Source organism: Prunus persica, chromosome G1 (assembly GCF_000346465.2).
Source record: "Prunus persica cultivar Lovell chromosome G1, Prunus_persica_NCBIv2, whole genome shotgun sequence".
Taxonomy (NCBI): domain Eukaryota; kingdom Viridiplantae; phylum Streptophyta; class Magnoliopsida; order Rosales; family Rosaceae; genus Prunus; species Prunus persica.
In genome coordinates this window covers 17,334,142-17,406,230 of record NC_034009.1, presented here as the reverse complement: position 1 = coordinate 17,406,230, position 72,089 = coordinate 17,334,142, and the positions used below count along the sequence as shown (strand labels likewise).

Here is a 72,089-nt window from a genome sequence, read left to right as displayed (position 1 = left end):
ACAGTGCTGACTGATTGTTTCATTTGCTTGTATTTCTCTTGGATATTTTTGAAAGCATCAATTTTTCAATTATAAGGACTTTTGTTCGTTTTAGAAATTACTTATTATGTGATGATGTTGAATCCGATCAAATTATGGCACAATGCAGGCACATGCCCCTCCCCCTGGTTTCTTTGTACGGTTGGAGAATACAAGTACTGACGACGATTTATATTTGAGGAAGAAAGTCAGGATGCGCAAGTGGCTCTGTTGTACTTGTCACGTCGAAGAGTCTTATCCATCAAACGAAAATGAACACCTGAAGAGCCCGAAGCATTATACAGATGGTACAATTTTCTGACTTTTCTTTAGAATTATGAAGAGTTTCCTGTAATTGAAAAAAGGAAATCACTTTAGTAACATAAGGTGTTAGTTCTTGAAGTTTCTAGTGATTCTAGAATCATGGTTACAGTGCTAAATTTTGAGTTCAAGTTAAATCCTTGAGCTATCATTTTCAAAATTTACTACTGCCCCCACAACACAAGTGCCAACATTATGCCAAACTGGCAACCACCATTTGATGAAAACGGTGTTCAATATTCCATTGCCATGTTTATTAAATGACCTTTGCCACATCACGGATTTCAACCACAATCCATATCTCTGTCAGCAGTTTCTGAACATTAAGTTCTAATTCTCGACTCCAAATAGCAAAGTTTTTTTCTATGGTTTTCAGCTTTGAACATACGCAGGCAAATGAAACCTGTAAATTTAATGCTGTTAAAGATCACCCATTGAACAAGTGTCTGCATGTGTGAGTACTCATGTGTGTTTATGTGTTGATTTTTCCTCATCAGACAAGCTTATTTAACTAGTTTTGTAAACGAAATTTTCAGGAGTTATTAATGTTTCATTATGAGTTGGCTTTTTGTAAAATCAATTTGTTTGAAAAAAATTTAGTGTTATTATAAATATGAAATAAATTCAATAGTTTAATTGGTTTTTGAGGTTGCTAACAAAGTACTGGAACAATTTAATGGAAATGTCTTCCGGTTATAACATAGGATTATTTTGGCCATCTATTTTTTGCATGTTTAGGGAACCAAAAGGGCAATAAGGTGTCAGCTCCTGTAAAATCTGACGTACAGAAGGCCCCACCACCTATTGAAGTGCCTCCATTGTCTTTGGAGGAGCTGAAAGAGAAGACTGACAATTTCGGATCTAAGTCATTGATTGGTGAAGGATCATATGGAAGAGTATATTATGCAAGCTTGAATGATGGTAAAGCTGTGGCCGTGAAGAAGCTTGACGTTGCATCTGAGCCTGAGTCAAATGGCGAGTTTTTGACCCAGGTCTGTCTGCAACTCTCTTTCTTGAAATATAATTGTATCACAATTTGGTATATGATATGTGACTATTGGTTTCTTATCGTATCTGACTGCATCTTGACTTATTTCATTTAAGGTTTCCATGGTTTCGAGATTGAAGCACGAAAATCTTGTTGAGTTGCTTGGTTACTGTGTGGACGGAAGTTTGCGCGTGCTTGCTTATGAGTTTGCGACCATGGGATCTCTACACGACATATTACATGGTTTGTAAAACATCTTCTCTTTTTAATTACAATTCATATTCACTTGATTTGAAATTTCCTTGTAGAAACTAGAACTCATTAAGTTGAATGTGAGTGCAATTACAGGTAGAAAGGGAGTTCAAGGGGCTCAACCAGGTCCCACACTAGACTGGTTGCAGCGGGTTAGAATTGCAGTTGATGCGGCTAGGGGATTGGAATACTTGCATGAGAAGGTTCAACCTGCTATTATACACAGAGATATAAGATCTAGTAATGTGCTTCTCTTTGAAGATTTCAAAGCCAAGATTGCAGATTTTAATCTATCAAATCAGGCTCCTGATATGGCTGCTCGTCTTCATTCCACTCGAGTTTTGGGAACGTTTGGCTATCATGCCCCAGAGTATGTCTCTTAAACTACATATATGTGTTTATTAACTTATTGTCATGTATTTTATGGTTGTTTACTTTGGGTTGTTGGTTTTCAAGTTTCACTCGTGTAAATAAAAGTTTGCTATGACCTGTCTACTAGGCTATTTGATGCATCCAGCTGGAATGAGATCTCTTAGTTCGAAATTCTTTGTATCATTTACTTCACCTTCTTTGGTGCTTATTTGGTGATATGAATTAAGTGGCAAAGTGCATTTATCTTGGGATTCATTGTGAAACACTGTTTGCAATTCTTTTGACCATCAAATTCAATATGCCTTTTATAAGATGAAGTAGTTTTTATTTAGAATAGGATGGTATTGGACTGGAATTGTGGCGGGTCTAGATGATAATTGCTTCTCAATGGATCATGTTATTATTGAGATATAGTTCAGTTAAACTTTGATGATAAGGATTGTCTGAATTATGTGGACCTACAAAAGGCATCACTCAAGTAGTCATTTGTATCAAGAGTCACTGGAATTGCATTTTTCCATTTATGATGTCAACTAGTCTGATCACTGAACGCTGAGTGGAATTGTTTGAAAACATTTCTTTGATGTATATGCACCTCTATTGGTCATTGAGGAGTGTAAATGGTTATAGATCACAGTTAATTTGAATTTGCAAATGTTCTGCAGGTATGCAATGACTGGTCAATTGACACAGAAGAGTGATGTGTACAGCTTTGGTGTGGTTCTTCTAGAACTTCTGACTGGGAGGAAACCTGTCGATCATACAATGCCACGTGGACAGCAGAGTCTTGTTACTTGGGTGAGTCTATATGCTTACTTCTTTGGGAATATCATTTCCTTTCTGTTCTACCAGTCTTCTGCTTCATTTAGTTTGACCTGACATATACCCTGCTTTTTCTCAGGCTACTCCAAGATTGAGTGAAGACAAAGTTAAACAATGTGTAGATCCAAAGCTAAAGGGAGATTATCCTGCTAAAGGAGTCGCAAAGGTCTCTCTCTCTCTCTCCACAACCACCTGTCCACCATTCACAGAATTTTTTTTGTTTAATATTGGTGTGCTCACAGTTTTTGATATCCAATTATAGATTTAGCAACTTAGAATGTGATTTTCGTTTTGTTGATACAGCTGGCCGCTGTGGCAGCATTGTGTGTGCAATATGAAGCTGAATTCCGGCCAAATATGAGCATTGTTGTCAAGGCTCTTCAACCACTTCTGAAGCTGCCACCACCACAAGCTCCGGAGCCTTGAAGTTTCCTTCTGTTGGAATTTCTGCGTCCCTGAAACATTCTGCTTTCAAATTGCCTGCTGATTTCATCATAAACTTTCTATATATATATATTTTTCTTTCGTTTTTCGTATATGATATTGGATGTGTAGGATTGGATTGGCCAGTTTCATGTCATTGCTGAGTTCTGTATGTTGCTGGAACTATCCCGGTGTCTAATTTTTTAGTTATGAATTGACTTGGGGATTGGGTTGTGAGGTGGATATATTTTTCTCTGAATACTGTTTGCTTTCTTTGGCTTCTGTATCATTGAATGAAGTCTATCGCGCATGTTTTGTAATGGAAAATCAAACTCTGCAAAACCTGGTATACGGTGTTCATAATTGTGCATAGTCTCGACCAACCTGGTATAGAGTATCAGTTTTTGGTACTTATAACTGCCATATTTGGCATAGAAAATGTCATTCGAAGGCCCCAAATGTTAAACAGTTATTATTATTACTATAAAATTTTTAGAAAGAAACAATTAAACAGCCATTTGCTCGCAAGCAGTCTTCATGTACCATCTACACTGATTGGTCTTTTTGTTACAACTTATGAAAAAATAGTAAATTTCATCTTGCTATTCGGAAGTTTACGTTTCAGCCTTTCCTATTTCAAGTATTTTTCATGTTAACTTCGAAACCAAATTTTGATTTGGGTTATTTGCTCAAATGGTCCTAAAATTTATATTCGAGTTGCATTTTGGTACCTTAGTTAAACTATTCATTTAAATGGTCCACCAACTTTTTATTAATCGGTGCATCGGTTCTATCGTTACATTATGTCAATATTGCCGTGAAATATAAAGGTAAAACAGTCCAGTTAAATAAAATCGTAAATAAATTAAAAACTAAAAATCCAAAGAAAAAAAAAACCTACCTCCCTAGAGAGAGAGAGAGAGAGAGAGAGAGAGAGAGAGAGAGAGAGAGGGTGGGGGGAAGGGGAGGGTGGGGTGCCGAGAGGCTATTGCAAACCCACAATGAGATGGGGGTTGGGATTGGAGTTGGGGAGGATGAGATTGGGGTGGGGTTGAGTGGGCTGGTTTTTTTTAGGGTTACTTTTTGTTTTTTATAAAAAATAAAATTTGTAGTCATATATTTTTATTTTTTGATTGCCAAAAGTCTTATTTACCCCTATAAATGCAGCATGTGCTGCTCACATGACTAAATTTAATAAAAAAATGTGACGGTAGGACCAATGCGCTGATTAATAAAGAGTTGGTGGACCATTTGAACGAATAATTTAGTTGAGGGACCAAAATGCAACTTGGGTATAAGTTTGAGGACCATTTGAGTAAATAACTCTTTTCATTTTCCGACCACTTCATACCTTTGTTATTTTGATTTCTTTGTCGGATGGTGACATAACAATTAATGGACTCATTGGACTTGCTCGTATTCTGCCACGTGGAATGACAAAATAAATAATAATTTTTTAACATTAATTAATTGAAAATGGAAGAAAAATACTCCTCCCTCACCCTCGCACTACCCTCCTCTGTCCCTCTCCTCTCTCTCTTACCAGCAAATGGAACTTAGAAAGCATTCATCATCAAATATCACCATAACAACTGAGGTAACTGAAGCTACCAATGTGGGCATTGAAACTGATGATGATAGCTTAATTTGTCCAAGAGACCGCTTCTAGTTGCTTCCTTTTACTATGAAATCAAGCTATCACTCACTTTTTGCACGAGAATTTAGAGTAGTGTCTCTCCTTAGTAGAGGGCCTTTGAGCTTTTCCATAAGTTTTTAATGCATGTGGTGTTTTTCCACATGATGTGCATGCATCCATTGTATGTGCATCAATTGAATGTGCTTGGTTCATTAGATGGTACAATGCATCTAAAGCCTTCTTCTATGACTACATAAATGGAGGTCTATTCTCATTTGGGAATCAATTGAGGCATCAAAGCATCAAGTCAAGTGTGAGTGTGAGTGAGTGACGACCAAAAAAAAAAAAAAAGTGTGAGTGCGAGTGTTCATTTACTAAGGAGTTGGGTGTGTATCAAGAGTGTGTATAATTCTTGGAGAATTCAAGAGAGGGAATTTCTCTTGCGTGAAAGTGATCTTCACATGTTTTTTAGAGAAAGGATGTACAAGGGGTGTATCCTATGGGATACGGGCTTTAGTTTGGGTACAAAACTATTGTGCAGTTTATTTTATTGTACTTGTATTTCTTTCATATAGTGAAGTTGGTAGCACTTTGAGGGCGTAGACTAGTTTTTCCCAAACCACGTTAAATTCTTGGTGTCTTTTGTTTCACTCATTGTCATTTTGGCGCATTCCTTTTTTATTTTGTTGTGACGAGGAATACTAATTTTTTCAACAAGTGGTATCAGAGCTTTGGCTCGATGATTATGGTGCTTGTAATCCTAGTTTCGTCATGGCAATGAGTATTCCCTCACAATTCAAGGTGGAACAATTTGATGGAAATATGAGCTTTACTATTTGGCAAAGAATAGTGAAGGGTAAGGATGCAAAGCAAGAGAGGATGGTGGTTATAAGAGAGAAGACTTGGAGTCGAGGTATGTCAGTATAGTCCAACTCTAGACTGCAAATAACTTTATCAACAACTCTATAGATGAAGATTCTGCCCGAACATTGTGGGAGAAGTTGGAGAGGCTTTATCTCAATAAGAGCTTAAACACGAAGTTGAATCTAAAGCAGGATTTGTACAAGCTAAAGATGAATGAGGTTGCTAATCTGATTGAGCTTTTCAATGTGTCAAGGGGTTGTTGAATCAACTGGCAAGGGTTGATGTCAAGATTAAGGAAGAAAATAAAACCTTTTTACTTCTTACCTCACTTCCCAATTTGTATGACCGCGTTTTAACTACGATGTTTTATGATAAGTATACATTAAAGATGGAGGATGTGGAGGCAACTCTCTTGTCTAATGAGAAGAGGAAGATAGTTGAGGATAGCCATAGTCAAAATCAAAAGGGAAGACAAACTGTTAGGGGATCGAGCAGTCACAACAAGTCAAAATCTAGGGATAGTGGAAAGGGCGTTCAATGCTACAAGTGCAAGGAGTTGGGGCATTTAAAGTGAAACTATCTAAATCGAAAAAAGAATGAGAAGGATAGTAAGGCTCAGATAGTGCCACCATTATGGTAGGGAAAGTTGTGTAGATCTTGGAGATATTCTTACAATCTCTGGAGGTAACACTTCTTCTCACGATGATTGGATATTGGATTTGGAATATCATAATCACATTTTCTCTAGGAAGGAATATTTTGATGCGTTCGAAGATTCAAACGGAAGGTTTTCTTGTTTTCCTAATGTGTCCAAATGTGATGCCATTGGGTTTGGAATAGTGAAAATCAAGATGTTTGATGGAGCGGTGTGCACTTTGTTATGGACTTTTTTCCAAAGTTGCGAAGGAATCTGATATCCTTGAGCCAATTAGAATCCAATGGCTGCAAGTGTTTTGTAGTGGGGGAGTTCTGAAAGTCACACATGGTTGTATTGTCATGATGAATGGAGAAGAGTGTTGTGGTTTATATTGTCTGATAGGAAGTACTTAAACCTCAATGGCTTATGGGAAATGGCGTGCACATGAAATTAAATACTTAAGGCGAGTCTCATTTGCGGGGATAGCAGAGACACATGTTATATGTTTCTTAGGTTCAGATGATGGCAAGAAGGAAAATTCAGCTAGGGAAGGGGTCGAGTCAAGATTCGTCTTCAAAGCTAATCAATAAGTGTTGCTCTGCACAACTGCACATAAGCATTAGTTGTTATGAATCAGTGGGAGCTAGGACCTCATTCTGATTCTAATTATGTGTAGATGGTACAAGGTCAAGGCCAATGTTTGTTTGTGAAATTTACAAATAGTATATCGGATTGAGATGGATTTTAGGTATTGAAGTGGTGGTGTGATACCCTCCACCTAAGTCAAAAGGGGGAGACTGTTGGGTGCAATATCCCTGCTTAGCGCCTTTGGGCTTCTCAACAAGTTTTTAATGCATATGGTCACATGGTTCATTAAATGGTACAACGCATTTAGAGCCTTCTTTTATGGCTATATAAAGGGAGGTCTATTCTTATTTGGGAATCAAGTAAGGCATTAAGGCATCAACTCAAGTTTGAGTTTGAGTTTGAGTGTGAATATTCATTCACTAGGGAGTTATGTATGCATCAAGAGTGTATACTTCTTGGAGAATTAAGACAGGGGATTTCTCTTGGGTGGGAGTGATATGTGCTTGGAATTAGGTACAAAACTCTTGAGCGGTTTATTTTCTTGTACTTGTATTTCTCCCATAAGCTTGTTTATTTTCTTCGTGGACGTAAGCTTGTTTTTTTGCTGAACCCCGTTAAATTCTTGGTGTGCTCTCTTGTTTCACTCATTATCATCTTGGTACATATTTTTTCATCTTTCCATCTTTTTTGTTCTGACGAGGGGGAATAATTTTCCAAAAACACATACCTTCCAAGTGGAGTGAATCCCTTTAAAAAAAAAAAAAAAATTGGGAAATCCCCTATATGCCCACCTTTTAAGTGAAAGTTATGAGAAATATCTGAGCCTCCTCGCCACTCTTTTTTGAAATTGAATGATGATGCCTCATGGAACAAGGAAGCTTTCAAAGTGAGTTTGGGGCTTATCCTTAGAGTTAGGATTGGTACCGTCATAGCAATTGTCGCATTTCCTTCCTTCCAAGGTTTTGGGTGGATGTTGATTGGGGAAGCAGCTATTGCTTTTATAGGGTTGAGACAAAATGATCGGTTTAGGTGTTAGAAATATGTGCATGAAATCAAACTCATAGGATGTCTTTTCATTGATTGAATCACATTTATCTCAACATGAAGTTAGTCACTGTGGGTATTTCGAAATTCAAAATTTTGAGATACAGTCCAATTTTAATGTTTTTTTTTTCTTTTTGAATTTTTGAATTTTTTATTGTCATATTTAATTTGGGAATGCCAAAGCTGGAAAATTTTATATTAGAATATATCGAAATTGGAATTTCATATCCAAATTGCACCCCTAGGTCGGAGAAATGGGTCATACACCCACATCTTTTATGGTTCAATGTGTTGGATTAAAACCCAAACTTTTGGTTTTTGGGTTGAAAAAACGGTTGTATATGGCTAGGCCATGATGTAAGAAATATTATAGGGCCATGCATAAATTGCAGTTTGGTTTCGGTTGGACTTAAAAGCTCACTACAGCCTAAGGACGGTACTATTCACAAGCTTAAGTGGGTTGTAGCCCAATGCAAAATCTATAGAAAACTAAAGGGGGTCCAAATTTTATAAGCTATTCTACTCCCCAAAAATTTTAACTTACCCCACTTGCCTTCTTTTTTTTTTTTTTTTTTTTGTGGCTAAATATTGTAACTTGCCTTTGTTTAATATTAGTCCAACCATTTTGGGTTGACTCTAATATAATAAACTAATAAAAAAAAATACATATTGTTATTTAATAATATATCTTCAACCCACTTACATTCTCTTTGCCTACTTACCTTTTTTTTATTGTTGAATTTTACCAATTAGCCATAAACTTTGTTCTTTGGCTTTTGTTTGGCATAACAAAATAATCCTCTATTTTCTTCTCTCAACCACAAAAAAGTATCTCATGTCTCATTGAACTTTGATCAAGAGGCAATAAAGAATCATAGGTATTCTTACTTTATTTCCTCTCAAGGTAAACTCGATTGTAGTTTTCAATCTATTTGCTTATGCTGTGTATTTACTAAAGAATGCTATTCTAAATATTTGAGTTTATATTATATGTATTTCTACTATAGGTATTGACAAATTAAGGTTCATGTACAATAAATCTTTTTTTTTTCTGGCTTTCTGTACAGTAAATCTTGATAGTAGGTACGATGAATATTATTATTAAATATTGGCTTTATGTTCCATGGCTGCAGTTGGATTGCATATATTTTGGATTGCTTCTGTTGGATTGGATTTGCATTGTTTCTAGCTTATAATATTCTTGTTTGGACATAATGTCTCATGTTGATGATAATAGACCGACAAAGAGGGGAAAAACAATTGATTCATTCTTCAAAAAAAGTGGTAATGATACTTCAATTCCGGAAGAACCTATGCATCTCGAACCTCAAATAGTTGGACCTAAAGAATTTGATGCTACTTCTTTAGAACGAGATCCAGTAAAACGCATTGCAATTTGTGAATACCCCATTAATCAACATGATGAGATTCGAAGGGCGTATATCAAAATGGGGCCTTATCAATCTAAACTTTTTGACTATCCAAGGACTTTGTTCAGGAAACAGAGACGTTGATTTCAATATTCTTGGTTCTCACAGTTTCCATGGTTAGAGTATTCTCCTTCGTCAGATAAGGCATATTGTTTACCATGCTTTGTTTTTGAAAAAAATCCAACAAGTGGGTCTGCACTAATTACTGATGGGTTCAACAATTGGAAAAGAGTTAATGATGGAAAAAATTGTGCATTTTTGCTTCATGTTGGAGGTCCATCTTCACCGCATAACAAATGTGTAAGATGTGCTGAGGACTTAATGAAATCTTCTCAACATATTGAGAAAGTGATTCATAAACAATCGAAAGAGCAAATTTTGAAGAACCAATTACGGCTAAAGGCAACAATTGAGAGTATTTGATGGCTTACATTTCAAGCATGTACTCTTAAAGGTAATGATGAATCGATAGGTAATGATGAATCGTGGTAATTTTATTGAATTGATAAAATATACAACTCAATGGAATGACCAAGTTGTTGAAGTTGTTTTAGAGAATGCCCTCGGAAATACTAAATATATCTCAGTGTTGATTCAAAAGCAAATTTTACATATTCTTGCAGACAAAGTTAGAACTAAAATTCGTGAAGAAGTTGGAGAATCAAATTATTGTATTCTTATTGATGAAGCAAAAGATGCATCTAATAGAGAGCAAATAGCCATTGTTTTAAGATTTGTTGATAAAGATAGTTTTGTACGAGAACGTTTTTTTTATAGATTGTGAGGGTTGAAGATGCTAGTTCTTCAACACTAAAACAAGAGATATATCGGGTTCTTATTAATTATGATCTCCAAATTGATAAAATGTGAGGTCAAGGATATGATGGGGCTAGCAACATGGGAGGTGCATGGAATGGACTACAAGTATTATTTCTTAGAGATTGCCCCTATGCATATTATGTACATTGTTTTGCTCACAGACTACAATTAGCATTAGTTGCAGCATCAAAAGATGTTGCTCCTATTTGATTGCTCTTTTCAACATTGAATTCAATTATCAATCTCACTACTGCTTCTCCCAAGCTACAGGCAACTCAAGCAATTGATATTGCACATATGTTGGATATTGGTGAACATGAGACAGGTAGAGGGGCTAATCAGATTGGTACTTTGCATCGACCTGGAGCTACTCGTTGGGGATCTCATTATGATTCTTGTTTGGACTTGATAAATATGTATAATGCATCTTGTACAATTGTTGAGACATTGATTAAGGATGGAGCCAATAACTCCATACGCGGGGAAGCTATTGGTACTTTCAAAGCTATGACATCTTATGAGTTCATTTTTGTCTTGCATTTGTTGGAAAAAAATTATGGGACTTATTGATAGCCTTTGTTCAGCATTACAGAATAAATCGCAAGATATCTTCACAGCCATGAATTTAGTACATAATACAAAAGATATTCTTAAGAAAAATTTTGTTCGGATGGATGAGATATTTTCCTCGAAAATGTGGAATCATTTTGCAAAAAAAAAACATGACTTTGATATCCTAGATATGATTTATTCAATGATATAATAGATTATCAATTGGAAGAGTTAAACAGTAGATTCAGTGAAGGAACAATGGAACTTCTTATTCTTAGTTCTGCTTTGGACCCTACCAATGATTTTAAAGCATTTAAGATTGATGATAATTGCAAGTTTGCAAAAAAAATTTATCCTCTGATTTTACTGTTAAAGACTTGCGTTTATTGACGTGTCATCTAGAACTTTTTGAGTTTGAAGTACATCAACAAGATCTTGATATCTTTCGAAATATTCTACTCTTTCTGATTATGTCAATTATTAAATAAAACAAACAAAGGAAAGGCATATTATTTGATTGATAGGTTGGTTCGTTTAGTGTTAACTCTTTCGGTTTCTACAGCAACTACAGAACGAGCATGTTCAACTATGAAACATATTAAGATTGTACTTCGCAACAAGATGGAGGATGAGTATCTTGCATATTCCCTTATTGTCTATATTGAGAAAGAACTTTTTGTGAATACTGATTCAAATTCAATAATCAATGACTTTGATTCTCTCAAGGAGCGTAAGGTTCCCTTCATTAGGTCAGCTCTTTTTTTATATTTTTTTGCAATGTAATATTTGTTTGATATTTGATAATATGTGTTTAATTTAATGCTGATATATATATATATATATGGTACCCTCTAGATCTAACCTAGAACCACACAGATCAAGCACCTCCTCTGATAGAGCTTATGATCTAGAACATGAAAGAATGGTTCTAGCAGGACTTAGGAGAACTCAAGAACAAATACAGAGGCTAGCCTATAGGTTCGAACAAACCATTCCAGACCTAGGTTTTAGAAGGAATCTGCCTCAACCTAAACCAACATTTTCAGATGTAGAATTTGAAATAAATATGATAAAATCTTTTGAAATCGAACACGAAAAAATTAAAAAAGATTATTTGAGTATTGAAAATATTGATAAAAGAATTTGGTTTGAAACAACCAGTCGAGAATGGGCTTCCTATCATTTCTATATTATTCCTATATTCAGGAATGTTATATTTTTTAGCACACCAATCTAACCAAGCAAAGAAAAAACAGTTGAATTTCTTTTCTTTCATGAAAGCGGAGTGGGCTTTCCAGAGATGGTCTTATCTAATTTCGTTATATTCTTATCCTTGGTTTTGGCTTTGTATGTTTGAATTTCTGATAATTATTTTGTTTATTCTCTACGTCTCTACACTACCTTCCGTGCATAAACTAAAGCTAAAAATTAGCTGGTTTCCAAACTCCAGAGGTGAACCTAACTAATTGTTCCGAGTTATCAACCTTTTGTTTTAAGATTCCTCCATACCTTATTTCTGAAGCATCGATTTCTACGATTTTGAAGGCTTCTGGGTTGGCTAAAGCTAAACAAGGAAGTTCTTTAACTTTAACTTTCAATCTCCTAACAGCTGTAGTGTGTTCATCAGACCAAGAAATCGGGTTCTTTTTCAACCTTTGATATAATAATTTTGAGTCATGATCTAGATATTTATAAAAATCTTTTATGTAATTAAGACTTCCTAAGAATCTTTGTAACTGTTGCTTGTCCCTAATTTCATCAGGGAACTTATGATCAAAGGATATTGCTCTATCAATCAGTTTTTACTCAATTTTTAGCTTTAGTTTATGCGCGGAATGTATTGTAGAGATGTAGAGAATAAACAAAATAATTATCAGAAATTCAAACATACAAAGCCAAAATCAGGGATAAGAATATAACGAAATTAAAAACGATAAAAACGATAACATTAATATTTAGCAAACTTACATAAAGGCAGAAGAGCAGTAGTGCTTAATAGAAGCTTGCAGAAGCAGCACTTGGAATAAAAACACTCAAACACTCAAACACTCAAACACTCAAACACTTAAAACACTCAAAAATACAAAGTTTATTTCTGGAGGCGATAATTTTTCGATGATCTGCAACTGAGGAGAGGTCTTTCTTTTAAAGCCTCGGGGCTGTTGTCGTGTCAAATAAAGACAAGAAGTCACAAAGCAACCTACAGTAGAGCGGCATCTTCACTTTGAGGATTCTCGCTGAACTTTCCCGCAAATAGCCAAAAAGAAAAAGCAAACTTTTACAAAAGTGAAAGCAGAGTTAAAGTAGAAGAATCTTGCTTTAACCAGAGGAAAAGTACAGTAAAACAACAAGAAAGCAAAAAATTATAATTTTACAAATTGTCTCTTATCAGAAAGAATATTACTGAGGCCCACCATAAAGCTCCGGATGGAAATTGTCTAGCATGTCTTCATTAGCAAAAGGGTCCACCTCATCTTCAAGCTGGGTGGTAGATGCTGAAGCCATAAATTCGTCATCTAGATTGAGAATCTCGAGGACTTGCTTTTTCAAGTCTTCTTTAGAAGATGATGATCCTGGCTGGTCTATCAACAGTGCAACCTTTGGGAAACACTCAGATTAGAAGAAGTGACCAAAGGCTGAGCATCAGCAAAGTTGGGGGATGGGATAAGAGCTGGGACGATCTTGGTGGGAGCCAGGTGATCCCTAGTGAATTTATCCCACCATCTGATTAAGATACTTCGGACTAAATTTGGAATATAAGTCCATTCCTCATCAACATCCTCCGAAATAACATATTCCCATTTTAATATCCAAGGTAATTCATACATTATCATGAACCACATGAATAAGGTCCTTTGATCAGGATGGTTTTTATTCCATTTGCAAAATTTCATTTGAAAAAATTTCTTAATTTCAGAAGGAAGGTATTCCAAAGTAGGACCCTAAATCAGAAAGAAGCTCTTGAACCAATTAGGGAGTTCTTTCAGAGTTCTAAGCTTAAACTGGATAAACCAAGTATGAGAATAGTTTTGATTTTGGAAGATTATCCCTTAAATATTTTTCAGCCAGAAAATTTGGGTGTTTATCTAGATCATTCATTTCAATGATTGCTACAGACATATTCATATATTCACGGAATGGATTTTCAGCAATCTGCTTATATATATATATATTATAAAGAAAAGTAAGCTTATAATAGATATCTCATTATATATAAAAAAATTAGTCCATCCCTAAAACAATTCCTGATTCCGTCCTTGCAATAGCCTACGTGGAGATGGGCCCGTCCAAAAGCTAGTATGATGTCAAATATGTTTTTAATACAAACGGAATGACTACCCTAAATCAAAAAACCATATTTAATCTCTATGATTCCAAAAGTATAAAAAAAATCCACTGGCCCAAATTTAAATGCAACGATCAAAATAGTAATAATTTTTTAGTATGATTCATGATCTAAACTATAGGGGAGAAGGGGTTTCCCATTCACACAATGCTATGGGGGTCTAAACCTGAGACGAGCTAGACCATGTTGGCATCAAGATAATAATATTAATTTAAATCGGATCCAATCTCAAAACTCATCCCAAACTCTATAAATAGCCATCTATTTGTTTAATTTTCCACACAAAATCAATTGCTTCCTCTCTCACATACAGAGGTGCTTCAATCCTTTTCATTGTCATTTCATTAAGTGAAATAAAATTATGTTTTCGAAATTTAAATTGTTTAAGTTAAAGTGTACATAAAAATAAATTATAATGGTATAAACAAAAATTACTCATAAAAAGTTAACCACACAAAAAATTTGAGGTTAAAACTACTCTTAAATAATTAATAAAGTTATGTACTCAAATTTTGAGACTCTGTGTAATGTTTGTATTTTGAAATAGAGAATTTTTGTGCAAATTGAAAATGGTATTTGATTAAAAAAAAAAATTGAAAATGGTCTGACAATAAAATTAAAATTTTCAAAATTATAGAGCACTGTACGATAAACCCTAACTTTTCTATCGATCCATACCGTTGAACAAGAAAATGAACAAAAGAAAAGTGAATAAATAATCTCGACAGCCTACAACTATATGATTCAGTTGCAACTTTAACTGCTACACAGAAACGAACCTTTAGTCCTCTCTCTCTCTCCGTCCCTTTCTCGGTCTGTACCTCTCCCTCGCTCCCTCTCTCAGTCCCTTTCTCAGTCTGTACCTCTCCCTCCCTCCCTCTCTAGCCCATGGCAGAGGATATGGATTCTGATACATGCGTCGGCTTCAAACGAACAATCAAAGAGATCCAAGAAACCCAAACTCTCACACAACGCTCTAACTCTCCATCTGCTACAATTCCAGAACAAGATAGCCACTCGTCTGAGATCGTTTCTCCGCTGAAACAAGACTCAGATTTCACCGACAAGAGTCCTCCTTGTTCGGTCTCCGATTCCTCTAAGAAGGTCAAGCTTTCACCTCACGGCCAAGTCTCTGAAACCCATCTTGAAGAAATTCAAGAAATGCCCAATTATGTGAGTGGAAAGGCCGAAGCTTGCGGTTTAATTTCTGGCTTAACTGTATCTGATGGAGTTGCTCAAGATTTTATGGAAATTTGTGAAATGGGTCTTGTTTCTGATAGCGAATTTGTGAAAACGGAGACTCAACAGACCCCGGATGATGAGAAAGAAAGGGTTGTTTCGGATTTGGTTGACAAGAAAGGTGAAGGTTCTGTGATAAGTGAAGTGGGTTTTGCTGATATCGAAAAGTTAATGCAAGAGACGAAGTCTGTTACTGAATTGGACTGCAAGGAAGGTGTGGATGCTTCTGTGTCTACTTCTGTTGAAAACAAAGTGGTTTTTGTTGGAAAAGAAGCGGAATCTCAGAGTTCCTTGGAACTGAAAAAGAAGCAATTACTGGAGGAAGTTGAAGCCATTCTTGTGCCTGCAGAAAAGACCCTTGTGCAAAGTGGTACTGATGGGTCTCTCAGTTCTTTCAAGATTGAAGTAATTGATGATACTGCAATGATATCATTGCTTGGCAATGGCTGTGGAAAGGAGTTGGGTTTTCTGGGTCCTGCTAAATGTGTTGCACAGGGGAATGGAAACAAGAATGCAAAAAAAGAAATGAACGGGAAAAAAAAGGCAAGAACCTCAGGAAGAAAGGAAAAAGTGGCTAATCATCTGGTTGAAGCTCATAGCGTGAGTTTAAAGAAAGGGAAAGGAACCAAGATCTTTTACTCGAGGATGGAGTTGGAGGCCATGAGGTATATGAACGTGGTTGAACAAAAGAAACTGTGGAAAGATATATACCGTGGACTTGGGCCAGTCGTGGCCAAGGAGTATGAAAATCTGGCAAGTGTTAAGCATCAGAAGAACATCCACAAAAACTTTGAACCTCACAAACGCTTTGAGAAGATGGAAGTGCCACCTGGTATTCTTGGTAAGTACAATTTTTTATTATTATTATTTTCTTATACATTTTGTGGGCTAAATCTTATTAGAACTCAGTTGGATGATGAAAAGATGATGTATGAAACTTATATGTTTTAGTAATTGTAATTTTTATGGGTTAATTGTTATTAGTATGGAGAGCGGTTTTTAAATTAATTTCTTGCAACTTATATCTTCTAGTAATTGTAATTTCTATGAGTGAATTGTGTTTAGTCTGGAGATGTGTGTAAAATAATTTGTGGCACCTTATATCTGCTAGTGATTTTGAACTCAATGAACTCCCAGCTTGGTCGTCAAAGAATTACTGTATCTTTTTCTTTTTAAATTCCTTCTATTGTAATGCATAGCATTCTTAATGTATGAAATAGAAGAATCTTTCAGAATTAGCTTTTGTAGCATTATTAATTTTTATGCAATTCTTCTTTCTAATGAAAAGATCCTTCTATTATAGCATAGCATTCTAAATGTGTGCGAACCACTGTGACAAAGTGTCCATCATAATAGTTTTAGAACCAGTTCTTTAAACCTCTAGACAACATGATAGAATACCGCGTAAATGACATTTATTTGGTTAGGATAAAGTGCTTATGACTTAATCTCCCAGGTTGTGCCGGGACTCTATAATAGTTTTGGCTGTTGTCATTGTCAGCATTAAAAGGTTGTTTGGATATTCCCTTACTTTGCTTCGGATTTGTCAATGTAATGATAGAGGTTGAACAAACTCGCCTACTTTAATGGGGAATAGCCGTTCTGTGCACAGAGGCAATAAATTGCCAATGGACCTTTTTCTCAAACAACATTTTTTTTCTTTCTTTTGGCATCATCTTTGCTGAACCATATCTGGTTCCTGCCCCCCTCCCTCTATATTATAGCCTTAAGTAGCTAGTCTTCGTTCTTGCATTCCCTAACCAGTAAATACATGGTGTCATTGTTTCTTTGATTACCCAAATAAGTGATATCCTAACCGAATTCCCCTCTCACTCTTTCTACTTTGCTAATGAAAACACTCGTCTTTGTTGCCTACTGCCTCATTTAAAGTAGTTTATCAGGTACCTTATTTTTCTATCTCCACATCACTTTGACAAGGAAGCCTGCATTACCATTCAAGTATATGCATCGTGGCTTTTCATAATGTGACATGTCCAGTATTTTGTCCATTCTATTTCTGACACTCAAAATTCCAGATTATTTGATTTTCAGCACTTAATTTATACTTATTTTCTTCAGCATTTGAAAATGCTTTGTGGTTGTTTGGATCTGGTGACAATATTTTATCTCTCCTTTTTTTCTTTTGCATTTACTTTAGGCTGTTGTCATTTTGAAATCTATCATTTTCTCAAAGTACATCTCCTATGTTTCTTATTCTACGTTAACTCGATTTCTTAAACATCAAGGGCATAAGATTTTAAATCTTTGTCTTTCTATTCAGTGTTGCACTCATAGTCCTTTACTTTCCGAAGTGCAGCTTTTAACCAGTTTCACAGACTTTCTTCCAATCCTGTAATCCATTTGTGGACATTTTTGAATTCTCTTCACATGTCTTTTCTCTCGTTGTTCTTAGCTCTGATTGTGTCAATTTGATGGGTTCAATTTCTTTTGTGCACAGGTGTGGTTGCTTCAAGGGGAAGATGGAATCAAATGAATATCTTTGTGCATTGAAGAATGGCCTAACACAATCTGCAAAAGACTTAATGTCCAACGTTCCTGACATGTGTTTCTTCTTCTGTATACTTAGGTCCTTGATAGGGTTGTCTTGTGTACTACTTGTATACAGTCCTTGTACATGGAAATTCTTGCTTTTGGTTTCTAGTTTGTGAAACATACTTAGTCATAAAGATGTTGATATATACATTCTTCCTGTTGATGACCAGTAATAAAAATGACATTCCCTTGTAATTTGTAGTTGTTTTTTGACTGCGCATTTGAATGAAAGGAGTTTCTTTAACCTGTTTACCTTTACTTCTATGGATTTCACTAAAAAACACATTAATGTTTTTTTTTTTTTTTTTTTTTTTTTTTTTGTTTGTTTTTGTTTTTGTTTGGGTTCAGATCAAATCTGTTGTTTCTACATTTGTGTGATATTGCTAAGAATTTTTGTGATTACTTTCAGGGGAAGCATTTTCAGAAAATGTGGATATTGAATTAGAAAACTTGGTGAATAATCAAACCCAAGATGCAAGTTCCCTGGACCCTTTTTGCAGTTACAGTGCCACTGATGAACATGGCTACCCATTTCCAGAAAAAGAGTGTAGTGAAGATGATGACAGTGATGAAGATTATGCTAGCATTCAGAGACCTGCCTTTGTGGTTGAAGGAGAACCCAACTTCGATTCTGGTTCACCAGAAGATGGACTTGAATATCTTAGGCGTGTCAGGTATAATTATTTGGTCTTGTCTATACCATCCCCTTCCCCTCAGTATCTGATTGATAATGCTAACTGCCTGCAGTATGTAGGCTATAACATGGTGGCCTTCTTCATGGTATATAGGCCATGGGTTAAATGTTGGTTCTCGAGGGTGATTGGTTGCGTGGGATGACTAGTTGTTATAACCATGCCTATTGTTGGAATATATTTCTTAATTACTGAAGTAGATCCTACATTATTGTGACACGGGGAGTTTTCTTTTTTATACAAAAGATGCAAAATCAGAGGATCAGATTCCTTGCTGTATGGCTGGAAGTCATGAGTTACATTTTAACGCCAGCCTAGTAGAAACCTTCTTTTGAAATTCCTTCTTTTATAGCAAGGATCAGATTCCTTGCTCTACATAATGCTTTTGAAACCTTCTTTTGAGACATGAATGAATTTAGAGAATTTCCAGCAAGCATATGCTTCTCCCTAGGATTGTGTGATGCAACCTGACCTTAGGTATGATGCCTAAGGCCTCTAGGATTGATTGCTAGAACCATACTGGTGTCATGATAGTAGTTGTATCATTTCCGCGCTTCCTTAATTCCTTTCTTTAACTGCCAACAATTTGCATCAACCACAAGGACTTATTCACTCAAACATCAAACAAGATTTTTTCTACTCATCATTCTTGCTTGTCCTGCATCATATTGGTTTACTCATTATGGTTTATCTATTTATTTATTCCTTCTTTTCGGCGTCGTTCTTCGTTGATGTGTGAAAGTTGAATTTGTCGTTGTTTCATCTCATTTTCTGTACATCCTTGGCGTGAGGATTTACATCTTTCAGGGCTAATACCATATTCATTATTATTTTTTCTGTATATTTTAGAACATAAAAGGACTGTTGACCCACATCTTAGAAAAGCTTAAGATTTTAAATTTATTTATTTATATATTTTTTATTTATAAGAAACATAGATTTCATTAAAAAGAAAAGGAGATCACAACACGGGACAAGGTGTTCCATAAACTACACCCAACTAAAGAACAAAACAGAAACCAATGAAAACAGAACAAAAGAACAAACTAATATACAACAGTGCTCCAATTAGAGAAACAAAAACAGCATGAAGGGACCAATCCTTGAAATGTGAGGAAACTGAACAGATAAGCATTTCCAGAAATGAACACTGTTCCACGAATGATCAATATCCTTCCCCCTAGCAGCCTTAAGAATTCTCCCATTTCTCTCTATCCAAAACAACCCAAAATATTGTCAGCACATCACATCTTCCTAGCACTTTTCCTCTCTCCATAAAACTTAGTCTACTCACAATGTAATGCATCAAGATTTTGATATTCACGAACTCAATCTGGACTCCTTAAACACCCTTATCCTCAATGAATGCACAACTGGACAATGGAGCGTTAAATGGTTCAGACATTCAGCATCTCTTTTGCACATTAGTACACACCATTAGGACAAAGATTACAGTAAATTTTCTGCACCATGTAGAAAAAGCTTAAGATTACGACAGTTGTACACTAATAAAAGATTATCATGGTATTACAACATCGACAAGTTTAAGATTACAATAGTTGTAGAAAAGTTTCAAATCCCTGCAACTACTATCTTCCGGTTTAAGATTACATAAGGATATGATGGGGAACTTGGTAATTTTGCCTGATTTTGAATTCTGCATCAGTTATTTTGCAATGACTTGTCTATTTATTATGTCGCACTTGGTTGAGGTATTTGACCTTGATGTGCAAGAAAAGTCAACGGCCATTTGAGGGCCATGGGGCCACTTAAGAGCTAGATATCACTGTAATGAGCTTCTAAGTTTGGTTGGAAGGCTGAGGTTTACTTTTTTCTTGTCACTACTTACGGTACATTTATTTATGTAATTTTACTTTTACATTTTTGAAAGGTAATGTTCTGTGGGGTGTGAGCAAGAATTTTTGAAATACACTAGTCGTAAGATTGAGTAGAATGTAGAAACTAATTTGTATACGACTGCATGAGAAGGAATGACAACTTTATGTCTGAAAATTAAAGTCCTAAAATGCATCTTTAGATATTGGCCAAGGGGAAGAAAAGCTTCTTGGACTAGGCTAAATTGGGTTTTTCATGCCATTTGGCAATCAGTGTAACATTTTGCGAATCAGGCTAGCAACTCATGTATTTATGGGGGGTCTCTTGAGTTTTCTTGGGAGAGTTGGATGGAAGCCTCAAGGAATGTTTGTGAATATTGCTTACTTATTGTAGGAGTGGCCATGCCCATCTTGCAATGCTTGTGAGCAGAACGCTTGCTGGAATTTAAAGCACAATATGGAATGGATCAATAATGCATTAATGCCTACGTTAGTTTGTTATTTGGATTATTGATTGACAAGATGCACCAGGCTTGATGATAATCTGAGATTGTAGAAAAAGAGGATAGAGGATATAAGTGGTTGGTAGGCTTGGCTACAGTACTTGTCAGAAATTTGTCTTGGGTGTATTGGTTGCTCTCTTTACAGAGCTGACTTGTAATAGCGAAATTTCTGGTGTGTCTAGCTTTCTGGTCACCACAAAATGTGGGATATCACATGCATTCGAAGAGAAAAGGCTGCATGTTCTGTTGAGTCAATATATAATATCTCATAGAGATATGCATTTTAGTGAAAGATAAGGTCTAGAAGGCTCTCTCCCAGGTGCACGTATCTTATTTTTGGTTGATATGATCATTATCATTTGAAATGAGGCTTCAGGTGGAAATTGAGGCTGTTGCTTCGCAACCAATATATCTGGCACATATATAGTCTAATATATATATGTCAGAGATAAAAGGTAATCTTGAGAGTTGCACAGATCTCACGATTGGTCTCCATCTTATGCATGTCTGCGTGGTTGAGAAAGAGAGGGTGGACCATCTTATGCATGTCTGCGTGGTTGAGAAAGAGAGGGTATGAGTGCCTTGTGTGTGCACTCGTGCTTGCATGCATGAGATAGTGTACTAGAAGTCAATAATTATTTCTATAGTATACTGTATATATGACAATAATCAAAGCTGTATAAACATGTATTTTACATTGTTTTCTGGGTGTTGTATGGTTACCCTTATTACCTGTGCAATCCTATAAAAAAGTAATTTAAATATGGTTGTGAAGGAATGAATACTTTTATCAAAGTGAGAAAGCCACCATGTGAATGGGAAGGGAGGGGTTGCACCAGAAGAGATCTTAGCAAAACATTAAGAACAAAAGTGGAAATAATTCATGACCTTAAACGAAGGCAGATTATTTGGACTGCTAAGGGGGGATTAAATGTATAAGTCAGTATCACCTATTGGCTAAAGCATTTGAAAATGGTGTACATCTTTTATTACTGATTGCCAACTGAACTTTAGTTGGTGATGTGCCCCACTAAAAGCTTGTTCAGAAAATTTATGAACTGCCAGCTGTCGTGAATTGTGTAAGGGTCAAAGTTAAGATGGCATATATTGAGTCTATTTGTTGAGCAAATTCATTGAAGCGACAATTAAACCATAGAGAAGTCTCTATAAACTGAAACGTTGACCATTTGAAAGATCACTTGATGCAGATGAAACCACTGAGCTTTGTGTTTAATCAAGTAATGAAACCCAGAGGAGTTCTTAACAGTCCTGATGTTAATTATTGATATATTATTTTTGTTCTCATTAATATTCAAGAGATAAGACTATCTTAGGTATTAATAGGAACCTAGGAGATCGAACCTAATATGTTGACACATTTTGCCCATCAATTAGATAAAGCTGTATGTTATGATGCCAATATCTGTCCTGGTTTATGAGGAGCACACTGTTAGAGAGAGTAAAAGATTGGAGAATTCATCCATCAGATCCAGTTCTCTAATTTTGTTCTCATCTGGCTAAATCATATATGAAATTCTCTCTCTCTCTCTCTCTCTCCCTCTCCAAACCTTATTGATTTTCTATTCGTGAAAAGTTGTATGTAGCGTGAAGCTTTTTGCTAGTTCTCATTCGCCTTAGAACAATGTATGAGGGAGTGGCTTAGGTAGTCATTCAGTAATATCCTGAGTAAGTTTGAAGTTGATATAGCATTGTTCTAACCGTATTTATCTTTTAGGTGGGAAGCTGCTCGAATTCCGAAAGTGAGAGTAGCCAAGCTTGATAGAAGTAAATTTAACATAGAGCAGAGTGATTATATGCCCAAGATTCCTGAGATTGCCAAGTGTCCAGAACAATTGCTGCCACTGAAACAGTGGGAGGATGCATTTCTTGCTGAATTTTCAGAGCTAAGGCTGGTATGTTCTCATCCTGATTATTCTTCGTGCTCTTCTTCCTATAGGAAAATTAGTTATTCGCATGGTAAACATGAAATTTGGTTAAGAAGGTGGTCAACTCTGCTTGTCTTGGTGCTTCTCTCGACACCAGATTCCTGTATCTCTTTGTGCCTTTATTTTTTACCACAGTGGTTAAGCCCTTTGCATGGTAATCTTTTTCCCCCGTCCATACCTTTGAAAAATTCTCTTTTTGCTGCGCATGATGTTTCTAGTTTTGCCATAGACACAGTTGGGGGAAACTAAAGTCATTGAGAATGTGGATGGTAGAGAATGCATTTTATTGAGGTCTCTGGATTTTTAGTCAGGACAATTTTTATTTATCAGTCGTGTTTCTTCTTTGAAAGAGTGTACTTAAGGTAAATGGTTTAGGGTTTAGGGTATTAATATGAACATAGGACCTAAACCCATTATAAAGCTGGAATAATGGTATCCATTTTTGGCAATCTTTTGTTTTTTCAATATTCTTTTCCAACATTAAGTGCCGTTTTTCCTATTATATAGAATACTTTAATAAACTAGGGATCTTAAGGCGGCAAGGTAATACATTTGATAAAAGGAGAGTTGACTTCATTTTCTGACTTTACTCTTATCTTAATCTCAGGCTCTGTCTCGTTTTGAGGGTTATAATGCAAGCACGTCTCAAGATCCCCAATCAAAAAATCTTCTTCATGACTCCCATCAGCTACCTGGGAGTATTGTTTTTGAAAAATTTGTTAATGTTAAATCCAAGGAAATTGACATCCACTGGCCTCATGACTGTTGCATCCTCGGGAGCTCCATTGATCAGCTTTCATTGTCAACTACTGAAGGCAGTAATGCCTCTCTGCCTGCTGAGAACTTCAGTCCTAAGTCTCATGTGAGCCAAAGTTCCAGTGACTCCCCATTGTTGTCGGTGATCTTACGAATGGACTCTGTAGCACGAGTGTCAATGTTGAGAAAACGCATAAACGTGATAGAGGCCATGAGCACTCTGTCAAGGAATGACTGTCTCTGGCTATTTTCTCTGTGTGCGGTAGTTGATACTCCACTAGATGCCGATACAAGTGCTTCCCTTAGGAGTCTGCTAAGAAGGTGCGCTGCTCTGCGAGCTGCGAAGTATGTACTCGACGACGAGGTAGTAATGTTGAATATTCTTGCCACAATTTCAGGTAGATATTTTGGGCAGTCAGAAAACTGAAGCTTTCTAATATATTACATCTCTTCTTGAAGAAAGGCTCAGGTATCATTTTATTTCGGGTACAGCATATGTCTTATCTATACAAATCGAGTGTCAAAATACTTAAAACTTGTATCGGCATTGCCGTAATTTTGAACGTACCATGATGGTAGTGCTCTATTTTCTGGACGCCTGGAATCACTTTAAAGGAGTGACACCCCAGTATTTTCCAGTGGTTCACCGGAGCTGATTGCGCTAGATTGGTTCTGGTTGTGAATATTTGACACTGGGTTCTGGTTTTCAGTGGGTTATGTAACGAGTTTTAACACTTCAAATGGGTGCTTGTAATTCTGCATGCATGAGAGTACTTAATGGGCTCGGGTCGTAGTGCGGATGAGTCCCGAGTATCCAGTTTTTTTTTTTTTTTTGTCAGTTGTCCTGAGCATCCAGTTTATTATAACAATTGTCTGCTGTAGTAATTTAAATCTTTTTGGATATTTTTTTAAAAATATTTTTGGTCAAATCTGTTTGACAAAGTTGAAAGCAAATTCATTTATTTCTGTATCTTAATTTTTTTATATAAAGATAATAAAAATGGTTGACAAACATTTTCTCAAGCGATTCACTGATTTGGCTAAATTACATGCTTAATCCATTAAGACATTAATAATTTCACAAGTAATAATTTTTATATGAGTTGCTAAACGAACTCTAAAATTAACTGAGTACAATCTACTATTAAATTATTTATTGAATTACTAATTTACCTTAATATAAAGAATAATGCTATTCTTACTATATTTGTATACTACATTCTTATACCACATGATGTGGCAGATGAGGTGGACAACCACATTAATTAAAATTATTTAATATTTTCTTTTCTTTTATGATTTATTAACACTTTTAAAAAATTGTTAATTAAACTCTCTTTATTGAAATACACTTTATTAATTTAATTGATGTGATATATAATATGGACATGCCACATCATGTGGTATAGAAATGTGGGATAAAAATGTGATAAGTGTAGCATTACTCAATATAAAATGACCAAAAAAGATATATTGAATTGTGAAACAAATATAATTTTAATAAGGACACATTACTCACAATATTCAACCCTAATAAGAAGTTTTCGTATTGCTTAGTGCTCATTGTGAACAACGCAGCGAGCAATGGTAGAGACGCAAAGGAGGTGTGGTGGAAACCTATAAAATGTGAATGCGGTTGAGAAAGCAGAACTCATTACTTGCAGATCCATGGTCTGCCTAGAATGTCATTGTAGGGTGATACTTCATCAATGACCATGAACGTTTGCGAGCTGATTACAGGTGGAGAATAGACATAGATCTATCGTGCCCACGGTAACCATCGTTGCGCCATTGAAACCAGTCAGCACTTGGCTGATTTATTGATTTTTGCCTCTAAGCCCATCTGTTGGATGACTGCCAATTGTAGGATGTTGGCTGCACTGCCCTCATCTGCATGGATTCGGTCGACCATGGCTTGAGCGATTTGAATGCTGATGACAAGGGCGTCGTTGTGTGGTAGATCAAGGCCGATTAAGTCTTTCTTTTGAAAGTCGATCACGGGATCGTCTTCTGCCAGTGAGAGGCTAGTTGAGACTTGGGAGATCATAGTAGCCTGTTTGATCTTCCTCTTCTTTTCTTTGTTGGTCAGTCCGGACTCCTCGGAGTCGGCTAGGATTGTGTTAATCCTTATGACCTTCTGGGGTGGCTCCTTAGCGGTATCGCGGTCCTCAATTTGCTGGATGGCCTGCTTCGCGATGAACTCCGTGCAGCGAACTTCTCTCACGAGTTCTTCAAGATACGCTTTCCAAGGAAAGCAATTATTCGTATTGTGCCCATGTGTCGCATGGAAGGCACAATATTTTCTGGTGTCCCTCTTGTCCGGATCTCCTTTCAAGGGTGTCGGTCTTTTTACCCAAGGTTTGTCCTTCACTTGGGCTAAAATTTGATGTATGGGGATGGAGAACTTGGTGTAGTTCTCCTTCGTCGTAGCCTCTCTTTGTTGGCGTGGCCTGCCTTTGTCTTTGTCCCCGCTGCCAAGCCTATCGCCTTTTTGTTCTGCCCACTTGGCCAGTCGATCTTCCTGCCCAGTGGACTTCTTCGCGGCGATTCTATCGTCATCCCAGAGTGCGTAGCATTCTGCGGTCGCAAAGACCTCTGCCAGAGTCTGGCTGGGAGTGATAGCCAGCTCGCGGTATAAGTCATGTTCTGCTGGAAGACCTTTCTTGAATGCAGAGGATGCGATTTGGTCATTGCACCCTACGATGTTGGCTTTTTCTGCTTTGAACCTCTTGATGTAATCTCGAAGGGATTCCTCGGGCTTCTTGCGCAGGCTGAATAGATAGTCAGGGTTCTTCTTGATCGTCCGATAAGAACTGTATTCTTTAGTGAAGACGTAAGTAAGCTCCTTGAAGCTGTTGATCGACCCGAATGGCAGGGTATGAAACCAATCCTGAGCTGCTCATCGCAAAGTCATTGCAAACACCTTACACATTAGCGCATCTTCGGCTTTGTAGAGGATCATAAGGCTCTTGAAATGCTTCAGATGACTTTCAGGGTCGGAATCCCTTTTGAAGCATGTGAAAGAGGGCGTTGAGAATCGTTTCAGGGAAGCAGCCTGCTCGATTTTGACAGTGAAAGGTGAGGAGTTTGCTCGGTCTACCTCAATGCGTAGTGCATCTTCGAAATTTCAACCAATCTTTAAGTCTCGAAGTCGGTTATTCACAAGCTTCTCAACGTCTTCTGCACGCATGGCTAGTCGGTCACGTTGATGATCTTCGCGATTTAGACGATGCTGATTGACGTCCTCATTGGTTTGCGAGGGTCGACCTTCTCGGTTGCGCTGTCTAAGTAGTGTGTTGGTGGATTGCGCTTGTGAGGGATTTCCATTAGTTTGGCGATGAGAATTGGTTTTTCGAGAGCGAGTAGCAGGGCCCCTTTCTTCATGGTCCTCATTGTGATGATTGTCGAGTTGACCTCCTTGGGGCCTATCCTTTCGTGAATATTTCTTTGTGAGCGGGCAGCGGAGCGCCTTTCTTCTCGATCCTCGTCTCGATGGCCGTCAAGTTGACCTCCCTGGGAGCCTAGCCTTTCATGAACGTCTTCCTGCGGGCCCAGGCGAGCGTGGATGTCAGGTCTTGGGCCCAGCCTATTATGCACGTTGTTCCTTAAATTCAATCTGGACGGGAAACTTCGTCTGCTCTGAGTGTGGCTTGCGGATGCTTGCGACATGTCCGCGAGCTGATCTTGTTGTTGCGCATTTCCTTGTCTGCTTACTCCTGCTCGACCTGCTTGGTTCCCGCCGAACTGCCTAACGGTGTGTTCGTTTATCCTTTTCTCTTCACCCTGTTGTCCAAGGCCAAAGTTTTGAGCCAAGTTTATTTGGTTGAGGAGCTACCTCATCAAATTGTTTTGGTAGTCCATTCTCTGAGTTAGCTGGTCAACTCTCAGATTAAGGTCTACTTGACTTCATGGATCGGGGGGAGAGAAATGTGTGGAGCCCAATTGCACATGGGCTAGGGTTTCATTGGATGTGTACGTGGGAGCATGCGTCGAGCGTGGAGGCAATGGAGGGAATGGTTGAAGTTGCTCCAAGATTGGGCCAAAGTCGGCGGTGGTAGTGAGCCCAACTAGATGTGAGGTTCCACCATGCTCAATAGTGGTGCTATGAAGGTGGCTAGGTCCGGCCATGGGGCCTTGAAATGGTACGACGGCGGCGGAGGCCGGTGCGGTGGTCCTCACTGAGAGTTCGGCAGGTGGCACGGTGGTTCCAGTCACACGGGGTGGCTGCTGAGGGTTCATGGCGGAGAGAGGTGGTGGAGCTGCCATGTCGATCGTGGGATCGTGGGAGGAGTAGCTTTGGGCTGTCACGGATTGAGCCATAGCGGCGGTTTTGCTCCTCGTGCGCTTGCTTCCAACCATGGTTGTTTGGAAGGCTTCAGTGGATTGGAAAATAGGAGGAACGAATTCCTTGAGCACGCGTTGAGTATAACTCGTGCTCTCAATGAAAGCACCAAATGTTTGTGCAAATAATCTCACGGGAGAATATTCGCTTCTAGATCTTTCAACCTTCGATCTTCCTTCTCTCTCTTCCTCGATTCCTGTAAAAAAGATTGGAGTAAATAGACCACACCCGGAGGGTGTTGGCCAAAGGCCCTCCGATGCCTAAGTTAGTTCGAGTGTTTGTAGGAAAACAATAGCTAAGCAAAGGGTATGGAGTTGTATGTAGGGTGTAAACCGGGTGGCCGGAGCCGTGTAGAGAAAATATGGAGAGTGGAGAGGGAGAGAGAGCTTCGTGTATTTTTCTCGGGTATTAGGAGTAGGTTTATATGTAGGTTTAGATGTACCTTGAATGATGAATGAGGTCGTCTATTTATAGGAGCCTCGGGGTTAGGGTTTAGTAGGGATTGAGTCGGACTTGATAATATCCGAATTAAATATATTATCTCTTAAGAAGATAATATCTGAATTAAATGATATTATCTTCTCTTTATTAGGATAATATCTTAATTAATGATATTATCTCTTTAAATAAAGATAATATCATATTAATTAAGATATTTATCCCAATTAATTAATTAGCTAGATAAACTGGTTTAATTAATTAATTTAAGAGATAATCTTCTTTTTCACGTGGCGTGCCCTGATTGGAGATGAAAATATATGCTCCCACAACATCCCCAATACAAAAGTATAAGGATATTTACGTGGAATGTTGACTTGTACATCTTTTTTACATGAAAGTTTTTTTCCTGCATATATAATATAGGGTACTAAAAATTGAAATTAATTGTACAAAGAAAATTCCTTAGGAAGCAAATTAATGTAGCATTTTGGAAATTAACTGTATTTTTAATACAAATTAATAATAGTCATGTATGAAATATCTGTGCATTGTTTGCATTCAACATCTATGGTAGCAGAAGAATTTAGGACTGGATAACATCTCACATTGCCCACATATTGCGGCCACCAAATTCTTGCATATGTGGTTACATTTTCCTGAATTCCAACATGAATGCTTAGTCTGAGCAATTGTATCCTTCACCCTTTGCTTCTTTCTCACACCTTTCTGCCGTTGCTAAATACACACAAAAATACATCGTATTAGGCGAAAGTGTATACGAAAAATATCACGAGCCGTATAGTTACGTATGTACGTTTTTGTAGGAATATATGCTTGAACAGCTGCATACATCAATGGAAAAATCTAGATGTAATCTCTGTGCTAGCTAGAAAACATATAACAACATTTCCAAAAATGTCCACCTTTATAAGGAGGATGATGATTATTAATGAATATTAGGAGTCTTTTAATTAGTATATGCTAGTAATTATAATTGATTATCTACAAATGATGTAATGAAACTATTTTAATTAAATTGATTACTTATATACGCACCCATATTGGTGAAGAGGATGGCATTCAAGACGAGAAAGGAGTGGTTCAAATGTGAAATCTTGGCATACTTTCATCACCTATATGCAAGGCAGCAATATGATAAAGTTATTTTATTTAGAGCACACAAGATTGAATTGATCTTACAATATTTATGATTACAAGGAGCCAGCCATTATAACCCTAGAATACGTTTAAGGGTTGTGAAAGAAGAAAAATAAAGGGACAGCCATTATAACCATCAACAACTTTTAAGGGTTGGCAACTTCTTTACGTGTAAGAAGAAAGTACTTATGTTCTCATTTGTTCATCCCATATTTGTATATAAATTTTTAGTTGCAAAATTGACTGTTGTAGCCCTCAAATTGACACAACATCGACGGAATTTGATGGTGGAAGTAATTTGAAGCAAAACAAAGAGTTGGAGGATTAATAACTTTGAATAATTTAATTGAAAGATCAAAATGAAACTCGAGCATCAGTTCAAAAGCCATTTTGATCAAATGGATGCTCATGCTTATCATATGTTCCATTAACAATGTGGGGACGTCCACTCTTCAACCTTCCTATATGTCCCTCACCACCATCTGTCAAATTTTCTAGTTTAACATCTCTCTCTTCTCGACATTCTTATTTGAAATGTATTTAACTCTAAATGCTCCTAATCTTATAGGCCTACACTTTAGGCAGCAATTAGAATTATACTAAAAAATATTAATATTTACAAAACTAAACTTGGCACCATTTGGAACTCGAAATTTAGAGTTGACCAAAATTTCCACATCATGTGGAACTCGAAAATTTTAAATTTGGTTTGGTTTATGTAGTATTCTAGTTTTAATATGAATTTCAATTCAAAACAAAAGGATGTGAGACAGAGATGTCATTGTCTATAAGGGAGCAGCTGTAGATCAAATGTATGCTTATATATGTAGGCTTAAATGCTAAAATAGTTTGTGTGTTTTATCACGTTGACTAATTTAATTCTTGTGTTTTCAATTTGGCTAATTTGATCTTTGTGTTTAGGACCGTAAGCCAATGTGATCAAATCCGTTAAACTTATGTTAAAAAATGTTAAAACCGTTTAAATATTAATAAAAAAAATATACATTTGAATTCAATTTAAAAATAGATAATTAAATAAGATCTAAAATGTTGTTATGGGCTCTTAGTCCCCTTATTACAAAAATTAAAAAATTAAAAAAAAAAGATCTAAAACTAAAAGAAATTAAAATCAAGGGATGATACCACCATCCAATCTAGCCGCCACCCCCACCACCCTTCTCTCTTCTCTCTCCTCTCTTTCTCCCAGCTACTTTCTGCAGCCAGACCCAAAGGCCCCAACTCCCCTAGCCACATCCACCTCCTGAACACGAATCCTCTCCACCCCTGAGCTCTCTCTCTCTCTCTCTCTCTCTCTCTCTCTCAAACAACCCCTATTGCCTGACCATGTCCTAACAAGATCTTCCCCAACTCCACCATCCCTGGCCATTTGTCCCATCCTCAGCCATGCCAACCAGATCCTCTAGCCCACTCTGGTCGTCACCCCACTCTCTCCCCCACCCTCACCAAATCGCTGAGCAGCCTCTCCCCCTCCCTGATTATGCCCATCCTGTTTTTCTTTTCTTCCTAATGTTATGTTTTGGTTTTAATGAAGTTTCAATATATTTTTAAATTAATTCAATTTTTAAAATCAATTTCAAATAAGTTTATAGGTTTTTAACAAAAAAGAAAAAAGAAAAAAAAGATCATTTATATTTACTTAACGGCAATTTTAACGGAATGAACCACATTAGCTAACAGTCTTAAACACGGGGACCAAATTGGCCAAATTAAAAACACAAGAAATAAATTGGCCCACGTGATAAAACACAAGGACTATTTTAGCATTTAATCCTTGCATATACCTTGAAGCTCTTTAAACCTACCAAAGTTCAAAATCTCCCGCATGAAAAGAAAAATATGATAACAAAAGAAGTAGATAAAAAAAAAAAAATTAAGGAAACCAGTCATCATCACGGTTGAAAACCTTTCAACATGTTTAAGAGCACTTCCAGCGTTACACCCTAATCCGGGTAGGAGGGCCCCTAAGGCCGCGAAGCAAGCTCCAGCACATAGCTATCAGTCCGAGCAAATGTGGGCTCCACAAGCCTGGGTAGGCCCAAAGGCAAAAACAGCCTGAGCTGTTGCTTGAGGGCGATGATGTCATCAACGTAAAAAAATTTTAAATTTCTTTAAAAAATTCCAAAAAATTCAGAAATATATTTTTTTTTATACATACCTATCATACATATAAATAAAATTAATCCCATGTGAATAGTGGTTGCCCTTGGGTTGCCATGGCAATGAGTGAAAACACAACTTGCCTTTTGTAAAGACTGTCACTATTCACGTGAATAATACCTGCCCTTATTTACCTTTACCCTTTACCATGACACCATAAGTGGAAATGCTCAAAAGTTGGCGACTTCTTTTACTATGGAAAAGACTACTTTATACTCTAATTATAGAAGAATTACCAAAAGACATCGCAGACATATTCTTGAAAAATTTTGTATATCAGAAAGTGTATATGAAATATTTTTTTTTTATAAATACAACGCCACAAACAGAGAGAGAGAGAGTCTACATGGAATTACCAAAAGACCATCGCATGTTGCTTTCATCTTTTCCTTTTTAATTTTTATAATATTATTCTAGCCTCGACACCATTTTGATTTCTACTTCAACGATCCAAACTATTAGGTTAGATGCTATAGCTATTTCTTATTTTTGGCTTCCTTGAACAATATTGTATTTCCTACTGTAAATCATTAAGCTCAAATTTAATTAGTCTCAGTTAGACTAGGTTGAAGAGAACTACTATGACCCAGACAAATTGCAGCTTAGGGAAAATCGGCTTAAAGTTAAATTATGCATTTTATGCATTAGAATGCATTACAATATGACCAGTCAACTCACATGACTAGTCATCTATTGAGGTACACATGTATTATCACGTCATTTAAAATAATCACGCGAGTCTCACACTTTCCTAGTTATAGGTTTTCTATCTTAACAAATTGTCTTATTATTGCCCCAATCACCAGCCGCCAACTGTATTTATTTCTGACATAGCTTTTTGGGTAAAAGGGAGCTTTGGCATTGAGTATAGTCGTCACTTTTGCATAGAGAGAAAAGTGAGAGCTTCTTCTTCTATGCATTTCCTTTCACTGTGTGAGGTCTGTAATTTGCTAAAATGATATGTTTAAAATCTGCTTTGGTCTTTTGAGATCTGCACCTAGAGTACTCTAGGTTACATCATATCATTCTAGCTAGATCAGATTCCTTGTTGATTTCTTTAAGAGGATGGTTTCTTAAACAAATTGACTGTTTCATTTTAGAATTTATGGATCATTCATTTGTTACTATCCGGAGCTGAGTTGCGGTGCCATGGGGCGAAGAAACTAATGGACAACTAAGTTTGGAGAAAAAGGTTGCACAGGGAGGTAGCGCTCATTTCCTAAATACATGTGATTGTTTGAGCTTGTGATTACTTTTTCTGTAAGAATCTTCTTGACTTAGTGGATTTCCTAATCAGATTGACGACCCTCAATTTTCCCAAATGGTGAGTTTCTAGTTGAACATTTCTTGTGTGTTGTTATGGTTTTTATGACTAGTCATACTATATCTGTTATCTCTGAAATGCTGATGAATGTTCACACATGCTTCACCCTAGTTATTGCTAGCATAGGGATGGCTAGATTGATGGGTCCTTCTGAGTGCTTAAGTTGTCACTTAATTATCTTCTAGGTTTGTAGGGGTTTGAGAATTGATTATTGAATAATAGATGTGTCTTCTGCTATATGTTCTTAGATCTATAAGTAGTTGTTGACTAGTCATATATTTGTTGGGTTTACTTTGTTGTCTAATTTGTGGTATGCTAGATTAGCATTTAATTTAAGATCCGTCGAAATGTCTATCTATTTTGTTTAGTTATTCAGTTAAACCAATGAGTCATTATTGTAGCAGATAGCAACAACCATTTCATCCGACATGCGTGTTTTTAATTTTGCAATGGATTTACATCTTTCATTAATGGAAATTTTTTGATGTGTGAGTAATAGCTCTGGTTGTTCGCTATTCAAGAATTCTTGTTTAGGCAGTTCATATTACTTCTTCCACTTAAGTGCCAATTTCACAAACTATCAATGTTTTAAGTCTTCATTCAAAGATCATAAAATTTTGAAAATTTGGAAACCATTAAGACATCTAGTTGTAATCAACAAAATCAATAAACGCGGTATTTCAAGAATACATTTAAATGACTAGTTAAACGGTTTTGAGTGTTTTTTTGTTGTTGCAGAGAGATCTTTATGTACAGTTCGAACAATTAAAATACAAATGAAAGAGCCATACGAGGATGTTCCTCAAATAAAGTTAGGTGAGGAATAAGCTCTCAGTATATATAGCACACTCACATTCACCACACACACAAAGCACACGCAAATAGAGCACGCACACACTCGCTCACTTAAACATATACAATGAACTTGAGTTGAGATATGTTAAGATTTCAAAGGGACGAACCCTTGGCCCACCACTAGCAACATCGATATTGTCTCCAACTTAACCACTTATTTAGCAGATGTAGGGTTTTATACAAAAGGCCTCGATGTTATTAGGAGTGAAACTGTTTATTATATGAGACGTTTTATTTTGTTAAGTTTCCAATGTGGGACTCGTGTATTCTTCAACACTCCTCCTCACATGGGACCACTTTTTAGTGGGCCACACGTGCAACCAATTCCACATCGGTCACTTTTTTTATTTATAATTTTTATTTATTTATAAAATTTGGAGTTTGTTTGATTTTGATTCAATTTGAGGGTTTTTTGTATGATTTGAGTTTGTTTAATTTGGGTTTAATCAGGGCCAGTCAACCTGGATCTGATACCACGTTAAAATATGAATATGGTTTGAATGTATTAGGTTAACTTTATTCTTCTCTATAAGGAGGTATATATAAGAGTTTACAGGGTGCTATACAAGGAATTAGATACAGTAAAGAATTAGAAAAGTTTCTCCTAATTATACAATAATGTATCAACGTTATAAAAATAGGAAAGTAAATCCCTTAATTAATCAAAGAAGTAAATCTCCTTGATTAATTAGGACGCTCACGTCAACACCCTTCTTCAAGTTGGTGCATATATGTCACCAATGCCCAACTTGATAAGTGAGTCATAAAATACTCTTCCACGAATAGCTTTGGTTAAGATATCTGCCAACTGATCTTCTGATTTTACAAATGGTAGGCGGATGATCTTCTTCTCAAGTTTTTCTTTAATAAAATGTCTATCCACCTCAACATGTTCAGTTCAACTTTGTGGGCAATATAGATGGCTGACTTATTAGCACAATGTAACTCCATTGGCTTTTCTGGCTTGAACCCCAATTCTGTCAATAGTCTTCTGATCCATAGTAATTCACAAACTCCGTGAGCCATTCATCGATACTCTGCTTGAGCACTAGATCGAGAAACCACATTTTGTTTCTTACTCCGCCAAGTGACTAGGTTACCTCCTACAAAAGTGAAGTAACTTGAAGTAGAGCATCTGTTAGGAACGGAGTCAGCCCAATCAGCATCTGTATATCCAACAACTTCGTGATCTCTATTTTTTGAGAACATTAACCTTTTCCCAGGTGTTGACTTTAAGTATCTTAAGATCTGATCAACTGCATTCCTATGGGACACACTGGGTGAATGCATAAACTGACTAACCACACTCATAACATCTGCAATATCTGGTCTTGTGTGAGCTAAATATATCAATTTTCCAACAAGGCATTGGTACTGTTCCTTATTGGTTGGTTCTTGATCTATGTCTTCACATAACTTGTGATTCATCTCGATGGGTGTATCAGCAGGTTTGCATCCAAGCATTCCTGTTTCAATGAGCATATCTAATACATACTTCCTTTGAGACAGAAATATACCAGTTGTGGACTTGACTACTTCAATTCCTGGAAAGTACTTCAGATCACGTAGATCCTTCATCTCAAATTCCTGAGACAAATATTTTTGCAGTTTCAATTGCTCTTCTGTGTCGTTTTCAGTTACGACTATGTCATCCACTTAAACAATCAGTGCAGCAAGTTTTCTTCCATGACGCTTCAAGAACAAGGTGTGATCTGAATTACTCTGTATATATCCAAAATTCTTCATGGATATAGTGAATTTGCCAAACCATGCCCTAGGGGATTGCTTTAACCCATACAATGACTTTCTGAGCTTGCAAACTTGATTCTCCTTGTCACGAGCTAAGTTACATCCCGGTGGCAAGCCCATATATACTTCTTCTTCCAAGTCTCCATGTAAGAATGCATCTTTTACATCAAACGGATGTAATGGCCAATCGAGATTTGCTGCTAGAGATAGAAGAACTCAGATAGTTTTAATCTTGGCTACTGGGGCAAAAGTCTCTTGGTAGTCTATCCCATATCTTTGTGTGTACCCCTTCGCCACCAATCTAGCTTTATATATTTCAATGAATCCATTTGCTTTGAGTTTCATAATATAAATCCACCTGCATCCCACTGTCTTCTTTCCATGAGGTAATGGAACGAGTTCCCATGTGCCATTCTTCTGGAGAGCTCGCATTTCTTCATTCATGGCTTCTTTCCATTTTGAGTCTTCTAGTGCTTCAGTTACATTATTGGGAACAGGTATGTCATCCAACTGCTTCACAAAGTGTACCCATGATTTTGATAATCTGCTGATTGATACATAATTGTTGATGTGATATTTCCCTTTTGCATTAAAGTCAACTTCGTAGTGAATTGGAGGTTTTCCACGGTTATTCCGTTTTGGAATCTGATATACAGGCTCTGTGCCTTATGAAATTAAATCATCATGGGATATTTCATTAATGTTATCAGTTTCAGGAAAATATGTTACCAAAATGACGTCCTCAGCAGGTGATTGGTGTGGTACTGGAGTTGAAGAATTCTCCTGAGAGGGCAAAAACTCCTCAATGTTCTCCTCTTGAGTTTGACAGCAGGGAGACGATTGGTTGCGGTCCTCTGGCCATCGGTCATTTTGAAACAGATTCGGATTTTCGGGGGGGTGACCGGTTGCTTTCAACCAGCGACCGGTCGCTATCAGGCTGTGACAATTTTGAAGGAAATATCCCATATACGTAGGCGGGAACAGAGGAAGGGGTCAGATTTATCCCGACGGGAGCAAGAGTAACAATAATGTTTATAATGCTACAGCAGCAGGTATAGTAAGCAAAATCATACGAAAAGAAAAAGGGGGGTACGAAATAACCATAGCGGGTTCATCGGATGGACGTCAAGTGGTTGATATTATCCCTCCAGGACCGGAACTTCTTGTTTCAGAGGGCGAATCCATCCAACTTGATCAACCATTAACGAGTAATCCAAATGTGGGTGGATTTGGTCAGGGGGATGCGAAAATAGTACTTCTAGATCCATTACGTGTCCGAGGTCTTTTGCTATTCTTGGCATCTGTTATTTTGGCACAAATCTTTTTGGTTCTTAAAAAGAAACAGTTTGAGAAGGTTCAATTGTCCGAAATGAATTTCTAGATCCGCGGATTTATCAACATCAAGCTCTAAAAATAAACAAATTTGGCAGATATTAAGAAGACAAAATGTTAGATTAACCCGTAAGTCACATTATTTTATAAAATATTTCATTGAAATGATATACATAGATATCTTTCTATGTATCATTAATATTCCTAGCATCAATACACAACTTTTTCTTGAATCAACAAAAAAACTTATTTATAAATACATCAACGATAATGAAGCAAATCACGAAAGAATTGATAAAACAAATCAAAGTGTAATTCCCTTTATTTCGACTATAAAAAAGTCATTTACTAATATTAGCAATAAGAATTCAAAGACTTTTTGCGACTTATCTTACTTTTCACAAGCATATGTATTTTACAAATTATCACAACATCCATAAAGTATAGACCTTCTGACTAGGAGGTTGATAACACCGGTAACCTTTCTGATAAGGTGCGTAACCAATAAAAACAGATTTTTCGGCGCGGGGATCCAATTTGCTGCGTTGGTGATCATGTAAGTGGACAAAGACCACACAGCCAAAAATCCGTAGTTCTAGGTTTTTGGTATGAGGTATTTGAATATGGTGGTAGAGTGTTTGAAGGGGGGTTTGGAAATTAAGGATACTGGAGGGAATCCGATTGGTAAGGTATGCTGCAGAAAGGATGGCTTCTCCCCAAAAGGACCGAGGCATATTGGCACCAAAGAGAGAACCACTGCCTCCACTTCCCCGTCCTCCAAAATTGCCACAATGGGTTCCCACTGTTATGTTTTGCATAGTTCTTCAAAGAAACACATTTGGGTCATTGACACCGGAGCCACTGATCACATGACCTTTGATCATGGACAAATTACCTCTCATACACCGTCTTCTCAATCGGTGGTGTCTAATGCCAATAATACCTCTCCCCAGTAATTGGGGAGGGTTTCCTCTCTCTCTTTGACTCCCTCACTTTGGATTCTGTATTGATTGTTCCATCCTTACATCATAATCTCTTGTCTGTTACCCAAATTACTACGGCTTTGAATTGCATTGTAACATTTTGGCCTACTCATTGTGTTTTTCAGGACATTCTCAGCAGCAAGATGATTGGTTGTGGTACTAGGAGGGGCAAACTCTACTATCTGGACTTGGCATCTGACAGTGAAGCCAGCCTCAGTCACGCTTACAAAATTGGGGGTACAAGTGTTGAGAAGCAAACTTCCGAAGTATGGTTATGGCATCGTTATCTTGAACATGCTTCGTTTGGATATTTACAGCTATTTCCTTCCTTATTTTTCCATTAAGGGTACGTAGGCAGTCTAACATCTCAATAGATGTGACCGCAACCAAATTTGAATCACTGGTTACATCAACCAAATTCCCACAAATCAAATATCCACCTTCACACAAATCAATTTAGAACTACGCCGGTTTGATCCCATCAAGGGTATGTAGACAGTCTAGTATCCCAATAGGCACAACCGCAACCAAATTCTCACCAATCAAATCTCCACACAAATCAATTCTGAACTACGTTGATTTGATCCCTCTGAAAGGGTACGTAGGCAATCTAGAGATTCAATCTAGATGCAACCATCCCAAACACAATTCCATATCGAATCCCTGGTTTATTCAGCTAAATTCACTCAAACACTCCTTAACACAATTCAAATCAAATTCCTCTCGCAGTGAGTCATTTATTCATTGCAATTCTTTGAACTACGAGTGGCTTGATTCTCACAAGGGATACGTAGGCATCCTGGAGTTGGACTTGGGAGGAGCGGTTTGGGAAGATGAGACGATATTCATGGCAGTGGAAGGATTTAAGAGAAGAGGAAAAAGACGTGTTTAGGGTTTTGTGATAAGAGAAAAAATTTGTGTTTAGGGTTTTGTGATAAGAGGATATGAGGATTCGGGTATGAAGATCTGAATCTGAAGCTGTAAATATGAGAAATTTGATTTATGGTTTGGGTGTGAAGAAATTTGATATGAGGATTTAGGGTTTGTGTTTGAAGAAATTTGATATGAGGATTTAGGGTTTGTATTTGAAGAAAAATTTGATATGAGAATTTAGAGACAATCGAGGATTGATGGCTCTGATACCATGTTAAGATTTCAGAGGGACGAACCCTTGGCCCATCACTAGCAACATCGATATTGTCCCTAACTTAACCACTTATTTAGCAGGTGTAGGGTTTTATACAAAAAGTCTCGATGTTTTTAGGAGTGAAATAATTTATTATATGAGACTTTTTATTTTGTTAAGTTTTTGATATGGGACTCGTGTATTCTTCACCAAGATATCCCCCAAATTACACTCTTTAAGAGACTCTGTGTAGTGTCCAAATGCTATTTATAGTTTGATGATACGAACAATCGATTTTTTAAGTGAGAAATTTCAATTATTTGCACCAGATAATTGTGCGATTAGGTCAAATGTATCATTAGTGATATGTAAATGGGGTCATATAAAAGAAAAGATAGCATGTAGATGGAAATTGCATTGCATAAGGTATAGTCTAAAGGATTCCAAGTCCAAAAACATAAAATATTACAAGAAATATATTTTCTTCACAGTAACTTGAAAACATTGGTTGTACTCTTAACGAGGCCACTGTGTTCATGCCCGTCTTTTTGTATGGATTATTGGATTATAAATGGAATCTCTTTTGCTCTCAAAAAAAGAAGAGCTTGTGCCACTATCCATACAAGAACCGATTGATAAAGAAGAAACATCCCACGGCTCGGTTATTTGGCCTTCATCATATTCAACCTCCGCAAACTTTTGTTTGACATCAGAAGCTTTAACTGACAATTGAATTCCCTCCAACTCTACTGCCACTTCTTTCATAGTAGGACGCTTTCTTCCATTCAAATTTAAGCATTTTTTTGCAAGAATAGCAACAGCCACAATCTCGTCTTTTCCACCATCCTTCATAACTTGAGCATCAAGAATAGCAAACAAATTATTATCTTCCATGGACAGAAGGAAATAAGTTGCTAGGCATCTGCTTTCTGGTGACCTCATGAATGAAACTGGTTTTTGTCCAGTCAACAGCTCAGCAAGGATGACTCCAAAGCTATAAACATCACTCTTCTCTGTAAATTGGCTAGATTGGAAGTATTCTGGGTCCAGATAACCAAATGTTCCACGTACTAGTGTTGTAAGGTGCGTTTGGTCAATGGAAATTGATCTTGAAGTCCCAAAGTCTGCTACTTTGGCTCTGTATTTTTCATCCAAGAGTATGTTAGAAGACTTGACGTCCCGGTGGTAAATTGGAAAGGAAGCTGCAGAATGTAAGTAGGAAAGTGCTCCTGCAACTTCGATTGAAACTCTTAATCTCGTTTCCCATGTAAGAGGGAACTCCTCATTCTGGTGATGAATATATTGAAAAAGTGTTCCATTGGGTATGAATTCATAAACCAAGAGGGGAACTTCGGTCTCTAAACAACAACCCAGTAGCTTAACCACATTCCTGTGGGAAATTTGTGAGAGAATGACAATTTCATTAATGAACTGTCCAACTTCACCTCCCTCAACTATTTTAGGCTTCTTGACAGCAACAATTCTTCCATCCGCCAACATTCCTTTATAAACTGTACCTTGGCCTCCCTGACCAATAACTCTGTCTGCATTAAAATGGTCCGTGGCTTTCTCTAGCTCCTTGCAATTGAACAACTTAACCTTCTCAACATTGAGTTCACCAGAAGATAATTGTTGCTCCAACACTAGACCACCATTTTGTCTAAAGAACTTCTCTTTGCGTTTTATATCTTTTCTTTTCTTTATGACTTTGTGCGCCCACCATATGCTAGTTAGCAGAAACAACAGTCCAAGAACACTGCTGGGAACTGTATAGTTCAATCAAACAAGAAAGGATATATAACTCGGTCAAGAAGATGTTGTTTCATATATATATTCTCTAATATGAACGTCCTTGTTTTTTCTAACGTCCGGACTAGTTTGTTGTTGTTTTTTTTTTTTTTTTGCCTTCTTTATGCAAAATATAAGGGACTACTTTTCTTGGTATTGGTAGAATAGAAATCATGCTCTGCCACTACTGAAAAGTCAAAAATAACCTCCAGGTTGTTCTTTTCCTTCATTCGTGGCCTGTAGAGAGAACTTGGAGGCTGTTTATGTATTTCAGTGCCTTTTTGTTAAATGATAATAATATTGAAAACAAGAGAGATGCACAAAACAAAATGGAAATTGTTTCCTTTCCATTGTGATCATATAAAAAAACAAAACGAGTTTAGACATTAAGAAGTATTCGGACGTCCGCACTAAAGAATAGTTCAAAATATATATATACTCTAGTGGGGACGTCCACAATGGAAAGGAAACCATTTACTTTTTGTTTTGTGTATCTCTCTTCTTTTCAATATTATTATCATTTGAAAAAGAGGCACTGAAGCGCATAACACCCTCCAAATTCTCTCTACAGGCCACCAATGAAGGAAAAGTCCAATCTAGAGATGATGTTTGACTTTTTAGTATCAGCAGAAAGAAGGCAAAAAAACAAGTAGTCCGCACGTTAGAAAAGAGAACATCTCTCTCTCTCTATATATATATATATGTATTTTTTTCAATTTAGTCATCAATAATCAAAGGATTAGTGCTGGGGCATACCTATAATGGCTAGAGTAACTCGTGATGATCGTTGATCAGGCAATTGACACTTAAACCCCCCAGGATAATTGACGCAAATGCCGGAACCACATCTATTAGGATCGTCGCATTCATTGATGTCTGATTTTTAATTGACAAATGGAAGGTAAAAGTTTCGGCAGATGATAAGAAAATATAATAAAAAATAAAAAATAGTTATTTTTATAAAATTCCACTCATCATTTTGCCATGCAAAGGGTTGCCAGGAGAAATTATAGAGTGGAGAAAGTATTAAGAAATCAGTAAAAAAGGAAAAAAAATCATGAAAAAGAAATAAAGACTTTTGAAGCTTGGACAATGGTAGCTAGAAGTTTACCTTGACATCCATGAAGAAGATAAGGGTTTCCATGGTGGCCCTTTGAACAGAAACATTGGCTGCTGCTGCAATCCGTACTTTTATCATCTCTCCAATTATTTGTTCCATATATATCAAACTTGGTATAATTCAAATCAAGTACGTGCCATTCCAGCACCATAGGAACATAGTCCATTTCACCAATGGCAGAAACATTTGTTGAGTTTGATGTAAACCAATCATGCTCTACAAGGAAGGCATACTTGCATGCCTTTCTGTCAGCATTTAATACTACTCCAAAGCTAGTATTGAAGGACCTGAGATATGGAGTAATGGTGGTCTGGCAGCAGTTCATCCCGATGCAGCTTTTCGTTCGTAGATAGCTAGTACTTGAATCATCACATATGGACAAGCAGCCAGCAATTGTTGAACCATCTAAGGATGTCATCAAGGCGATTTCTCCACAGCTCAATGAAGTAAATCTGTTTTTCATGGAGAACACAAACGGACTTCCTTCCAAGTTCGGCGTCTGGCGGCCTACTGGCTTGTTACTGCAATTAGAGAAGGTAATAGGGCTTTCCACCTTGAGTGTGCCTTCAACAGAAATTTCCAGCACCTCTAAACCAGTAACGTTCAAGAAAGCTTTCGGTGGGCTGGCTGAGTTGTCACATATTATTTGGAACCAGTCATCAAGGTAGCAGCCAGCTTCAATTCCAAAAGGATATGGGATTTGAGTGACTGATCCGCATCGCGATGAACAATTAGGCTTTGCCAAGGATGTTTCTTCTGATCCTACCGCACTCATATACCACAAGAACAAAGTAATTTGGACAATGTCCATTCGTCTGCTGCTTCTTCTTCCTCTCATTAGTTTCTTGACGATAAACATTACAAACTGAAAGAAAACAAAATGCAGGAAGATGCAGAGTTAGTTCCTTTTATAGATTACATAAATTCAAATTCCCATTTAAGAGTTGGGCTCATAATAATAAGCTAATTAATACAGTTATTGGCTAGGGGCATTACCATATACAGACAAATTGAGGTCACAAACACGAGTTAAAAAAAAATCCTTGCGCGACTAAATTTTGCACGACGAAAAATAATTCGTCGCTCAAAGTCACTTTGCGCGACGAAACTCAAAACTTTGTCGCTTAAAGTCTTATGCTACTAAATTTTGCGCAATGAAACACACATTGCCGCACAAAGTTTCTTTGCATGACAAACTTTTACATGATGACAAAACATTGTCGCTCAAAGTGACTTTGCGCGACGAAACAATAAACTTTGTTGCACAAAGTCTTGAGCGACGAAGTGTGTTTCGTCGCGCAAAGTCAAATAAAATAAAAAAATTATTTTTTTAAAATCTTTGCATGACGTATCCAAATATTTCGTCACCTAAACCAATTTATTTTTGTTTTTTATTTTGTATGCATAACATTTAAGAAATTAAACGGTATATATATTTATTAAGTAGCTTTAAATTTATTATTTTAGTTCGGATAGGATTTTTGTTAGAAAAATATATTATTGTAGTTCGGATTGGGTTTTTGTTAAAAAATATATTTTTTAAATTGACGATCGAATTAGTTCATTGTATTCATATAGGGTGAAGGAGTGTAGTTGTAAAAAATCATCAAAATCGAAATTGAAATAACAGTTAAATCGTGATTTTTTGTTTATAACTGTCGAAAAGTTTTGTCTCATTACTTGATCTTTGAATGTTTATTTTTTCCAATTTTTGTCGTATATGATCTAAAGTATAAACAAACAAGTTTGACGGTTGGATCGTTGAAACTAGTTTCGTAGAATGCGTTTGCCATTAAAACAATATATTTACTAACAATTAAGAGTTTATTTATACTTTCGTTAAATATAACATAAGATTTTGTGGTATCTACTAGTGTAAATATTTTAAATTGAAGATCAAATACAATCATTGTATTCATATAGGGTCAAGGAGTGTAGTTGTAAAAAAATCATCAAAATCAGAGTTAAAATAACCGTTAAATCGTGATTTTTCATTTATAAACGTCGAAAAGTTTTGTCCCATGACTTGATCTCTGAATGTTTATTTTTCCCAATTTTTAGCGTATATGATATCGAAGTATAAACAAACAAGTTTGACGGTTGGATCGTTGGAAACTAGTTTCGTAGAATGCGTATGCCATCAAAACAATATATTCACTAATAATTAAGAGTTTATTTATACTTTTGTTAAATATAACATAAGATTTTGTAGTATCCACTAGTGTAAATATTTTAAATTGAAGATCAGATTCAGTCATTGTATTCATATGGAGTCAAGGAGTGTAGCTGTAAAAAAATCAGAAAAATTGGAGTTAAAATAACCGTTAAATCGTGATTTTTCATTTATAACCGTCGAAAAGTTTTGTCTCCTTTCTAGATCTTTGAATGTTTATTTTTTGCAATTTTTGGGATGTACGATCTTGAAGTATATACAAACAAGTTTGAAGGTTGGATCGTTGAATGGTGTGTGTGTGTGTATTTATATATATATTTATTAAGTAGCTTTAAATTTATTTATTTTGTACGTATAACACTTAAGAAATTGAATAGTATATATGTTTATTAGTAGCTTTAAATTTATTATTGTAGTTAGGAAATATATTATCGTGGGTTTTATGTACAAAAAAAAAAGAATTTGAAGGGAGTAAAGTCACATTTTCAGTAAACTTTATGATAATAATTTTAAATATATATATATATATATATATAACAATGGGGTCGTTATGCAAAAACCAATAGCACGACGTCATAATGTAAACGTGCGTCTGGCAAACCAATTAATTTTTTATATTTAATTATGCATTATAAATTTTAAGATATAGTTGTTTTCATAAGTTTTTATTATTTTTTGAAAACTTTGCTCAACGAATATCAATATTTCAGCGCCTAACCCTTATTTACTTATTTTTATATTTTATATTGTTAAATTAAATTATTTCTTTATTATTTTCTTTGAGCGACAAAAACACATTTGGTCGCCTTAACCTTATTTATATTTTAAATCGTAGAATAAAATATTTTATTTTTTATTATTCATAACAATTATTTTTATAAATATTGCGCTACGAACCAATTTTTCGTCGCGCAAAACTCTAAAAATTTGGGTGGGTTCCTAAAAAGGGACGCGGGAATTTTTTGGTCGCTCAAAACTTTGAGTGACCAACAACTCGTCACTCAAAACTCTAAAAATTTGGGCGGGCACCAAAAATAGGAAGCGGGAATTTTTTATTTTTTTAAAGACTTTGCGCAACCAATATTTTTCATAAACAAAACTTTGTGCGACCAACAGTTTGTTGCGCGAAGTGTTTTTTGTAGTAGTGAAAAATAAAATGATCCATCTCCTCCAACACAGAATATGCTGGTTCAGTTTTTAGAATAGAATATAAGTCACGTAATTTTTTGTTACATTCCGGGATCGGCTCTACCGTAGCACGATATTGTTCACTTTGAGCCCTCCTCTCTGCCCTCATCATTTTGTTTATGGGAACTCACGAGAAACTTCCTAGTAGGACACCTATCCTAGGATTGCTCTAACCTCAACTCGCTTAACTTCGGAGTTCCTATAACTCCGAAACCAGTGAGCTCCCAAAATGCCTCGTGCTAGATAGAGTTAAGCATGTATATATAAGGCACATCACCCCATCTCCATTGATCAATGTAGGATGTTACATTTTTAACAGTAAAAAACACAGAAATTACTAAATGCATATTTGATGACTTTTCCAAGTCAAGTCCACTCAAGTTTTCAAATTTTCCAAATTTTGTTTGATTCTGACATTATCCAAACGTATAGATTAATCAAAAACATATATTTTTCCAAAGGTGCAGTAAAGGAGGAAAAAGCTCTTCCACAGTTCCACAATTTACAAGACCACCTATTGATGTAGTACGAAGCAATAATTGGTTATGGCGAGGACTTTTGTTATCATTTGACTACTGTTGAAAGGTATAGCTAATTGAAGGGTAAATTATTCAAATAGTTCTTAAATTTATATTTGATTTATATTTTGGTTTCTTAATTAAATTATTCGTTTAAATGGTCCATCAATTCTATATTATTCGCTTCATTGGTCCTACCGTTATATTTTGTTAATATTTCAATTAAATATGAGGGAAAATTGGTCATTATTTACCATAAAATTAGGTTAAAATAACAGAAAATTAGACGGTAGGACCATTGGAGCGAATAATATAGAGTTGATGGACCATTTGAACGAATAATTTAGTAGATGGACCAAAATGTAAATCAGGTATAAGTTTGAGGAACATTTGAGTAATTTACCGCTAATTGAGCAGCCAAACTTGAGCAATACATATAAGAGTACCTCCACCCCAAAGAGCAAGGGCAAGGTTATTATTCACGTAAATAGTAGCAGCCTTATCTTTTTTGTTTCCCTTCCAAAGGGCAAGGGCAAGGATAATTACTATTCACATTAATTTATTTTCTATTTTTTATACTTAAACCATTAATTTTGGTGTGGGGAATGAAGAATATGACTATATATTTATTTTAAAAAAATTCTGAAATTTTGGTATTTTTTTAAATTTTTTCTACTATTTGTTGTTGTTGACGTCATCGAGATTTGCCTTCGGACTTGCCCAAATTTGTGGAGCCCACTAGTTGCCCGGTCTTGTTGTTGTGCGCTAAAGTCAATTGCTGGGTCTAATCCCCCTCTTGCCCGGGTAAAAGAAGAGCGTTGGAAGTGCCCTAAGACGATCATGGATGGGGCAGGATGGAAAATGTTGCTATTTTTATCGTTTGTGGAAATTTCAGAAGCAGAAGTTATTGGGTATTTGATCATGGATTCAAATTTTCAAAAGCAAATCAAAAGGACATCTGCACTTCACTTGGATTTCCTAGATTTTGGAGGGATCGTGGGAGTACGCATTTGTCAATTATACGCGTGGGAATATGAATTTTGGCTGCCCATCACAAGGTGACACATAGATAGTGGAATATTACTTTATCATATTATTACTTCGCATAGTGACGAAAGTATATATGGCCAAGACTGCACATTTGATCCACCCCCTTCTCATCTCGAAAGTATATATGACGAAAGTAGATATGGGTGCGTAAATAAGTAGTCAATTCAATTATAGTTGCTTCAATAATTTACAGTATTCTTGTGTAGATAATTAATTATAATTACTAGCATATACTAGAAGACTCCTAATATTTACTTGTTATTATAAAGGTACATTTTGGAAATGTTATACGTTTTCTAGCTAGCACAGAGATACATATGGTTATGTACATCAGATTTTACCCATTGATGCATGCAGATGTTCAAGCGCATATATTCCTACAAAAGCGTACATACGTATGTATACGGCTCGTGATCTTTTTTGTATACATTTTTGTTTAGTATGATGTATTTTTGTGTGTATTTTTACGTAAGAAGCAAACCGTGAAGGATGCAGTAGCTCACGACTAACCAAAAATGCAAGAATTTGGAGGCCGCAATCCGTGGGCAATGTGAGATTACCTAGTCCTAAATGCTTCTGCTACCATAGATGTTGAATGCAATGAACAGATATTTCTTACATGAATATTAATTTTTATTTAAATACAGTTAATTTCCAAAATGCTACATTAATTTGTTTCCTAAAAGGATTTTTCTTTATAGAATTAAATTCAAGTTTTAGTACCCTATATTATATAAAAAGGAGAAAAACTTTCATGTCACGAAAATGTACAAGGCAACATTACCATATAAATATCCTACACTTTTGTATCGGGGATGTGAAGGTGCTCCAATCCCATCCACAGTTGCACCAAAATGCACAAACAGTTTTATGTGACAGACTTCCACATGAGGGGCTCAATCTTCTTATTTGAGTGATTTTTATAAATGGTCTTGAAGTTTACGAAGTTATCATCTTTTGTTATTAAGACTTATTTATGACATGGCTGATCTTCACAATGACTTTTCGTACATCACATTGGTCCATGCCGTGAAATCACACCCAGCGAGGGAATTGACCGGTCGGTAGTGGACTACAACCGACCATTCTGCATTCCTATTCTGAAAACCCCCAACAGAGTGTTGATTGCTCAAAATTCATGGCCTGAAATAAGTGATGGTGGTATGATTACGAATACACTTTGTTAAAAAAAGGTGATGACTACTTGACTATGGAAAATTAATTCACTGGCTTCTCCACCAACTCATATAATCTCATGTTTATATAATATAATTGAGGCCCAAATTTCCTTTGTGTTGTATGTATTATGTAATATCTTCCCAATTTCGATTTCGTTTTCATCGAGGGTGTCCAAAGCAGAGAGTTTTTTTCTCTCTCTTTAATACTCGGCCCTCATTCTTGTTTACCAAGTCCAAGTATTGGTCTCTTTACGAGGGGAACTTGTATGTCACAAGAATGTCGCTATTTTGTTATTCTCATCCAATCACAATTTGTCATGTTAAATTTTTATTAAGTGTGACCGAACGTGATTGATTAGGGATAAAAAAACAATGATCTCTCACTACTACAAAAAAGCAAAAAGATGACGGTAAATTACCGTCGTGTATTCGGTTTTTCAATGGTCGTGGAATCCACCGTCATCTTTTCCCTCATAAACCATGACGCTAAATCACCGTCGTTGTTACAATATACAACGTCATCAACAAATACAAAACGACGTCTTTGAACTGCAAAAGATCTAAAAAAGCAGTCGAGGATGAGAATAGACGACCAACTCTCTAAAAAAACCGTCGTTAAAAAGGAAAAATATGACACATATTAACAGAACAAGACCGCAAGATAGACATACAACGACGAAAATTAAAATAAGTAGGCTTACAATTAATTTTGCTTTCTCTGCCACCTTTGGATCCGGGATGTTACCATGTTTGTCCTGTCTAGCTCTCTTCCATAAGGTAGATCGATCAATTTCTACCCCAGGCATGGTTTCCTCCAATTGATCCTCCAAACCAGCATATCCTTTTCGAGACAATCGATGATTGTACTCAAGTTTCTCCCTAATCTGTGCATGTTGAGAATGCACAGACTCAAAATCTTTGGATAACCTTGAAGCTACAAAGGCATCCCATTGTGCTTTCTCTATGAATTTATATGTTTCAGGGGGTTGGCTTAATCTCTCCCTGTCATTGGTGTATGGAAGGATATAATGCCTCGTTAGTGTAGACTTGAAATCCTTCCATTTCTTGGCAGCAGAAGCTAACACAGAGTTCTTGCCTCCTTGACCTACCACAAAAGCAATGTCAACTGCTTCCCAAATCTGCTCCTTTATATCCTTGGGGATTTGAGCCCATTTCATGTCCACAAGTGGAACTCTGGAGCGTGCCAACACACCAATGTAGGACTGCATCTCACTATGTGCTTGGCCAATTCCTTTCCCCCTTTTATTGTACTCAACAATTGGCCTCAGTTTCTGAAGTTTTCTCTTCACAACACGAGGCATTGTGCTCATACCTCGACCAGACTTTGAATCATCAGAGATTGTTGTCGTGCTGGTTGGTTCTGTGTCAGCAGATGATGAAGCAAACTTCATCTTCTTCGAAGGCTTCACTTGAGGAGGTACCATTCCAAGCTCCTTACCTCCATTTTTCTTGGAGCCAGAATCCTTACTTTCGTCTTGGTGAGAAACCATTTTTACAGACAAAACTGCAAGTGAAAATATTTCAGGAAAAGATTAAGAACACAAACGACGGTTATTAATAAAATACGACGTATGATATGATTTTAAACGACGCAATGAAATAATCTCAGACGTAATAAATGTTTAAAACCAAGGTAATTAAACAACGACGAAATAATTAACTATAAACGACGACATATTTATATAACGTCGTGGTATTGATGTTCACACGACGTCAGTAGTAATATACCGTCGTCTATATAAGGATCCGAAACCCTTCTTTCTTTCTCTGTGAATGTTTGATTGCAGATTTGATTTTTCTGAACCATGGTTTTTGTTTTCTAATTTGATAAAATACAAGGCCAAGAAAGAAAGTTTTGGAATCTTATATAGACGACGGTATTTTAATATGACGTCGTGGTATTAACATTCACACGACGTAAAACAATAAGATACTGTCGTCTATATTAGATACCAACCCTACTTTCTTTTTCTTTATATTTTATCAAATTAGGGAAAAACAAAAACCATTGTTCAGAGAAATCAAACCTGCAATTAAACAAGCAAATAAAAAAAAGACTATAATTTTAAAAACAACTTTGTCAATTTTCAGACGACGCCACTACTACAAAAAGTGAAAAAGACGACCAGAAAACAACGACGGTCTAAGTGAAAACCGTCGTGGTTTATAAAAAGACGACGGTTCTAAAAACACCGTCGTGTAATACAACCTTAGACAACTAAAAAATGGAGTTTCAAATGGCTGTTCAAAAACAACGACGTACATAATTAAACAACCGACGTCTATTTGAAACAGATTTCCGCAGTGTAAAATCAATGCCAACAAAGAACGGCAGAAGTTATGAATCGACCGACGTAGAAAGTAAAGACGACGATTTCAATAAAAACTGCCGTTTTTACTCATAAAATAAGACGACGAGGTTTTCGTATAAGACGCCGTATAATTACAAACAAATCCACGGCTTTAAAATACAAAATATCGCCGTATTAAATTAATTTACAACGACGGAAAATATAAATATATCGACGTCATTCTCGTATAGTTCTACTACGTTATCTTTAAATCGTACAATAAAATTTATCGTCGTATTTATTCATTTTATACGTCGTACCTTTAATTTTAACGGTCGTCTTAATAAGAATTTTTGTTAACAATTTTTTTCTTTGATTTTCTTATCCTACGTCGGTAGATCTACTTAATGACAAGAATTGAAATAACCACGACGGTTTATATAGAACACCGCCGACATAATCAGTTTTGTCTGAGATCCCAAGGGTTACGAAATCTTACCAGATGGAACTCTGTTCCACATCATAATCTTAACAGATGACACAGATTTGCAAATATTGCGTCGTGTTAGTTTACAAATTCTAGAACATTAATTTCCCTCATTTTAAATTTCCTCGGGAAAGAAAAATCTATTTATCACGCTTTGGAATTGAAAACTAAAACTGAAAGAATACGGGAAAAAAAACTCCATTTATAATTTAAAATTAAAATCCACGTCGGTTGTAGTACACTTAACGACGTTTAACAAAATAATCTACGTCGGTAATTATAAATCTACCGCCATCGTAACTTAATATAGACGACGAGAAAAGACGACGGTAGAACAGAAAACCGCCGTTGTTTCAGTTTCTTTAACATATCTTTCTGCAGGACTTGTGTAGTTCAAAGCATTGACAATGTCTTCATCATATCTCCCAGAAACTACTGATTCAATTGCTCATGCTTTAGAGGCCATCTGAAGCCATTTCTATTCTTTATCGCATTCTTGAAACCCATCTTCTTCTTCTGAAGCTCTACGGATAAAGGAAGAGGCTATCACAATAAATCCGACGGATCTTCTTAGGCAAGAAAATCAAGCAGAGGATCAGGCACATCTGATCTTCAGATTTCCCTGAGAAGCGAACTTTCCTTCGACAGCGAGTGGAGGCCAGGCTTGCATCTCTTTTGATGGAAAGCAAGGAGTATTCAGAAGCACTAAGTGTCCTATCAGGCTTGATCAAGGAAGTGAGAAGGCTAGTTGACAAGCTTCTTCTTGTGGACATATATTTGATGCGAGTAAGCTCAATTTCTCTTTGAGAAAACATCCAAATTATTATCTTTGAGACATGAGAGACTGAGAGAGGAAGAACTTGGAACCTTAAATGTAAACCGAAAATGAATGAAAGCGACAAATTTATAGAATAAATTTTTAAAACCAACGGCGGTCCTTACAAAAAAACCGCCGTTTAAATTGTAAAATCAACGTCGGTATGATCGACGTATATTACAGAAATCCACGTCGGTAAATTAATAAAAACGACGTGTTAAATAATATACCATGACGCGAGTTATTACTTATGTACTTTAATTTTTGAGTTTACTACGACGGTACCTACAAACTACTGTCGTATTTATTTACCACGTCCGAAGTTAAATATACCGTCGTATTTTGTAATTTATACGTCGTAGTTATATGTAACCGCCATATTATTTTTTTGAAATGGTTTTATATGTAAGCAACTTTTCGTCTACTTGACTTACACATTTGTTGTTTTTATATTCTTATTTTATTTAAATCTGTCATCCAAAAAAGAAACTTTACATATTGCAGAATATTAATTTCCTTCGTTTTAAATTTCCTCCGGAAAAAAAACTCTATTTATAACGCACTGTAATTGAAAAATAAACTGAAAGGTCACGGGAAAAAAAATTCTATTCATAATTTAAAAATTAAAATCCACGTCGGTTATATTAAACCTAACGACGTTAAATGAAATGATTCCACGTCGAATGAAAAATATTGCGTCGTTTTAGTTAAAAACGACGTAGTTAAATGTAACCGCCGTATTATTTTTTTGAAATGGTTTTATATGTAAGCAACTTTTCGACTTACACATGCACTGTTTCCAAACCCGATTAAAAATTTCAATCTCCCAGAGAAACCTTTTCGTCTTTTTTCCTTGTCAGAGCATTGTCAGAGTTTCTCATCGTCTTCCTCTCGTCTTCTTCGTCGTCTCTGAACTTAAACATCGATCATCTTCCTCTTGCTTTCATTGCACGCAAAAGGTAAGCTTTCATTTTCACTATTTTGGTTACTGTTTTGCATGCTCATACGTTTTTTGTTTGAAAAATCTTTTTACCTTTTTTCTGGCCAAAATCATTTTACTTCTTTCCAAGTTTGATAAAATATACAGACAAAGAGAGAAAGTTTCCAACTTTGAAGACAACTACATCAACTAAATAAGACGACGGTAGACCACGACGGTTCGTCAGTTGTTCTAGCGTCGTCTGAAAATTGACAAAGTTGTTTTTAAAATAATAGTCTTTTTTTATATGCTTGTTTAATTGCAGGTTTGATTTCGCTGAACAATGGTTTTTGTTTTTCCCTTATTTGATAAAATATAAAGAAAAAGAAACTAGGGTTGGTATCTAATATAGACGATAAAATATAAATAATAGTTTACCACGACGGTGTATTACTATTGACGTCGTGTGAACATATATACCACGACGTTATATAAATAATGGTTTTAAACATTTATTACGTCTGAGATTATTTCATTGCGTCGTCTAAAATCATATCATACGTCGTATTTTTTTAATACCGTCGTTTGTGTTCTTAATGTTTTCCTGAAATATTTTCACTTGCAGTTTTGTCTGTTAAAATGGTTTCTCAACAACAAACTAAGGATTCTGGCTCCAAGAAGCTTGGAATGGTAGCTCCTCAAGATAAGTCTTCGAAGGAGATGAAGTCTTCGAAGAAGATGAAGTTTGCTTCATCATCTGCTGAGACAGAACAAACCAGCCAGACAACAATCTCAGATGATTCAAAGACTGGTCGAGGTATGAGCACAATGCCTCGTGTTGTGAAGAGAAAGCTTCAGAAACTGAGGCCAATTGTTGAGTACAATAAAAGGGGGAAAGGTGTTGGCCAAGCACATATTGAGATGCAGTCGTATATTGGTGTGTTGGCACGCTCCAGGATCCCACTTGTGGACAAGAAATGGTCCCAAATCCCCAAGGATATAAAGGAGCAGATTTGGGAAGCAGTTGACATGGCTTTTGTCGTAGGCCAAGGGGGCAAGACCTCTGTTTTAGCTTCTGCTTCCAAGAAATGGAAGGATTTCAAGTCTACACTAACGAGGCATTATATCCTTCCATACACCAATGACAGGGAGAAATTAAGCCAACCTCCTGAAACATATAAATTCATAGAGAAAGCACAATGGGATGCCTTTGTAGCTTCAAGGCTATCCAAAGATTTTGAGTCTGTGCATTCTCAACATGCACAGATTAGGGAGAAACTCGAGTACAATCATCGATTGTCTCGAAAAGGATATGCTGGATTGGAGGATCAATTGGAGGAAACCATGCCTGGGGTAGAAATTGATCGATCTACCTTATGGAAGAGAGCTAGACAGGACAAACATGGTAACATCCCTGATCCAAAGGTGGCAGAGAAAGCAAAATTAATTGTAAGCCTACTATCACTCTGTTTTAAATTTTTATTAAACTGTGAATTATTCTTATTACGTCGTATGTTATATTTTTCGTCGTGTGAATGATATTACCACGTCGAAAAGTTTTTAAAAACGTCGTTAAAGGTCTAAATAGGAATCACTACTATGTTTTCTGTAATTACAGCATAAGACGTCGGTGGTTCATTTTCGCGTCGTGTGAATGATATTACCACGTCGAAAATTTTTTAAAAACGTCGTTAACGGTCTAAATAGGAATCACTACTCTGTTATCTTTAATTATAGCATAAGACGTCGGTTGTTTATTCATTTCGTCGTTTTAAATAAATAACCACGTCGGTATAACTACCGTCGTGATAAGTTATAATAACGTCGGTTTATACGTTATTGCGTCGTGTGAAATTATATAATACGTCGTTTGTACATAAATAACCGTCGTGTGTTTTTTTGTTTATCTTTTTTTAGGATGAATTGCAGAAACAAGTCTCGGAAGGCAAAGTCAGAGTAGATGGCAGCAATGATGTGCTGACCATGGCTTTGGGCCCCGAGCATCCAGGCAGACTGAGGGGAGTTGGTGCTGGTGTTTCCCCAAGGCAATATTTCAATTTGCCCAAACCACAGAGGGTGAGCTTTGACGACCGTTTGAAGGACAGTTTAAGAGTTCTCCTTCAAGAAGAGACTAAAAAGATGGAGGCTAAGGCAAGGGAAGAGGCCTTAAGGATGGAGGCTAGGACAAAACAATTGGTAGAGGCTGAGAGGGAGCATTTCCTGAGTCAGCTTTCCCAATTAATTCCCAATTTTGATCCAAGCATGCTTAAACCAAGAATTAGCCAAAGCCCCAAAAATCCAATGTCTGACAAAGCTAGCTGCTCTGGAGGTGATGTGAGATCCCTACATTTGGAGGATGATACTGCCAAAATGGGGAAACATCAGCCAGATGAAGAGAAGGAAGAAGAAAAAAGAGATGAAGAGAAGGAAGAAGAAAAGGAGAAAGAAGATGAAGAAAAGCATGACGACAAGGTATGTTCACATAACTTTGCCTTTTTTATTTGTTTTTCAAAATTTCAGACGTCGATATTTTTATTTAATCCGTCGTTTGTTTAAAACTTAGACGGCGGAATTTTTTTAAGACGTAATAAAATATTTAAACGACGGTTTTTGCACCGTCGTTTAAATGGTTTCAGACGACGCTTTATTCATAAAACCGTCGTCTTTATTGAATTACCACGACAGTTTTTTCACCGTCGTTTAAATACTTTTAAGACGACGTTTTATTACTTAAACCGTCGTCTTTATTGAATTACCACGTCATTTTTTTTATTTCTTTAAACAGGTTATTGAAGTTGGTGCTTATTCAAAAATGGAGGCGCCATCTTCTTTAAAAACCCTTTGTCGTTTTGTGGAAACGACACTCCTGCCTGAGGATAAGACAGTCCAATTTACAATTGATAAGGAGGTGTTTGGTGGTGAGCGCGATACCTTCCTCCTGCCTGAAGATATTACACAATTTGCAGGCATGGAAGAAATTGGAGCTACTGTATTGGCTGTATATATGAGGTTTGTACTTCTAAAATAATAACTCGTTGGTTTATATATTGCGTCGTCTTAACTAACTAACCACGTCGTCTTAACTAACAACCGTCGTGATAAATATATTATAACGTCCTCATCTATTTCAGTACGTCGTGTGAAATATTATAATATGTCGTTTTTTTATACATAACCGTCGTGTTTTGTGTGCTGACTTGTTTATATTATTTTATTTGTTTAGGTACTTACACGATGTTTTGAAAAAAGCCAATATGTGCAGTATGGTTGGCTTTATCGACCCTGCTACAGTTAGTGCCAACTCTGGCACAATAACTGCAAGATCACGACTTGTAGCAGCTCGACTTCAGAAGACAGACGGTGAACAGATTTTCATGATGCCTTACAATCCAGGGTTAGTCTCCTTAGGATTTTGTTTTTAAGATTTTCAATAAATGACAGCTTATAAACTAACCACGTCGGTGTTTTATTTTATTTAGTCGTTTGAAACTACTAACCACGTCGGTATTTATTTATCGTCGTGATAAATATATAATGTCGTCGTTAGCTACTTTACTTCGTCGTGTGAAATACTATAATACGTCGTTTTTGTAAATAACCGTCGTTTTTATATTAATTTTGTGCAGCCGTCATTGGATTTTGCTGATTGTAAGAGCAAAGAGAGAAACCGTCTATTTTCTGGATCCTCTGCCAGGAAATCGTGTGGTCGATGAAGAGGCCAAAAACATCGTGAACAGTGCTTTAAAAATATATAATACCCACATAGCCCGAGCAGGACGTAAAAATGTAATTTGGAAAACTCTCTCAGGCACACCAAAGCAACCCAGCAATGTCGAATGCGGGTATTATGTAATGCGCTTCATGAGGGACATCATCATGGATCCTTCCTTGGGGTTTGAGAATAAGGTAAGAAGAAATTACCTTCATACATTTCACGTCGTTTTTTGTATTATCAACGACGGTCGTGTAAAATTAACGTCGTTGAATGGATATACTACGTCGGTTATGAAAAATATCGTCGTCTGTGATTGAATTTCTTTTTATTTATAAACCCTAATAGTCATTGTTTATGCAGTATGCCAAGGGAAACCAGGAAGCTTCATACCCCCAAGAAGCCATTGATGAAGTCCGGAATGAATGGGCAGAGTTTGTTTTCCAAATTATTAAACAGGGCGATTATTGAACACTTGATATTTATGTATAATGTACCAATTTTCTCTATAATATGTAATGTAAAAATTTGTTGAGGTTTTCTTAAATTAAAAAAAAAACAAACATACAAATTGCTTAACCGACGTGTAATACTTTTCCAACGACCTAATAAAGTCACAAACCGTCGTATTTTGTTGTTTCGTGTTTTAAACAATTACGACGTAAAAATATAGTTAGACGACGTTCTTTGAACAATTGAGTCGTTAATGGTTTACAATATCTTCAATTTCTTAAGGGTTCAGGGTATAATCGACGACGTTTATGTAACGACTGCGGTTAAGTCGTAAAATATATATTTTACGTCGTATAGTTAAATAGCCGCCATGGTTTCTCATTTTAACGACGTCATTTTAACGACTTAGTAGTCTATTACAATTTACAACGTCTACAATTTATTTAACACCGACGTGGTTTGTTGTATGGTAAGAATATTTTATTATTTTTATATCAAAATATTCAAAATAAATATAAAATAAATCAGAAAATTGAAAAGTCAACTCCTATGAAGTCATTGATATATTTTCTTCCACATAAACCTTGAAAAAATTCATTTTGAATAACAAAAATTTAAAATGACCATCCAAAACAAAATTGTTTTGATGAGTCATAAAATCACTTCTAGTTTAATGGTTTAGGGTTTAGAGTCTAGGGTTTAGAGATTAGTGTTGTTATTTATTGGGGTTTATTTTTAAAGTATAATTTTTGGGTAGTCTATGTTATATGTTAGGCTTTAAAACCATAAAACCTTTTATAAACTTAATTTTTTAAATTGTATAATTTAATTTTATGGGTTTAGTGTATTAATTTTTAACGACGGTGGTTGGGTCGTGGAATACATATTTTACGTCATACAGTAAAACATACGACATGGTTTACGCTTTAAACGACGTTATTTTAATATGTAAGTCGGTTTATATAATTTACAACGTCTTTAATTTCTTAACACCGACGTGGTTTTTCAGTCGTCGTTATATAAAAAATTCAAAATAAATTTAAAATTAATCCGAAAAATGAACGGCCTTACGTTCTTAATCCGAAAAATGAAGTTTCCGTCGTGGAATATTAAATTTACGTCGGTACTTGTAGAACTTTCGCCTTGGTTTTTCTTTCGACGTTTTATAACGCGCGCGCTCTAAAAATTTTCGCGCGACCTAAATTTTTTTAGATTTGGCTCTTATTCTTATACTTTGATCCCTGAAACCTAAAATTTCAGATTTCACGCGACATAACATTTCGCTCTCTCACTTCTGCTCTAATTAAAAGTTGCACTCTCTAGGCTCGTCGAATCTGTGAGCTCGTCCAACCTGTAAGTACAAACCCTATCTTCCCCTTGTAAATTCATTGAATGATATTAGGTTGTTTTGTTAAAGGGTTTTAGGTATATGCTTTGCGATCTGTTAATAATGTGCTTATAGGTATGGGTTCATGGATTTTCTGTTTAATGGGTTCATGACAAGATCAAATAAAGGTGTACTTTTGCTGGAAATCAACACAAAAAGACACATCACCAACTTCCAAATGATTTCCAGCAAAAGGACACCTTTATTTGATCTTGTCATTTTCCGCTCTGGAGAAGGTGCAAAGTGCACCAATGCTTATAGGTATGGGTTCATGGATTTTCTGTTTAATGGGTTCATGGATTACATTATCTGTTATGTTGAATTGGGAATGGATTTAATTTTGTCGTATCTTTTAATCACCCTATGTTATGTTGAATTGGGAATGGATTTATTGTTTTCATGCTTGGTTTCATGTATATGTTGGTTTCTTGCTTGGTTTCATATATATGTTGTGTTCTTAATGGGTTTTGTGTTCTTGAAAATAAACTGAGACACGACGAATTTTAAGGCGTACGACGACGATTACACGACGGTGTTTTTAAACTACCGTCGTTGTATTACTTATACACGACGGTTTTTTCATAAACCGTCGTTTGTATTACGTATAATAGACGACGTCTGTTGAAAATCCGTCGTCTATATATGCCAAATACGTCTGTTTTTGATTAAAACCCGTCGTCTCTGTTGTTTATTACTTGCGATTAGATCATTGTATAATCTGCTATAGTGATGGTCATTGCCTGTATTTTCACTTTATTATAGATAATAGGTTATAGTGTCGGAGATGGATAAGTCATGGATGCACTCGGATAGAAGATCGAAGGCATATGAGTTTGGGGTAGAAGCATTTTTGAACTTTGCTGTAGAAAATCTTCTAACTACAACACATATCCGTTGTCCATGTGTTAAATGTGTTAATTTGAAGTTGTTTGGGGTTGGAATTATAAGGGATCACTTATACTTTAATGGAATTGACCAAAGCTATAAGAATTGGACATTTCACGGAGAACCTTGGGAAGCAACTACTAATGCTAGCAGAAATGTTGAAGAAGATGATGGCCATAGTAGGTACAGTTTTGTGTCTGAAGAAATTGATATGGATGATAATGATTTTGGTGATTTTGGTTCGGATCCGTATGAGTTTGCCAATGTGATTGGGGATGGAGATCAACCAGTGTACCCTGGTTGTAGAAAGTACACGAAGTTATCGGCATTAGTGAAGTTGTATAATTTGAAGGCAAAACATGGGATGAGTGATGTCTGTTTTACAGAATTATTGATACTTCAAGGCGATTTGCTTCCAGAAGGAAATACAATACCAACCTCCATGTATGAGGCTAAAAAGACTTTGTGTGCATTGGGGCTGAGTTATGAGAAAATGCACGCATGCCCCAATGATTGCATCTTGTATAGGAAGGAGTATGAGGATTCAACTAATTGTCCTACTTGTGGTATCTCAAGGTGGAAGGAAGGCAAAGATGCAATCTTGAAAGAGGGTGTGCCAGCGAAGGTGGTGTGGTATTTTCCCCCAATTCCAAGGTTTAAAAGGATGTTTCAATCACATGAGACAGCTAAGAGTTTGACTTGGTGGCATGTTGCTAGAAAATCAATTGACGGTCAGATGTCTCATCCGGCGGATTCCCCGTCTTGGAAACTTCTTGATGATAAATGGCCTGAGTTTGGTAATGAGCCGAGAAACTTGAGATTGGCTCTTTCATCTGATGGATTCAATCCCCACAGTTCTCTAAGTAGCAGATATAGTTGTTGGCCGGTTATCTTAGTTACATATAATCTCCCTCCATGGCTGTGCATGAAACGAAAGTTCATGATGTTAACCTTATTGATTTCCGGTCCTAAACAACCCGGAAATGATATAGACGTCTACTTGGAGCCTTTGATTGATGATTTAAAATCCTTGTGGGTTGGGATTAGAGGAGTGTATGATGCACATAATGGAGAATACTTTACACTCAGAGCTGCATTAATGTGGACAATTAATGATTTCCCCGCCTATGGAAACTTATCTGGTTGTGTTGTTAAAGGATATAAAGCTTGTCCAATATGCGGCGATGATACACCTAGTCACAGGTTGAAAAATGGCCACAAAATTTGTTACATTGGGCATAGAAAATGGTTACCAATCAATCATCCATATAGGAGGCAACGTGCAGCTTTTAATGGGAAACCTGAATATGGCATACCTCCAGAGCCATTAACCGGAGAAGAAGTGCTGCATATGGTTGAAAATGGTGACAGAGTTTGTTGGAAGAAGAAATCAATATTCTTTGATCTCGAGTATTGGAAATACCTTCCTGTGAGGCATGCCCTAGATGTTATGCACATTGAGAAGAATGTTTGCGATAGTATCATTGGTACATTGCTGGAGATCCCTGGAAAAAATAAAGATGGGATTGCTGCTCGATTAGATTTATTGAACATGGGGGTCAAAACTGATTTGCAACCCGAGTATGGAGAAAGACGTACTCGTTTGCCTCCTGGGCCTTGGAATTTGTCAAGAGCAGAGAAGAGAGAGGTTTGCAATTCTTTCTATGGTATGAAGGTCCCTGAAGGTTATTCTTCAAATATTAAAAATCTTGTATCTGTACAAGATTCAAGACTTCTTGGCCTTAAATCACATGATTGTCATACCTTAATGCAACAATTGCTCCCTGTGGCAATTCGTTCTGTTTTGGAGAAGCCTGCAAGGTATGCAATAACTCGTTTGTGCTTCTTCTTCAATGCTATATGTGCAAAGACTGTTGATGTTTCCAAGCTAGATAAGTTGGAAGAAGATGTAGTAGTTACTCTGTGTTTGCTTGAGAAGTACTTTCCCCCTTCATTCTTTGATATCATGGTTCATCTAGTAGTACATCTTGTCAGAGAAGTTCGTCTATGTGGGCCAGTATATTTTAGGTGGATGTATCCGTTTGAAAGATATATGAAAGTGCTGAAGGGGTATGTTCAGAATCGTACTCGTCCCGAAGGTTGCATTGCTGAGCGGTATATAGCTGAAGAAGCGGTAGAGTTTTGTACTCAGCATTTATCTGATGTTAGTACAGTTGGAGTGCCTTCAAGCCAAAAGATGGGAGTTTCAAAGCCATTATCAGGTTGCACAGTGAGCGTAGTTGATCAGGACCTGTTGAATCAAGCACATCTATATGTCTTGGAGAATACGGAGGAAGTCCTACCTTATATCGAGTACGTATGAGTTTTATTCTTTAAGTTTCCGTTTAAAATTATTTCTTATGTTTATCTTATATATTTGGGACCGTAATGCTTGAATTTTTCGTGTCATGTAGGCAACATATGATCCACATCAAGACTGCTTATCCAAAATTTAGAAAGAGAACAAAGTGGCTGCAGGATAAGCACAATAGCACTTTCATTCAATGGCTACGCTTCAAGGTATATGTTGTTGAATAACGTATTTCTCTTTTAATTTTCTTCTTATTTATATGTTAGGATGAATTAAGATATGATTAATTTGCAGGTTCAAAGTGAAGTTGAGGAAGACAATCATGGCGTATCAGAAAATTTAAGGTGGCTAGCAGCTGGTCCAAACATGTCAGTGCCATTATATAGGAGCTATCTTATTAAAGGTATTAAATTCAATATCAAGGCACAAGATGATGTGCGGACAACTCAAAATAGTGGAGTTTATTTACTTGCACATACCATGCAAGTTGCTAGTGCCAAGGATAAAAACCCAATTCTCTCAAATATGGGTTTCTATGGTGTCATTCAAGAAATTTGGGACCTTGACTACCAAAAGTTTACAATCCCAGTCTTTAGGTGTGATTGGATAGATAGTTCTGGTCTTGTAGTCAACGAACTTGGATTTACCCTTGTAGATTTGAGTAAAATTGGACATAGGAATGACCAATTTGTTTTGGCTTCTCAAGTCAAACAAATATTTTTTGTTGACGACCCGATGCATCGTGGTTGGTCGGTAGTGTTATCAATGCCTAGTAGAGAATATAATGATGTTATTGGTGATGAAGTATTAGGTGATGTGATAATTGAGTGTGAGCCATTTACTAGAGGGATGCCAAATGTTGACACATTTGATGAACTGGTAGGTGAGTTAGGCGGTCAAAATATTCGAGATGGGTGTGAAGATATATGGATTGAATGATGCTTATGTAATTGGCAGTGTATGACATTAATTTTGTAATATATTGTAATGTGATTTCTTCACTTTCTACGTTCAAATAAAACACGACGTTATTGTGAATCAGTTATTCAGCATATTTACCGACGTCTTAAAGCAACGTAACAATGAAGAACCACGACGCTATTGTGAAGCAATTATTCAGGATATCACGTCGGTGAAGGATAAAGAACCGCCATGTAATTCAAAATAACACGACTCCAATCCCATAATACCGACGTCTAAAAAACGAGATATATAATCTGAACGTTAAAAAATACGACGTCATCATACATTTTCCACGTCGCAAGTTCTTTTATAAACGAAGAGGAACGAAATTAATTCCGACGGAAATTCATTATAACCGCCGTCTAATAACAATTAAACGACGTTATTTGTAATACGGCTCCCATCATAATCTACGCCGTCTATATGTTCTGTAATACGGCTCTCATTTATTTGGAACCGACGTTGTTTAGACGTTCAACGTCGTCTATATTATTAAGTGCGTCGTGAGTAATGAATACATATAAATACAACGTCGACTATATAAATGTATACGTCGTAAATAATGACACTGACAACTATTTCCACGTCATCTTTTTTAGAAAAATCGAAGTGGAAAATTTATTTCACGACGGTTTTTTGTAAATAAGAGACGTTGTAGAACTTTAGCAGACTAAACACGTCTGTTTTTATTGTTTTCCGACGTTGTTGTATTTAACAACGTCTAATATTTATGGTCGTTGTTTGTTTCTGAAAATAGGACGTATAAATTTTTTAATACGACTCTCATATATTTGTAACTGACGTTGTTTAGTTTTTCAACGTCTACTATAGAAACACATACGTCGTAAATAATGACACTGACAACTATTTCCACGTCATCTTTTATCGAAAAATCGAAGTGGAAAATTAATTGTACGACGGTTGTGTTTATATGTGCGACGTAGTAGGTATCAATAACGTCGTCTTCTAATGTATTTAAAGGCGTCATATTTTTTATTGTCGTGAAAATTATATTTAACGTCGGCGTATTTTTATTGTCGTCGTTGTATGTCTATCTTGCGGCTTTGTTCTCTTAATATGTGTCATATTTTCCCTTTTTAACGACGGTGTTTTTAGAGAATTGGTCGTCTATTATCATCCTCGATTGCTTTTTTTAGATCTTTTTGCAGTACAAAGACGTCGTTTTGTATTTTTTGATGACGTTGTATTGTTTAACAACGACGGTTATTTAGCGTCGTGGTTTATGAGGGAAAAGATGACGGTGGATTCCACGACCATTGAAAAACCAAATACACGACGGTGATTTACCGTCGTCTTTTTGCTTTTTTGTAGTAGTGGGCTAGAACGACTGACGAACCGTCGTGGTCTACATATTTAACCACGTAAATAAGAAGCTACCGTCGTCTTATTTAGTTGAGGTAGTTGTCTTCAAAGTTGGAAACTTTCCCTCTTTGTCTGTATATTTTATCGAACTTGGAAAGAAGTAAAATGATTTTGGCCAGAAAAAAGGTAAAAAGATTTTTCAAACAAAAAACGTATGAGCATGCAAAACAGCAACCAAAATAGTGAAAATGAGAGCTTACCTTTTGCGTGCAATGAAAGCAAGAGGAAGATTATGTTTAAGTTCAGAGACGACGAAGAAGACGAGAGGAAGACGATGAGATACTCTGACAGTGCTCTGACAAGGAAAAAAGTCTAAAAGTTTTCTCTGGGAGATTGAAATTTTTAATCGGGTTTGGAAACAGCGCATGTGTATGTCAGGTAGACGAAAAGTTGCTTACATATAAAACCATTTCAAAAAAATAATACTGCGGTTACATATAACTTCGGACGTGGTAAATAAATACGACAGTAGTGTTGTAGGTACCGTCGTAGTAAACTCAAAAATTAAAGTACATAAGTAATAACTCGCGTCATGGTAGATTATTTAACACGTCGTTTTTATTAATGTACCGACGTGGATTTCTCTAATATACGTCGGTAATACCGACGTTGATTTTACAATTTAAACGGCGGTTTGTTTGTAAGGACCGCCGTTGGTTTTAAAAATTTATTCTATAAATTTGTCGCTTTCATTCATTTTCGGTTTACATTTAGGGTTCCAAGTTCTTCCTCTCTCAGTCTCTCACGTCTCAAAGACAATAATTTGGATGTCTTTCTCAAAGATAAATTGAGCTTACTCGCATCAAATATATGTCCACAAGAAGAAGCTTGTCAACTACCCTTCTCACTTCCTTGATCAAGCCTGATAGGACACTTAGTGCTTCTGAATACTCCTTGCTTTCCATCAAAAGAGATGCAAGCCTGGCCTCCACTCGCTGTCGAAGAAAAGTTCGCTTCTCAGGGAAATCTGCTTGATTTTCTTGGCTAAGAAGATCCGTCAGATTTGTGATAGCCTCTTCCTTTATCCGTAGAGCTTCAGAAGAAGAAGATGGGTTTCAAGAATGCGATAAAGAATAGAAATGGCTTCAGATGGCCTCTAAAGCATGAGCAATCGAATCAGTATTTGCTGGGAGATATGATGAAGACATTGTCAATGCTTTGAACTATACAAGTCCTGCAGAAAGATAAAGGACCAAACTGTTAAAGAAACTGAAACAACGGCGGTTTTCTGTTCTACCGTCGTCTTTTCTCGTCGTCTATATTAAGGTAAGATGGCGGTAGATTTATAATTACCGACGTAGATTATTTTGTTAAACGTCGTTAAGTGCACTACAACCGACGTGGATTTTATTTTTAAATTATAAATAGAGTTTTTTTTCCCGAATTCTTTCAGTTTTAGTTTTCAATTACAAAGCGTGATAAATAGATTTTTCTTTCCCGAGGAAATTTAAAATGAGGGAAATTAATGTTCTAGAATTTGTAAACTAACACGACGCAATATTACTAACCCGAGGAAATTATAAATAGATTTTGCTTTCCCAAATAAATTTTAAATTAATTCAGTTTGAAACAACGACGGTTTTTTGTTATGCCGTCGTTTTTAACTAACACGACGCAATATTTGTTTTGCGACGTGGAATCTTTTCATTTAACGTCGTTAGGTTTAATATAACCGACGTGGATTTGAATTTTTAAATTATGAATAGAATTTTTTTTCCCGTGACCTTTCAGTTTATTTTTCAATTACAGTGCGTTATAAATAGAGTTTTTTTTTCCGGAGGAAATTTAAAATGAAGGAAATTAATGTTCTGGAATATGTAAAGTTTCTTTTTTGGATGACAGATTTAAATAAAATAAGAATATAAAAACAACGACTGTTTTTGTATTACTGTCGTCATTTTTCGTCGTCTTAAGTAAGACTAAGACGACGTAATATATTTGTTGAGCGACGTTGATTTGTTTTTTAAACGTCGTTGAAAATTGTCTCTCTGATTGCAAATTTGCAACGACGTTAGGTATAATATTTGTAGATACACAAACGCACACACATCATCAACTTCTAAAAAATTGTCTCTCTGATTGCAAATCTGTGTCATCTGTTAAGATTATGATGTGGAACAGAGTTCCATCTGGTAAGATTTCGTAACCCTTAGGATCTCAGACAAATCTGATTATGTCGGCGGTAAACGCACACACATCATCAACTTCTAAAAAATTGTCTCTCTGATTGCAAATCTGTGTCATCTGTTAAGATTATGATGTGGAACAGAGTTCCATCTGGTAAGGTTTCGTAACCCTTAGGATCTCAGACAAATCTGATTATGTCGGCGGTTTTCTATATAAACCGTCGTGGTTATTTCAATTCTTGTCATTAAGTAGATCTACCGACGTAGGATAAGAAAATCAAAGAAAAAAATTGTTAACAAAAATTCTTATTAAGATGACGGTTTAAATTAAAGGTACGACGTATAAAATGAATAAATACGATGTTAAATTTTATTGTACGATTTAAAGATAACGTCGTAGAACTATACGAGAATGACGTCGATATATTTATAGTTTCCGTCGTTGTACATTAATTTAATACGGCGATATTTTGTATTTTAAAGCCGTGGATTTGTTTGTAATTATACGGCATCTTATACGAAAACCTCGTCGTGTTATTTTATGAGTAAAAACGGCGGTTTTTATTGAAATCGTCGTCTTTACTTTCTACGTCGGTCGATTCATAACTTCTGCCGTTCTTTGTTGGCATTGATTTTACACTGCGAAAATCTGTTTCAAATAGACGTCGGTTGTTTAATTAGGTACGTCGTTGTTTTTGAACAGCCATTTGAATCTCCATTTTTTAGTTGTCTAAGGTTGTATTACACGAAGGTGTTTTTAGAACCGTCGTCTTTTTAAAAACCACGACGGTTTTCACTTAGACCGTCGTTGTTTTCTGGTCGTCTTTTTCACTTTTTGTAGTAGTGTCTATAATATACAAGTTTTTTTCCTCTCCATGTGTTATGAACCTTTATACGTTTCACATAGTGAAAAGCACTAAACTAAACACGCCGAAAAAGGAAAAAAGGAAATCAAGAAATTCTCTACTACAAAAGCTTATCTTTTATCTTAGATACTAGCTAGTCAACTAGCCCTTGTAAACAAATTAAGACAGCCACTTGACCTGGTCTTTACCCACAAAACACTCTATTCATGTTTACAGCTAGATCCATTGTATAACCTTTTAACCCTGTTAGTATGAAAATTGTATTGTCATTTCATAGACTCTAGCATAGGTTGAAAATTAGTGTGTGAAGAATTGTTACTGGACGTTTTGGCACAACTCATTCAATCCCATACATCCGATGCACGACTTGACCGATATGAGAAACTTGGCTTCAGGTAAATCATGACATAATCATACATTCATTATCGGATTCCTAGTTGGAGTTTTTTCACTCAAGTATTTTTATGTTAATCTTATTTTTAATAGGATTAGATTTTATCTATTGAGATTATTTTCCTAGTTGGACTCTATTTTGATTTAAGTTAAAATATTATTTTTCTTCCTTGACTTGAAAAGCACTTTTTATTAATACCTAATTGGTCTCTTTGTTAAAGATTGTTATCTTGAATAACAATCCTTGCATAAGTTGACGAATTGAATAGTATCAGTGGTCTCCTTGTTTTTTGACGTTTTGATCTTGTGCCCATATTGAATCACAACTAATAGTCATAGTTGAATAGGTTTAATGTGAGTTCATATTGCATAAGGTTTAGGAGTCTTAGTTGAATGGGTCTTATATTTGCATTGGAAGTGTAGTGATGTGGGGTTTCTCTCCAGGTAGAGAAACTGGCTTTGAATAAAGAGGATTGTTGTTCCTTTTCACTCGCAGCTTTTCAACGCATGAATTTTTGAACATATCGAATCTGTTTTTAAGAAAAGCTGAAGCATATATTTGAGATAAATCATCAAGTGTTCCATGTTTACTTGGTAATTTGTCAAATCCTTTCATCATTTATATTGCATTCATATGCATGTCGGTGACTCATACGGTACCGTGGTGACGGTTTTCCTCCAGCGAGCTTGAAGCAATCGTGGCCAGTATTGCGTTCAACATAAGGGCTGTCGAAGATCATCCCGTGACAGAAGTTGAGTTACGAAGAAGTCGGTAAACATCATCTAGAATGTGTTTAGGATAAGTATGTGAGTACTTCTCGTAATCATCGTTATATAGTGGATTTGTGTTGGACTGAGTAGTCCCGTGGATTTTCCCCAGAGGTGGGGTTTTATCACGTAAAATAATTCTCTGTGTATTTCTTTATTTTATGTTCAACACGTTTCAGGATTGATAAGCCATATCAATCCTGCTATCAAAGTTTATTTTTATTTATTTGATTATAATCTTAAATTGGCCTATTCACCCCCTCTAGGCATTTTTAGTCATCCTACAAGTATTATCACACCCTAAGAGGGGAGAGTGGGGCCAGACACACTAGAAATATTGTTCTAGCCTCTCTTCTATTGGATCAAGTTAGCAAAAGTCTGTTTGAAGCTCAAGTTGTGGGCCTCGAATTGATCCAGTTCGTGTCTTTGTGATAGGCGTGCCACTGTTGAAACTTTAGCCAAGCCAACATAAAAAGATGGATTAATTACTGATGTAATTATGATGCATTGTGCTTATAATATGAGGTCTAATCAAGTTATTGTGCTCTAAATGGGAACCGCTTAAATTAGTTCTTTTCTATGCCTCAATGAAGAGGAGGACTTCAATATTGTACTTTTATGCCTTGGTTCTTGTAAGATATCAAAGAAATAGCCCTGATCGGGCTAAGAAGTTGATGATTTGGCTAAAACAACTTTAGTCCGATGAGAATAGAAATGGACTAAAACAAAAGAAATAAGCTTCGTTAACTCAAATGTAATCAGAAAAACATGAGATGAGACTGAATATTTTCTCCATTTAACCCATTATAATTGGTAATTTAAGTGAATACAATTGAAAAGCTGATAAACTCATGAACTGATAAGTAGATGCATAAAGAAATGACTGGCTTAGCAACTAGGAATCAATACAAAGTGTTGGTATAGAGCAATAAACTTAAAAAGGTAACTCAAGAGTGGTCAACTAGGTATCTTAAGACTAAAAGGATTAGTTGAGTTCAACAAGATGAGGTGTTCATCGAGTGTGAAGTCTGTTTCTAAGAGAAAAGCTGTGTCTTTGAGAGTTGTGCTCCGCGTCTATTTATAGGCTCCTTGGTTCTTGAATTTGCACGCTTGATGAAGGGATGTTTTAGTCTGTGTCAAGTCTTTCTTTATGGTTTAAACTGGTGACCACTACATTGATTTTTGAATCATCAATGGTGGCTTGTCCAGACATAGCCTTTCCTTGGACAAGTTGGTGTAGCATAGTTTCATGGTTCAAATCGCATTTAATGCGGGTTCTCAACTTTTCCTTTCGACGTCTAACTTTTCCAGTTGTTGAAGTAGACTCCAAGTTTTATCTTGGGTAATTGTGCCATTAACCGAGTAAAACAAGTTTCAAAGTGTAAACAAGGGCTTTATTCTGAAAAGTCAAAGATATTGGGCTCGCCTGATATTAAACCCTAATTTCTGAATATTGTGTATTCAATTAAGATTTTAAAAGTGGAGTTTAAAAGTTTGGGTGTATTCAATTCAGATTTAATTGACATTAAAAAAATACATCGAAATCTAGGTGTATTCAATTATGACTTTTTAAAAGTCAAACAAAATTTAAGTGTATTAAAAAATTAATGTATTTTGAAGGAATTATTGAGTTGCTCGATTTCATTAGAAATTAAAGTAGTAAGTATAAATACAAAAGGCCTTGACAAATCTTATGTCAACCCTAAAAACTTTGAATGTACTCTACGCTTTCCAGTCCTTGAACATGTGTGCTTGTCAAGTGAAGGTAAAAAATCTCTTCTCTTTTTCTGCGTTTTCATATATGTATTATCTGTTATCGTGTGTTTGAATAGTAGTCGTTGCTGTACATCATAATATGAATAGTTGTTGTTGTTGCCATCATAATACATAGATGAACATCAGCATCAACATATTTGTTGCTAAAATCTGCTGTACATCAAACAAGTTTTATTTTTCTATGCTTTTTCAATTGTTTTTGGTTGCTGTTGTTATTATTTTATTATTTTATTTTAGTTGCTGTTATTATTTATTTATTTTTGTTAATCATATCATATAAATGATAGCATTCTTCATCGATCTATAGTCATCCCTTTTTTTTTCTGTTATGTGTTTTCCTTCTTTATCAATATACAATATATATATATATATATATATCTAGTCCATGCCAAAACAAAAGGGAAAAAATTATCTTCATAGATATATTTTTTTTTTATGAACTAATTAAAGATTGCATGTATTGTCTAGTAACATTATAAATGAGAGATTCACAACAAGGAAAAGGAAAAACACCTTATAACCCATGGAACTCGAAAGAGAGCAATATGTTGTTAGAACTAATGGTTGATGCTGCCAACCGTGTATGGCACAATTCTAATGGTTTGCTAAGTAAGCAAATAGTAGAAAGCAAGATACTTTCTATTCTTAATGCAAAACTTGGATGCCAAAAAATTTATCATCAATATCAGAGTCGTCTTCAGGATTTTGCCGGTCAAGAAACGTAATCGAGAGAATATTCGGTATATTTAAATCACGATTCACAATTTTTAAGTCTGCCCTTCCATTTCCATATAAGACACAAGCAGATTTAGTCTTAGCTTGTGCAGGGTTGCACAATTTTCTCTGCAAGGAGTGTCGTTCTGATGAATTTCCTATTGAAGAAGACAACGAGCATTCAACATCGTCATCGTTACCAGAAAATGAGGAAAATAATTATGACCAAGTTTTTCAAACCCAAGAACAATGCCGCGAGAATGCTAACTAATGGAGGGTTGGGATATCTTCAGATATGTGGAGAGATGCTATGAATGACGGGAATCAAGGATGAGCAACGAAGCAGATACTTATTCGTTTTTCTGCATTTAGAATCATAGTTTATTTATCATTTTTTTGGTCATGAAATTACTTTTATGATTTTACTTTTGCATATTTTTCATAAACATGCAGACATAAATCCTTATTTGGTTGCTCATTTGAACAAAATAGATGCCCTTTTTTTTTCTTTGGATACATATGGTTTGGACATTCTTTACAAAATGTTTTTGTAAAGATACTTTTCTCTTTTGAAAACCTAGAAAAATGATAAACAGCCCAAAAAAGAAAATTAAACATTTTAGAACTCTAATCAACTCTTTTAAAATCTATGATAAAACTTTAACAAACACCATTAAAATCAATCTAGGGAATCAATCAAACTCTATTTGGAGTTTATAGAAAATCAATGGAAATATATTAAACTCTATAAACTTTATAACTCCATTTAACTCTTTTAAAATCTTAATTGAATACACCCCCCTTAGTTTTCTAAATTTGAATAGCCCAAGGTATGTCTTAATTGAAAATTCCCTAAATGGGCTTTTTTCCACTTTTGGTCCAAAGATATCCCATTCATCACCAAGAGGAACTAAAGAAGTGACATGTTGTGTTGGTCATGAAAAGGAGTTTTTTGGTGTAAACTGTTATATATGACATCACAATCGTAAGGGTGGGATATTAGTGTAGTGTGGAGCCTGATGACACCAAAATAAAGAGAGGCTCTTGATTTTTTGAGTGTAGTCGGGCAATTTTTGTGGTACGATGGACAAACAAAAGAATTTCTCCGTGGCAAAAAAGAATCTCACATCAAAAAATTATAAATAGATGCAAATTCGAAACCTTATGTTACAAAATTTAAATATCTTGAGTCTGTATATTTATTACGAATTGGTTTTAGATCGAATGCTCAAATCTTTGCCCTGCAATGCTAAAGAAACAAGTGCATGGACACTAAAATGTTGCCCCCCCTTCCATTTCTTCCTGGCAAGTGGGCATCTTGTTTGTGCGCAAATAATCTTACTGGAGAATATTCACAGATGATCCCTTTCTTCGAACTCCAACCTCTTCTTTCTCAATCCTTGCAACATAGATTTGGTCAAAGGAGCACACACGGAGGGTGTGGACCAAAGACCCTCCGATATCTAAGTCAATAAAAGGGGTCTCGAAAGATGCAGAAAATACTGAAAGGATGAGTTTTCTCTTACTGAGAGAGTCGGGCAGTCGGAGCCGTGTGTGAGGATATGTGGTTGGAGCCGTGAGGAAGAGGAGAGAGAGAGAGAGAGAGAGAGAGAGAGAGAGAGAGAGAGAGAGTGCTTCTCAAAGGTTTTTTGGGTTAGAAAAGGATTACCTCATGTGT

The 72,089-nt window shown here is 36.1% G+C and overlaps 4 protein-coding genes across 4 annotated transcripts in view; 2 read left to right on the top strand and 2 right to left on the bottom strand.

The window, feature by feature from the left end:
* Positions 1 to 3,538, top strand: part of LOC18793506 (PTI1-like tyrosine-protein kinase 3) — a 4,526-nt gene extending 988 nt beyond the window's left edge. The window contains exons 2-8 of the mRNA XM_007222023.2: positions 149 to 326; positions 1,078 to 1,331; positions 1,444 to 1,570; positions 1,676 to 1,949; positions 2,617 to 2,749; positions 2,853 to 2,939; positions 3,077 to 3,538. Coding sequence (XP_007222085.1) covers positions 233 to 326; positions 1,078 to 1,331; positions 1,444 to 1,570; positions 1,676 to 1,949; positions 2,617 to 2,749; positions 2,853 to 2,939; positions 3,077 to 3,199 — 1,092 coding nt within the window. The 5' untranslated portion in view covers positions 149 to 232 and the 3' untranslated portion in view covers positions 3,200 to 3,538. The remainder of the gene's footprint in view (positions 1 to 148; positions 327 to 1,077; positions 1,332 to 1,443; positions 1,571 to 1,675; positions 1,950 to 2,616; positions 2,750 to 2,852; positions 2,940 to 3,076) is intronic.
* On the top strand, positions 14,744 to 24,560 carry LOC18792682. The gene is made up of 4 exons (XM_020554441.1): positions 14,744 to 16,192; positions 18,314 to 18,578; positions 22,670 to 22,847; positions 23,488 to 24,560. The coding sequence occupies exons 1-4, from the start codon at positions 15,001 to 15,003 to the stop codon at positions 24,061 to 24,063; spliced, it is 2,211 nt and encodes a 736-aa protein (XP_020410030.1). The 5' UTR covers positions 14,744 to 15,000; the 3' UTR covers positions 24,064 to 24,560.
* On the bottom strand, positions 25,438 to 26,826 carry LOC109946572. The gene is made up of 2 exons (XM_020554840.1): positions 26,769 to 26,826; positions 25,438 to 26,531 (listed from the first exon to the last, which is right to left on the bottom strand). The coding sequence occupies exons 1-2, from the start codon at positions 26,824 to 26,826 to the stop codon at positions 25,438 to 25,440; spliced, it is 1,152 nt and encodes a 383-aa protein (XP_020410429.1).
* Positions 39,592 to 42,855, bottom strand: LOC18792676 (wall-associated receptor kinase-like 8). The gene is made up of 3 exons (XM_020554859.1): positions 42,024 to 42,855; positions 41,669 to 41,788; positions 39,592 to 40,890 (listed from the first exon to the last, which is right to left on the bottom strand). Exons 1-3 carry the CDS (start codon positions 42,841 to 42,843, stop codon positions 39,659 to 39,661), a joined length of 2,172 nt encoding a protein of 723 aa, XP_020410448.1. The 5' UTR covers positions 42,844 to 42,855; the 3' UTR covers positions 39,592 to 39,658.

Coding starts and splice junctions, on each gene's coding strand:
- LOC109946572 (XM_020554840.1), bottom strand. CDS start 26,826: ATGCGTGCAGAAGACGTTGAGAAGCTTGTGAATAACCGACTTCGAGAC. Junction 26,532..26,768: donor ACTTCGAGACTTAAAGATTG/GTTGAAATTTCG, acceptor TGCGATGAGCAG/CTCAGGATTGGTTTCATACC.
- LOC18792682 (XM_020554441.1), top strand. CDS start 15,001: ATGGCAGAGGATATGGATTCTGATACATGCGTCGGCTTCAAACGAACA. Junction 16,193..18,313: donor AGTGCCACCTGGTATTCTTG/GTAAGTACAATT, acceptor GATTACTTTCAG/GGGAAGCATTTTCAGAAAAT. Junction 22,848..23,487: donor AATTTTCAGAGCTAAGGCTG/GTATGTTCTCAT, acceptor TCTTAATCTCAG/GCTCTGTCTCGTTTTGAGGG.
- LOC18792676 (XM_020554859.1), bottom strand. CDS start 42,843: ATGGACATTGTCCAAATTACTTTGTTCTTGTGGTATATGAGTGCGGTA. Junction 41,789..42,023: donor TCTTCTTCATGGATGTCAAG/GTAAACTTCTAG, acceptor ATTAAAAATCAG/ACATCAATGAATGCGACGAT. Junction 40,891..41,668: donor AGTTACTCTAGCCATTATAG/GTATGCCCCAGC, acceptor TGAACTATACAG/TTCCCAGCAGTGTTCTTGGA.